The sequence below is a fragment of the Heloderma suspectum genome, chromosome 2 (genome assembly GCF_057233095.1).
Source record: "Heloderma suspectum isolate Gila_16-S chromosome 2, 16-S_ref, whole genome shotgun sequence".
Classification (NCBI taxonomy): Eukaryota; Metazoa; Chordata; class Lepidosauria; order Squamata; family Helodermatidae; genus Heloderma; species Heloderma suspectum.
Genome location: NC_139459.1, coordinates 364,239,461 through 364,300,408, shown reverse-complemented (window position 1 = coordinate 364,300,408; position 60,948 = coordinate 364,239,461). Strand labels below are relative to the sequence as shown.

Below are 60,948 nucleotides of genomic sequence, written 5' to 3'. Positions count from 1 at the left end.
TATTAAAAACAGTTTAAACTTCTAGCATGCCCAACTCATCTGGAATGAAATGGGATCCCCCCACCCGACACTAGTGCTTGCACAGTAGAATTCACCCCCACCATCCCCCATTTTCTTTCCAAAGCAAGCATCCAACATTTAAGCATCAGATTTCGGCCAGAACTGAATAAAACCCTTAGGTCAGCCTTGTATTTAACAACTCACTTAGTCGCCATAGATGAGCAGGGAATACTATACAGATGAGTGAGCATGCTGGTAGGGGAGGGATGAATCTCTCTGATACTCCTTTGCCACGCCACTGGGTTTCTCTGCTAGTGGGAGAGGGAGAAAAGCCCCTTCCTCCATAGCCAGCATGGAAACCTGGCGGGCAGGCAGAGGAGAAGGGGTGGATCGCTCCGTCCCTCCTCCACTGGTCTGCTTGATAGAAGGCAGTATTTTTTTTTTTACTAGCCTGCTAAGAGGCTAGTAGCCTCCTTTTCCATGCTGGCCATAGAAGAGGGGGCTCCCCTTCTTCTGCATCTAGCATGGAGATGCAGGTGACTAGTCTCTTAGCAGGCTAGTAAAAATTTCCTGCAGGCTATTAACATTTGTGGGCTTAGTTAGAAGGCTCCATTAGTATCATCATCAAACTGCTGGTTAACTGGCTTCATTTGGCTTTTCTAGCCCAGCAGTGGCTAGCTGGCAGCCCACAGACTAAATCTGGCCCCTGAGCAGGCTTTATTTGGCCCACGAGAGCCCTACCAGCTTTTAAACAAGGTGTGGTATAAAATGTTTTGTTCAGCTCCACTTGCAAAGGGAAACAGTGAAGAGTCTCCCAGTAATATTGGCTTTGGCGCTGACCAGTGGTGCAGTTAGGATTGGAATTTGGGGGCAAAATTCATGGCCCCCTAAATGACCACCTAGAGGGGACGTGTAATGAGGACCTCAGGGCAGCAGAAGCAAACTCCACTTTATTCCTGTTGTCACGATGATGCTATGATTTAAGTGAATTTAAAATGTGAAACTGCACATGCTCAGAGCATTTCTTTTTTAAAAAAATCTCAGGGCACAATCCTATAAAGGTTTAGACAGAAAAAAAAGTCCTACAACTCCCAGCATGCCCCAGTCAGCTATGGGCCTTAGTTGGCAAACTGTCTTTGTTTATTGCTGTAACATATCGGGAATGCAGAAGCAATTGTCAAGCATGGAAAAGCGGTTGGGATGAAGAGAAATGCTAGCTGTGCGTTTCACAACTGAATACTACACATGGCCATCTAAAGCCCCCACCCCTGCCAGGCTGTTAAGTCCAGGATCTAAAATTACCTACCTGCACCATTGGCTCTGACTGAAGGACCTTTCTCCACTGCCCATTTTTTCATGCTACAATCTTTCCTACATTCTAAACACGCTTAGAATGGTTTTGCTCCTGTATGGATTTTCTGATGTTTATGGAAACCGTAAGAAAAACACTAGAGCAGGGCTCCCCAATCTTGTGAATTTGAGAAACTGCTGTGGATACCACCGGAAAATGGTTCTCACAGAGAATGTGACTAGTCATGTAATGGCTGCCATGGGGGCCTGGCTAGTCAAAAGTGAGCTAAAGAGGGGGGGGGGTGCGTGCGTGTGAGAGAGAGAGAGAGAGAGAGAGAGAAATAGTGAGGCTAGAGGCTGGGAGGGAAGGGGAAATAGCAAGGCAAAGGGATAGAGGGAAGAGAAAGGACAAAGCTGGGAGCGGGGAGAAACAGCAAGGTAAAGAGGTGGGAAGAGAAACAGCAAAGCTAGAGGCTGGGAGGGAGGGAGAAATAACAAGGCAAAGGGGTAGAGAGGGAGCAAGGCTAGAGGCTAGGAAGGAAGACTACCCTAACATTTTCCAAGGTTTTTATTTAAAAAAAAGTTTTTGTTTTTTAAGGGGGCAGAGGGTGGAAAGCTTTATGGGTGCCATCGGAGGTCCCTACAGACACCATTTTGGAGACCCCTGCACTACAGAATCTATTCTCGCATACAGGTTCTTCTCCTATGTGCACTCTCTTGTTTCCCTGTGTACATTCCAGGCAGGCAAAAGAGCATGTTGCTGGTCAGATCTGTCAGGGAGGGCATCCATTCCCTCAGACCCACAGTCAAGGACTTCATATAATTTAAAAGCATGTGCTTGTGAAATGCTCAGTGCTAGGTGAGGGAGAGCACTCATAGCCAACAAAAGGGTGGGAAAAGCAGTACTGGGGTACAATCTAGAGATCCCTTCAAGAAAATCAGAGATATCAAGGGAATGTTTTGTGCAAAGATGGGCATGATAAAGGACAAAGAAGGCAGGGACCTCACAGAAGCAGATGAGATTAAGAAGAGGTGGAAAGAATACACAGAAGAACTATACAGGAAAGATCTTAATGTCCCTGATAGCCATGATAGTGCAGTCACCGAACTTGAGCTGGACATCCTAGAGAGTGAAGTCAAGTGGGCCTTAGGAAGCATTACTAACAACAAAGCTAGCGGAGATGACAGTATTCCAGCTGAGCTATTTAAGATCCTAAAAGACGATGCTTTTAAAGCGCTGCACTCAATATGCCAACACATTTGGAACACTCAGCAATGGCCACAAAGGTCAGTTTACATTCCAGTTCCAAAGAAGGGCAATGCCAAAGAGTGTTCAAACTACCGCACAATTGCGCTCATTTCACATGCCAGCAAGGTGATGCTCAAAATCCTACAAGCTAGGCTTCAGCAGCATGTGAACTGAGAACTACCGGAAGTACAAGCTGAGTTTCGAAGAGGCAGAGGAACTAGAAATCAAATCGCCAACATTCACTGGATCATGGAGAAAGCAAGAGAATTCCAGAAAAACATCTATTTCTGCTTCATTGACTACGCTAAAGCCTTTGATGGTGTGGATCACAACAAACTGTGGCAGATTTGTAAAGAGATGGGAGTACCAGACCACCTTACCTGTCTCCTGAGAAACCTGTACGAGGGACAAAAAACAACAGTAAGAACCAGACATGGAACAACCGATTGGTTCAAAATTGGGAAAGGAGTACGACAAGGCTGTATATTGTTGCCCTGCTTATTTGATTTATATGCAGAGTACATCATGAGAAACGCTGGGTTGGATGAATCACAGGTCGGAATTAAGATTGCCGGGACAATTATCAACAACCTCAGATACGCAGACGATACCACCCTAATGGCAGAAAGTGAAGAGGATCTAAACAGCCTCTTGTTGAGGGTGAAAGTGGAGAGTCAAAAGCTGGCTTGAAACTCAACATTCAAAAAACTAAGATCATGGCATCTGGCCCCATCACTTCCTGGCATATAGAAGGGGAAGAAATGGAAGCAGTGACAGATTTTATTTTCTTGGGCTCCAAGATCACCGCAGACGGTGACTGTAGCCATGAAATTAAAAGACGCTTGCTCCTTGGGAGGAAAGCTATGGCAAACCTAGACAGCATAGTAAGAAGCAGAGACATCACCTTGCCGACAAAGGTTCGTATAATCAAAGCTATGGTTTTCCCAGTAGAAACGTATGGCTGTGAGAGCTGGGCTATAAGGAAGGCTGAGCGCTGAAGAATCGATGCTTTTGAACTGTGGTGCTGGAGAAGACTCTTACGAGTCCTCTGGACTGCAAGGTCAAATCAGTCCATCCTAAAGGAAATCAACCCTGTCTGCTCATTGGAAGGACAGACACTGAAGCTGAAGCTCAAATATTTTGGCCACCTAATGCGAAGAGAAAACTCCCTGGAAAAGACCCTGATGCTGGGAAAGATTGAAGGCAAAAGGAGAAGGGGACGGCAGAGGATGAGATGGCTAGATAGCATCACTAATGCAATGAATATGGACTTGAGCACACTCCGGGAGAAAGCGCAGGACAGGAAGACCTGGCGTGCTATGGTCCATGGGGTCACGAAGAGTCGGACACGGCTAAACAACAAGGTGAGGGAACCAGACGAGTGGCTGGAGAATACAATCGACCAGCCCTGTTCTAGCCCATCATTGAAAAGATAGATATAAACAGTGAACCTGAGCAGAATCTCTGGTGTGTAGCATGCTGGGAGAAATTTCAGATATTTGCTCCCAGGCAAGATATTGCAGCCCTTAAGTTTTTAAAATATCTGAAAGTCTGAGTTCCTGTGTATATATTTTCTGACATCCAGCGCAGGTTGAGTTCCAACCAAATAAATTTCTCCCCACCTTCCTAAGCTTTCATGTCACAACTTTTGCTCTACACTAAGCATCGTTTATGATTTCACTCTGGTGTGTATTCTCTGATGTTTATGGAAACCGGAGAAGCTGCAGAACCTCTTTTTGCAGTCGGCGCATTCGTACGGTTTCTCTCCCGTATGCGTTCTCCTGTGTCCAATGAGGGATGCTTTCTGGCTGAAGCTTTTGTCACAGTCTGTGCATTTATGTGGTTTCTCTCGCGTGTGGATGGTCTCGTGTCTCAGAAGGTCGGAGGGCTGAGAGAACCATTTTCCGCACTGCGAGCACTGATAGGGCTTCTCTCCCGTGTGCAGCTTCTTGTGGCGGACGAGGTTAGGGGCGTAACCAAACCGTTTCCCACACTTGGAGCACTCATAGGGTTTCTCTCCGGTGTGGGCTCTCCGGTGCGTAATAAGCGACTGTTTATCACAGAAACTTTTGCCACAATCTGAACACTGATGCGGTTTCTCTCCTGTGTGGGTTTTCTCGTGAATAAGAAGGGATCCTTTCCAACGGAAGTTCTTGCCACATTCCGAGCATGTATACGGCTTCTCTCCTGTGTGGGTTCGCTTGTGCATGATAAGGGATTTTTTATCACACAAGTGCTTTCCGCACTCCAAGCACTGGAACGGTTTCTCTCCCGTATGCAGTTTTTTGTGCCTCGCGAGGTTCGGGGCATAGCCAAACCGCTTCCCACACTCAGAACACTCAAAGGGTTTCTCTCCCGTGTGGGCTCTCTGGTGCGTACTGAGGGAATTTTTATCGCAGAAGCCTTTGCCACAGTCTGAGCAGGTGTGTAGCTTCTCTCCTATGTGGGTTCTCTTATGTCTCCAAAGGACAGAGCGCTGAGAGAAAGATTTCCCACACTGCGAGCAACTGTATGGTTTCTCACTCACATGGATCCTTTGGTGCTTCCTGAGGTAAGAGTTATCACTGAAGCTTTTCCCACACTCGCAGCAGTTGTAGCGTTCCTCTGCTATGTGGGTCCTCTCATGACTACCAAGATGAGTAAAGCTTTGCCCGCAATCCAAGTATTCATACAGTCTCTCTCCTGTGTGGCTTCTCAGGTGTGTAATGAGGTGGGATTTGTTCGTGAAGATTTTCTCACAATAGATGCACTTAAATGGCTTTTCTTTCCGCTCCATTTCTCGATGCTTAGGAAGGTCAAAGCTGAGATGGTGACTTTCTCCATGATCAGTCGCTACTGTTTTTGTCTGACGCTCGGAGATTCTCGTCAGGAAAGTACTTTTATGGAAGCCTTTGTCACCCGCCTTACTAAGAAAGGTTTGTTTTGCTGCCTTCCCTGGATGGTCTTCCTGGTGTCTTTCTGAGCCTTGTTGACTTCCATCCTTGTCCATCCCAAGAATATGGAGAGATGTTCCTTTGGCTCTTCCCGGTGATATTCCACTGATGTCCACTTGCTCAGGTTGAAAAGCCTCCTTCTTCCACACGGGCCCATCAGCTTCTGGAACAGAAAATTGTGACTCAAGTAATCCTAGAGAAACATGGGAAGCTACCACCTGAACCTTCCCCACCCTGGTGCCCTCCAGATGTTTTGGACTTTAACTCCCATCAGCCTCAAGCAGCATGTCCAATGGCTCAGGGATGCTGGCAGTCGTTGTCCAAAGCATCCAGCGAGCGCTAAGTTGGGGAAGGCTGCTCCAAGCAACAAGTACAATGGAGTGAATCCACTTCTATTTTTTTGAAGTTATACTTTTTGTAGGGCTCCCAAAAGCATCTGGGGTGAGACTACTGCATTTTGAAATAAGTGAAATAATGCACATTGTCATCTAAAGGGAGGCAGAGGGGGGTAAGGCCACTCCGTCCAGAGTCTAAAATGAACTCATGGCATAACTGAGCAGCTAAGTCATTGGCCTCCTTTTTCCTGAAGGGGCTCTTTAGCCATGGCCAGGATAGGTGCAAAGCAAAGGTGCAAAACCTCAGGCCCAAGGACCCAATTTGGCCTGCCTTGGGTCCCAGCCTGACCCTCTGGAGTTCCCTTTCCCCTAGCCCACCTCTTTTCCTTCACCCTACCCCCTTTCTGCACTTTTGTGCAGCTTTTTCCATTTACCGAAAGGTTGAAATGCCTCTCCTAAGGTTTATTTACTGGCAGTAAGAGCTTTAAGCTAAACAGTCCTGGTTTGTTATGGCCCTGCCCCCTTGCCTTTGGCTCCTCCCCATCCACCTTTGGCCACGCCCACCACTGGAATGCAGCCCCCAAGAGCTTCTCTGAAATGGAATTTGGCCCTCAGATTGAAAGAGGTCTTGCTCCCCTGGTGTAAAGGGAATGATGGAGAGGGACTCCCTCAGGATTTACCACATTGCTTGTTAAGTTGCCCTGTTAATGAAAATGCACGGAGAAAGAATATTCTTACCACCTTTTTTTAGAGGCTCAAGAGTAATAACAAAATTTGCAAAAACAAACCCCCTCAATATCCCTGGCCCAAGGTCTCTCGCCACCTAGGCAGGAGAGGACCCATGCCACTGCTGCTGCCACATCATGCCGCCAACCCCCCCCCACCTTTGCCACCACCGCTGCATCAGCTCTTCTGGTTGTGAGGGTCTCGTGAGAGCTCAGCTGGCCAGATCTGGTGGGAGCACTTGAGCTGTCTCTTCGAGTCACGCAGCTCTCCACAGAGCTGACATAGTGGCAGCAAAGGTGAAGGCATGCAACGATTGAAACAGAGGGTGGGTGGCTGCTCCAGACAGCCCTACCAGCCGTTCTCTCCCTGTGGCAAATGCCATGGCAGGAGAGCAGCAGGCACGGCTCTCCAGAGCACCCACTGGAGGTGGTGGGGCAGCAGGGGCAGGCCCTCCTGGAGGGGGGATGTGGTGCAATTTGCCGCTTCACCGCCTGATGAGGGTGCCTCACACGTCTTCATAATAGGGCCGCCCCTTCCCCACAAATGGCAAATAATCATATGCTATATCTAAGAGTTTGGTTCCCCTAATCCTTACCCAGGAAGTTGGCCTCCACATCAGCCTCTCGTTTGGCCTCCACAGAATATTGCAGCTTTATGGTGTCCAATGGATCATGCTCCAACTTGGGGGAACTGACAGCTGCCTCTTCCAACGGCCCCAGTATCTGACACACAAAGGAAAAATGGGTCTTTAATGGGAACTGTCATCCTCCTTAGCAGTAGTAAATTGGACTGGGTTGTTCCACCCACAAAAGGCAAGGCTGGTAATAACAATGCAAATACAGAGGTAGCATTTTGAAATGTGCAAAGTTCATCCACGTACATTACCTCTGTAATCCTTACACCAAACCTGCAGGGCACACTGGTATTCTCGTATATACCAGTGGTGGGAACCTGTGGCCCTCTAGTTGTTGTTGGACTCCAACTCCCATCAGCCCTAGCCAGCCTAGCCCATGATTGGGGAAGATGGGAGTTGGGATCCAACAAGATCTAGAAGAAGGCCACACATTCCACATCCCTGATATAGCGATCTCAATTCTCTGAGCGTCTGTCCTTATGTAGCCAAAACAGTACCGTCCAAGCACAGGAGGGAGGTACCAACAGGCTTGCAGGAAACCCAAGGTTTGCAGAAGTACAAAAAACCTGTAAGAAAAAAATGTGTGTGGGGATGGGGGGGCAGTAATGCAGCCCAATTAAGACTGAGGGTGCCCAGTGGGCACAGAATGGTGATTGAGGATGCAATCCTATCCTTTTCAAAGGAGCACTCCAATGTCGGAGTGCTATGAATATCCAGTGCTCTTCCGGTAGGCACCCAGAAGATCAGGAGCAGCAATGCAGGCAGTCTTTGCCTCTCTGTCCTCCTTTTTCTTTGCTTTCTCACTAGATGCATGGGGATGGGGGCAGTGAAAGAAGCTAGGAAGCTTCAGGATGCTGTGGATCCTGGGCACCTCCTTGCCCTGCCCCCTTCCAGCTCATTTGCATCCCCCCTGGGGTCAGAGCTCCAACCTAGGATGAGGAGGCCACCACAGTGCTTTCCGTGGTGGCTGTGAGGGGCAGGAGGAAACTATCCCCATTTGGATTCCCTCCTCCAAGATCACAGGAGTGCCTATGGACTCAGAAGAGTGAATGTAAAATATCCTATGGTCACTGGGATGCTCTCCCAGGGACCACAGGATTGCTCTCTGAATGTTGGGAGGATGATGACTGGAAAACTGGGGGGAGGGAGGGGAATGGAATGGAGTACTCTGGAAGCGAACATGTCTGGCTGCCTTGAACCCCAAAGAGGAGGGCTCCACACTGCAACATTTTGTTGTTATTATTAAATTATTATTTATTAAATTTATTAATCGCCCATCTGGCTGGTCACCCAGCCACTCTTGGGCTGGGTTGTAGTACCCACTCGGTATTCATATGCTGCAGTTTGTGAGTTGAAGCTAATGGCTTGCCTGAGGCAGGCTCCATGGATCTGGCTAGGTGAGACTTGGAGGGGGTCAAACCTCTCGGCTCACGCTTGATACTGCATCAGTTCTCACAAATTAACACACTATATCCCACTATTCTGGCACAGGAACAATGAAGTAATCTGCTGCCCCCTCAGAATTCCTGGTTCCCTCTGAGCTTAGCTGCAATCCTCGAAGTAGCTGGAAAGAAAAGGATTTTCCCAGCAACAATATATTGCTCTCTGTTGCGGTGCAAAGTATTTTGGGGAGATTTGGTCTGGGATGGGCAATTAAGACCCATGAGCTTTTTAAAAAAAAACTGCTCCCGGTGGAGATGAAAACTGGTTTGTTCATAGAATCATAGAACAGTAGGGTTGGAAGGGGCCTACTAGGCCATCGAGTCCAACCCCCTGCTCAAAATTGTTGATACGGATCAACATCACCGCCTGGATTTTGGGACTCTCCTTGAGGGCATGGCTAAAGGGGGGGGATTGTCAGGATGAGTGCGTGCACTTCGAAATGTAGCCACCATTGGTCTGATCCAGCGGGGCTCTTCTTATTTCGTGTATTTCTTACAGTTCTCTGCTGCTCAATAGCCAAAGCTCTCTGGGCAGTTCACAACCATTAAAACCATAAAATTCAACATGGTAAAATACAATCTAAAAGTTTAAAAGTACAGTATAAAAGAAAAATAAAAAACAAAATAAAACCTAGCAGCAATGCAAAGATTTAAAACATAGTAACAGATTTAAAACAACGGAAACAGAAAGACTAACATGCCTGGGGAAATAGGAACGTTTTTACCTGGTGCTGAAAAGAGCACAATGCGGGCGCCAGGCGAGCCTCTCCTCTGTTCTTATGAGGGCCAGAGGACCAGGTTGAGCTCTGCTTCTTCCCACCCCGCTCCTTACCGAAGAGCCAACAGGTCTCCTTAGTAACCAAGTCCCAGAGCTCTGCTTTCCCAGTGTTATGGGGTGCAGCTGCTGCAACTGTTTCCACTGGGTCTCTTGGGACAACTAGGCCAAAACCAGTGGAGGCTGTGGGTCCAATGTCAGTGGGATGGTGAATCCGCTCCAAGTTTCAGTCAGAACCAGTCAGAACTCTAAAGGAGCTATCCAAGGTGCAAAGCAAAGCACTTTGGATAGCTTCTTTATTGTTCTGACTGGCTCTAACTGAAACCCGGAGCACATTTACCACCCCACTGACATCAGAGCCACTAGCCTGCACTGGTTGAAACGCTCTCACCTTCTGTTCTGCTCCCTCCGTCTCTTGCAGCCTCATCAAGAAGTCCTCTGCCTGGGCCACCGCCTTGGCACAGGTCTCCGGACCATGCTCCCGGACCCAGTTCTGCATCTCCTGGGGCAGGATGGCCAGGAATTGCTCCAATGCCACCAGCTCCAGGATCTGCTCTTTGGTGCATCTCTCCGGCTTTAGCCACTGGCGGCAACGTTTCTGCAGCTGCCTGCAAACATCTCGGGGGCCCTCGGCCTCCCAGTAGCAGAACTCCCTGAAGCGCCGACGTTGGGTCTCTGAATTGGTCTCCTCCTCCTCCTCCTCCTCCGGAATCACTCCTTCCACTTTCACAGAATCGAGGCTTTGTTGAGTTTCTCTGCTGAGGTCCAGCATAATTTGGCCAACATGCTCCCCTCTAGGTCTCTGGCTGGCATCAGCAACTCCCTCACCGGAGGCCTCTATTTCCCAGGTCTCCTCCTTTGGCCAAGGCTCAGGCAATGGTGGGTTTTTCCATCCTGAGTGAGGGGCCTGCATTGTCTTCAGGAACTCCTGCCATTGGGCTTCCCAGCACTGTTGGAGGCCCTCAGGCGGTTCTTGCTTCACTTGAGCCGAAACACCCCCTGTCAGAAACTCTCTGATGGTCCCAACCTGGATGACATGAGGGTCTCTTCCCCTCACCTCCAGTTTCTCCCACAGCTCGGGTCCCGGCAAGTCATGCTCTGTCATTTTTATTCCTGGCAGTGGCTGCAGGTGTGGAAAAGAAGTCCACCTTTAATCATTTATATATTTCATGTTATTTATTTAAAATAATTTTTAGGCCACCTGTAAAGTTGGAACCCTCTCAAGGGGGCGTACAAGATAAAAACCACACCAAATGGATATAATAAGGCAGCTAATAAATCAAATACATAATTACATAAATTTATATATTTTATTTTATTTATTTAAAATAATTTTTAGGCAGCCTTTAAGATTGGAACCCTCTCAAGGGGGCATTCGAGATAAAAACCACAACAAGTGGATATAATAAAAATCAGTAAGTATGTATTCAATAAAAATCCATGCAGAGATTACTAATTGAAATTCAATAAACACAGAATTTACCAATAAAACCAGCAGCCCAAGACACTGCAGTAGGACATGCGCAAATTCTGGCCTTCCAGATGTTGTAGCCGACAACTGCTTTCAGCCCTAGCCAGCCTAGCCAATGCCAGTGGACCATAGCCATTGTAGTCCAAAATACCTGAAGGGCCACAAGTTGCCCTGCACTACGGGAAGGCCAGAGAAATCAGGTGGATCTTCCAGTGCTGATTCCAAAGATGCAAAGGGAGGCAAATTGGCCCCCCCCAAAAAAGGTTGTTGAGATGGGGCTGTGGTTCAGTGGTAGAACACGTGCTTGGCATGCAGAAGGTCCCAGATTCAATCCCCAGCATCTCCAGGTAGAGCTAGGAAAGACCTATGCCTGAAACCCTGGGGAGCTGCTGCTGCCAGTCAGTGTCAACAATACTGCGCTAGATGGACCCAGGGTCTGACTGAGCACAAGGCAGCTTCTATTGTTCCTAAACAATACGATGGTATAATCTGTGATAGCTCTTCCAAGCCACCAGCATCATCTGTTGCAACATCCTAAGGGCAAATAGTTCCTTTAGGACTGCAGCCCTGCACACCCTTGCTTGTGTGAGTCCCGTTGAACCCAATTTTATTCCTTTGCTACATTTTTATTCCACCTTTTGTCCATGGAGCTCATGGCAGCAGACACAGTTCCCCTCTCCCTTACACTTTATTCTCACAACAACCCTCTGAGGTAGGTTAAGGCAAGGAACATAAGAAGAGCCATGCTGGTCAAACTAAAGGCCAGCATTCTGTTCCCACAGTGGCCAACCAGCTGTCCCTGGGAAACCCACAGGTAGGCCATGACTACAACAGCACCCTCCTGCCCGTGTTCCCCAGCAGCTGGTGTACTTAAGCGTAACACCTCTGATACTGGTGGTAGCATCAGAACTAGTAGCCATTGATAGCTTCCATGAATTTGTTTAATCCCCTTTTAAACCATCCAAATCGGTGGCCATCACTATCTCTTTTAGAAGTCAATTCCATAATTTAACTCTATGCTGCGGGAAGAGGTCCTTCCTTTTGTCTGCCCTGAATCTCCCACCATTCAGCCGCATGGGACGCCCCCCACTAGGTTCTAATATTACGAGAGAGGGAGAAAAATGCCTCCCTGACTACTTTCTCTGTGGGGCCAGTCGTCTATCCCTGCTTCACGAATCCTAACATGAAAAATATAATTTTTCCGAGCAGCCCTTGAAGCATATTTAGGCATCATAAAAAAGGAAAGAGGGAAAAGGCAACAGAGAGATGCTGCAAGGAGGGAAGATAAAAGACAGGGAATTGCATGAGAATTGCGTCAGATTATGAGATGGTGCAGAAGAGGGAAGGAAACTGATGGCACAAAACAGAGGATGGAAACATGGGACGGACAGAAGACATCAGTGGGTGGTAAGAAGTTATAAAAGGGAGGCTACCGGGGGAGAATAGTGGCGTGCCAGGAAGAAGCGCAACTCAAAACCGGCACCAGACGCCCGGCGCGCAAACGCTGGCGGATGTGTCAAGCACGCTGAATGTTTTGTTTACAGTCTCCTCTCGGCCAGCACCAAAATCTTAGCGCCGTCCCTAACCCCAGCGGGGCTTACTTCCCAGTCAACGTGCATAGATAGGATCGTGCCGGTACGCACTGCCGAAGCCCTCCTTTGCACATCGAAAAAACGGCATGGGTGCCGACGTCAATAAAGCCGTGTTCGTCTGCACAGCCGGCGCCCTTTCGTTGTCACCCCGGGCACGGCTGCGTCCTGCCTCCTCCCGCTGTGGCTTCGCGCGTCTGTTTTAGCGTGACCTCGCTCTGCTCCTGGCCGGCGCGGCCCAGACAGAGACAGCAGAGAAGTGGGCAGAAGGTAGATCTGGAGCTGCCGGTAGATCTCCGGGCGATTTGCGGGAGACCGGCACGGCTTTCCGCCTCCACGACGGATTAACAAGAGCAGCAAGAAAATTACTCCCCGCCCGCCCTCAACTATGCTGCTGAAATGAAGAAAGCCAGGACTGCCTTGGAGCGGGCGAAAGGACTGCCGGCTCCATTCAGTTCGGGCAGTCCCCCCGCCCTCCCCAAACCCCGGGCTCCGAATGCTTTAATTCGAAGTGTGTCTTTTGCACTAGCCTCTGGTCGGTGGATCTCGGGGATCTAGCAAAACCAAAGCAGATCCTGCGTGCCTGACGCCTACCCACCCCGGGTATAAAGACCCTCTAGCTGAGATGAGCTACACAGACGACCCCGCCCGCACCAATCTGGAGAGAGACGCGGGGGTGCGTGTGTCTTTATTTGCGACTCTTGCTCTCTCACCCGGCAGCCAATTTGCTGTCACTTTCTTCTGCGTCCCTCTTTTTCCGCCTGCGCCCTCACCCTTCCCAAATCGTCTCTTAACTCACCTCCTCCCAAGCGCTGGCTGAGCGTTGCAGGGCCCTCGATTCTGCAAACGAAACACCCAAGCTGCTCGCTCTCTTTGTCCAGCCTCCCCACCTGTCACTGGGAGGAGCCTGAAAAGGCATTGAGAGTACTTCAAATTTCCTGGCCTGTCTAGGAATCGGAGCGCCGTGGGTTTTAGTTCCAATCAGCAATGTTTGTTTTCCTGAAGGAACAGCTGGTGACTGATGAAAACCAGCGTCAAAGCTCCACGCAGGGTGGCCATGTGTCCTCCTTTACAGGGGACGGTCCTCTCTTTGAAGGTGTCTTCTATTTGGTGGGCTGACCAGTCCAAAGCTTCTTTAAAGATGGCTATTAGCTAGTGAGCCATGCATAAGGTTATGTTATTGTCATTCAAAGGCATAAACAACTTGGGACCCAGATAGCAAGCAGACCATCTTCCCTTATAGAATCATAGAATAGTAGGGTAGGAAGGGGCCTACACGGCCATCAACTCAAGTCAGAGCATCCCCGACAGTCCAGCCTCGTCTTGAAAGCCTCCACCCACTCCCTAGGGAATGGGTTCCATTGTCGTATTGCTCTAACAGTCAGGAAATTTTTCCTGATGTTCAGCCAGAATCTGGCTTCCCGTCACTTAAGCCCATTATTCCATGTCCTGCACTCTGGGATGATCGAGAAGAGATCCTGGCCTTCCTCTCTGTGACAACCTTTCAAGTACTTGAAGAATCATAGAATCATAGAATAGTAGGGTTGGAAGGGGCCTACAAGGCCATCGAGTCCAACCCCCTGCTCAATGCAGGAATCCAAGTCAGAGCATCCCTGACAAATGGCTGTCCAGCCTCGTCTTAAAGGCCTCCAGTGTGGGAGTGCCCACCACCTCCCCAGGTAATTGGTTCCATTGCCGTATTGCTCTGACACTCAGGAAGTTTTTCCTGATGTTCAGCCGGAATCTGGCTTCCTGTAACTTGAGCCCATTATTCCGTGTCCTGCACTCTGGGATGATCAAGAAGAGATCCTGGCCTTCTTCTCTGTGACCTTTCAAGTACTTGAAGAGTGCTATCATATCTCCCCTCAGTCTTCTCTTCTCAAGGCTAAACATGCCCAGTTCTTTCAGTCTCTCTTCATAGGGCTTTGTTTCCAGTCCCCTGATCATCTTTGTTGCCCTCCTTTGAACCCTCTCCAGCTTGTCTGCATCCTTCTTAAAGTGTGGTGCCCAGAACTGGACACAGTACTCCAGATGAGGCCTAACCAGTGCTGAGTAGAGGGGAACTAGTACTTCCCGGGATTTGGAAGCGATGCTTCTATTAATGCAGCCCAAAATAGCATTTGCCTTTTTTGCAGCCACATCACATTGTTGGCTCATATTCAGCTTGTGATCGACGACAATTCCAAGATCCTTCTCGCTCGTAGTGTGGTTGAGCCACGTATCCCCTATCTTGTAACTGTGCATTTGGTTTCTTTTTCCTAGGTGCAGAACTTGGCATTTGTCCCTATTAAATGCCATTCTGTTGTTTTCTGCCCAGCACTCCAGTCTATCCAGATCACTTTGAATTTTGTTTCTGTCTTCCAAAGTATTAGCTATCCCTCCCAATTTTGTGTCATCTGCAAATTTGATCAGCATTCCCTGCACCTCCTCCTCCAAGTCATTAATGACTCCTCCAAGTCATTAGAGCGCTATCCTATCTCGCCTCCGTCTTCTCAAGGCTAAACATGCCCAGTTCTTTCAGTCTCTCCTCATAGGGCTCTGTTTCCAGTCCCCTGATCATCTATGTTGCCCTCCTCTGAACCCTCTCCAGCTTGTCTGCATCCTTCTTAAAGTGTGGTGCCCAGAACTGGACACAGTACCCCAGATGAGGCCTAACCAGTGCTGAGTAGAGGGGCACCAGTACTTCCCGGGATTTGGAAGCTATGCTTCTATTAATGCAGCCCAAAAGAGCATTTGCCTTTTTTGCAGCCACATCACATTGTTGGCTCATATTCAGCTTGTGATCTATAACAATTCCAAGATCCTTCTTGCTCGTAGTGTTGTTGAGCCACATATCCCCCATCTTGTAACTGTGCATTTGGTTTCTTTTTCCTAGGTGCAGAACTTGGCATTCATCCCTATTAAATGTAATTCTGTTGTTTTCTGCTCCAGTCTATCAAGATCACTTTGAATTTTGTTTCTGTCTTCCAAAGAATTAGCTATCCCGCTTATACATACACAGGTGACAGAGGAGGCCTTGCTGGTCATTCCGAAACTAATGGAACTTCTCCATGCAATAACCTGCTGGCAGGTCGTCTCGGTACTGGCGCCCACACTTTGGAAGACCCTCCCCTGTGCAATTCGGGAGGCAGAACATGTGGCATCTTATTTATTCATTCATTCATTTCTATACTGCCCAATAGCCAAAGCTCTCTGGGCAGTTTCTTTCAGATGCCTCCTGAAAACACGCTTCTTCATTCAGGCTTTCCCTGGGCTGAAATTAAATGAATCATCCTGCTCCATCTTACTCTCCTTGCATTGCTTTCATTGTAACTGGAATTGGTTTTAATGTTGTATGTTTAATATTATGTTTTTAAATGTAATTTTAATATTTATATGTGAACTGCTTAGAGACTTTATTATATTTAGCAGTATATAAATATCACAAATAAATAAAGAACCATAAGAACTGTTGCCCATGAAAAGTTAGCTCCTGAACCACAGATGGGTGAGCAGGCAGGCACACAGGTGACCTGGTCACAGTCTCCCCAACTAAGGTCAGATGTGTTGAGTATCTATTTAAATTACAGTAATTCTCTCTGCATTTGCCCCTATACATATAAATTATATGCAATCACATGTCTAGACTACTGCAATGTGCTCTACATGGGTCTACCCCTGAAGACTAGTAGTTTCAGTTGGTGCATGGTATTGGGACCATATTATGTTGTTGTTCAGTCGTTAAGTCGTGTCCAACTCTTCATGACCCCATGAACCATAGCACACCAGGCCTTCCTGTCCTCCGCTCTCTCCCAGAGTGTCCTCAAGTTCATATTCATTGCATCAGTGATGCTATCTAGCCATCTCATCCTCTGCCGTCCCTTTCTCCTTTTGCCTTCAATCTTTCCCAGTATCAGGGTCTTTTCCAGTGACTTTTCTCTTCGCATTAGGTGGCCAAAATATTTGAGCTTCAGCTTCAGTATCTGTCCTTCCAATGAGCAGTCAGGGTTGATTTTCTTTAGGATGGACTGATTTGACCTCCTTGCAGTCCAGGGGACTTGTAAGAGGCTTCTCCAGCACCACAGTTCGAAAACATCAATTCTTTGGCGCTCAGCCTTCCTTATAGTCCAGCTCTCACAGCCATACATTACTACTGGGAAAACCATAGCTTTGATTATACGAACATTTGTTGGCAAGGTGATGTCTCTGCTTCTTACTATGCTGTCTAGGTTAGCCATAGCTTTCCTCCCAAGGAGCAAGCGTCTTTTAATTTCATGGCTACAGTCACCGTCTGCGGTGATCTTGGAGCCCAAGAAAATAAAATCTGTCACTGCTTCTATTTCTTCCCCTTCCATATGCCAGGAAGTGATGGGGCCAGATGCCATGATCTTAGTTTTTTTAATGTTGAGTTTCAGACCAGCTTTTGACTCTCCACTTTCACCCTCAACAAGAGGCTCTTGAGATCCTCTTCGCTTTCTGCCATTAGGGTGGTATCGTCTGCGTATCGGAGGTTGTTGATAATTCTCCTGGCAATCTTAATTCCGACCTGTGATTCATCCAACCCAGCGTTTCTCATGATGTACTCTGCATATAAGTTAAATAAGCAAGGCGATAATATACAGCCTTGTCATACTCCTTTCCCAATTTTGAACCAATCGGTTGTTCCATGTCCGGTTCTTACTGTTGCTTCTTGACCCTCGTACAGGTTTCTCAGGAGACTGGTAAGGTGGTCTGGTACTCCCATCTCTTTAAGAATTTGCCACAGTTTGTTTTGATCCACATCATCAAAGGCTTTAGTGTAGTCAATGAAGCAGAAATAGACGTTTTTCTGGAATTCTCTTGCTTTCTCCATGATCCAGCGAATGTTGGCGATTTGATCTCTAGTTCCTCTGCCTCTTCAAAACCCAGGTTGTACTTCCGGTAGTTCTCGGTTCACATACTGCTGAAGCCTAGCTTGTAGGATTTTGAGCATCACCTTGCTGGCATGTGAAATGAGCGCAATTGTACGGTAGTTTGAACACTCTTTGGCATTGCCCTTCTTTGGAACTGGAATGTAAACTGACCTTTTCCAGTCTTGTGGCTATTGCTGAGTGTTCCAAATTTGTTGGCATATTGAGTGCAGCACTTTAATAGCATCATCTTTTAGGATCTTAAATAGCTCAGCTGGAATACTGTCATCTCCGCTAGCTTTGTTGTTAGTAATGCTTCCTAAGGCCCACTTGACTTCACTCTCGAGGATGTCCGGCTCAAGTTCAGTGACCGCACTCTCATGGCTATCAGGGACATTAAGATCTTTCCTGTATAGTTCTTCTGTGTATTCTTGCCACCTCTTCTTAATCTCATCTGCTTCTGTTAGGTCCCTGCCTTCTTTGTCCTTTATCATGCCCATCTTTGCACAAAATGTTCCCTTGAGATCTCCGATTTTCTTGAAGAGATCTCTAGTCTTTCCCATTCTATTGTTTTCCTCGATTTCTTTGCATTGTTCATTTAAGAAGGCCTTCTTGTCTCTCCTTGCTATTCTCTGGAAGTCTGCATTCAGTTGGGTATATCTTCCCCTTTCTCCCTTGCTTTTCGCTTCCCTTCTTTCCTCAGCTACTTGTAAAGCCTCATCAGACAGCCACTTGGCTTTCTTGCATTTCTTTTTCTTTGGGATGGATTGAGTTGCTGCCTCCTGAACAATGTTACGGACCTCTGTCCATAGTTCCTCAGGCACTCTGTCTATCAGGTCTAATCCCTTAAATCTATTCCTCACCTCCACTGTATATTCATAAGGGATATGATTTAGGTCATACCTGAATGGTTTAGTGGTTTTCCCTACGTTTTTCAATTTAAGCCAAAATTTTGCAAGAAGCAGCTCATGATCTGAGCCACAGTCAGCTCCAGGTCTTGTTTTTACTGACTGTATAGAGCTTCTCCATCTTTGGCTGCAAAGTATACAATCTGATTTCGATATTGACCATCTGGTGATGTCCATGTGTAGAGTTGCCTCTTGTGCTGTTGGAAAAGCGTGTTTGCTATGATCAGCGTGTTCTCTTGGCAAAACTCTATTAGCCTTTGTCCTGCTTCATTTTGTACACCAAGGCCATGCTTGCCTGTTATCCCAGTGATTTCTTGACTTCCTACTTTAGCATTCCAATCCCTATGATGAAGAGGACATCTTTTTTTGGTGTTAGTTCTAGAAGGTGCTGTAGGTCTTCACAGAACCGATCAACCTCAACTTCTTCGGCCTCAGTGGTTGGGGCATAGACTTGAATTACGGTGACATTGAATGGTTTGCCTTGGATTCGTACTGAGATCATTCTATCATTTTTGAGATTGTACCCCAGTACTGCTTTTCCCACCGTTTTATTGACTATGAGTGCTACTCCATTTCTTCTAGGGGATTCTTGCCCACAGTAGTAGATATAATGGTCACCTGAATTAAATTCGCCCATGCTTGTCCATTTTAGTTTGCTGATTCCCAAGATGTCGATGTTCAGTCTTGCCATCTCATGTTTCACCACCTCCAGCTTACCTTGATTCACTGATCTTACATTCCAGGTTCCTAAACAATATTGTTCTTTGCAGCATCGGATTTTCTTTTCACCACCAGACACATCCACAGCTGAGTGTCCTTTCGGCTTTGGCCCAGCCGCTTCACTCTTTCTGGCGCTACTTGCAAATTCCCTCTGCTCTTCCCCAGTAGTATATTGGACACTTTCCGACCTGAGGGGCTCATCTTCCGGCGTCATCTCTTTTAGCCTTGTGTTACATTCCATGGGGTTTTCTTCGCAAGAATACTGGAGTGGGTTGCCATTTCCTTCTCCAGTGGACCACATTTTGTCAGAACTCTCCGCCATGACCTGTCTGTCTTGGGTGGCCCTGCACGGCATAGCTTAAGACCTGCACTGGTTGCCAGTTGCTTTCCAGCCTCAATTCAAGGTGTTGGTTTTAACCTTTAAAGGCCTAAACAGCATAGGGTCTAGCTATCTAAGGGACCTCCTGTTTCTCTATGAACCTGCCTGTTTGTTAAGATCTGCAGAAGAGGCCTTTTGAGGACACCATTCGCTGCAGAGGCCTGTTTGACAGGCTTGCATGAAAGGGCTTCCTCCTCTGTTGCTCCCAAACTGTGGAGTCTCTCAAGAATTCTGATTTGCCCCCACTCTCTTGGCTTTTAGGAAGGGTGTGAAGCAATGGCAGTTGGTGACTCCAGTTCCAGAGGGGCTGTGGTTCCATTCAGGGTTTTAGTTACAACCCGCCAAAACTCTATAAAGATGCTATCCAAGGCTCTGAACCCATTTTAGGGATAAGGTTCAGCAACTTGGATAGCACCTTTAGAGGTTTGGATGGTGGTGACTAAAATTCAGAATGGAATTACCACCCCTCCAGAACTGGAGTCACCGGCCATCACTGGTGAAGACACATTTTCTCAGTGTAGCCTATTAAATTATGTAGCTTTAATATTTCACTGTTTTTAATGTTTTTGTTTTCATTGTGTTAATGTTTGATTGTTTAAATTGTTGATGGCTTTTTATCAAATAAGGTGATGTATATAAACGTAAATAATAAATAAATTATATGTAAATGTTATGCAAATTTGTGTCTTCTTTTGACCTATTTTTGGGATGACTCTGCCCAAAGCACCACAAATGGACAGAAAGTAAATGCTCCCCTACCCCCACCCCTTGTTGTTCAGGTGATAAGCTGAAATGGGCAGTGTTTCTTTACACATCTAGGGCTGCAATCGTATAGATATGCTTACCTGGGAGTAAGCCCCATTGAACTCAATGGGGCTTACTTCTGAGTAGACATGTATAGGCTTGCACTGTTAGATTAGGGTGCTTCTAGACAGAGGGGTGCTAGCACTAACAATTAGAAAGCACGGAGCTGCTGTTCCATCTTAACAGATTTTTTTAAGAAAAAAGATGGAACAAGCAATGGGAAAATATGGCAGGGTTGTTTACAAGTGGAGGACAACCTCATCTGGAACCCCCATAAAATTCTATGAACATGGCACGGTATTGACATGGTAAAAGCCTTGTCTGGAAGCACCCTAGTCAAGAATAAATGGAATATATGTTTGCAATCCTTTGCACACTTACATGGGAGTAATATGCATTGAGCACAGTGGGACAGACTTCTGAATAAACATATATCTAGGACTGCAATGTAAAAATAATTAAGGATGTGACAGCATCCAAATTAGGCTCTGAATGGCATTCAATTCTAATGCAAACTAAATACTTAATTTCCTCACTTTTGAGCCACTAGATGAACTGAAACTCGGTGCTCCTTCAAAATTCACACCTCTCTGAATTTTGCAATGGAGTTCTCTAGTCAAAATATGTGTACAAATATGTGTAGATTAGAGGAAAATAACATTTCAAAATGCATTGTAGTAGGAAAATTGCTTGCCAAAATTTGTATATTAGTTTTAATAAATTGGTAACTCAGTAAAGATATACTTATCTTTATATAGAATATATATGTGTGTATGCGTTAGACAAAAATGCGTACAAAATGCATGTATTAGGAGAAATGTGCAGAGAAAAGCTTATGAATATTTACGCAAACTTTAAAAATAAACCTGAACATTCGGGATGAACCGAAGTTAAAGGTGGAGAAATTCTCAAAGTCTGAGATGACACAAACTTAAAATTAGAAAAAAGAGAAACTGGAAGAAACCAAAATAGACAGATTTGTCCATCCCTAAGAAAGAGTTTTTGAACAGTGGAGCAGTCTGCCTAGAGAGGCAGTGGGTTTCTCCTTGCTGGGAAGTAATTAAGCAGCGGTCTGGAGAGCCGTCTGTCAAGGATGCTATAGTTGCAAGATTCCTGCACTGAGCAGGGTGTGGTGGAAATGCAGAAGACAGACGTTATTTTCAAGAGTTTCACTGTGTACAACAAATTGCTCCTTTTGTGCCTAGAATTCCGGTGGGGCCTGTTGCTTTTAGTGGTTAGCTATGCTTCTTCTTTCAGCTATCTGTCTCTGAGATGCTATGCCTTGGGGGTTTAGTATTTACCTTTAGATAGCCTCTGGTGAGATTTTGAGGTTAGCCACTTATTATGAGAGTAGCCGGGATTCTCCAAGTTGTTGGAGTATAGCTAGAATATAAGAGGGATTAATGTGAGCATAGTCAATATGCTGGGATCCTCCCAATTTAGAACCTCAGTGTGGGAAGGAGGTGCCTGCATAGCAGGCCGTTACTGGAGTTCATCACTGATTCTAAGGGGGTTCCCGGTGACTGAAGGGACATAAGCTTTATGATCTTGAAGTTCCTTGCTGAAATTATTGTTTTGGTTTTTTGCTGTGTTAGTTTATTTTTGCTTAATAAAATCTTCAGCCTTTTGTTTCTGAATCCTAAAAAGAGCCCTTGCCTCTTGGCAATACAATTGGCAACACATGGGGGAGGGACTAGATGACCTCCAAGACCCCTTTTACTTCTAACACTGCAGCCTTTCTTAGGAAAAGCGCTTCAACCCCCTGCTCATTTTGGTTGCCCCTTTCTCTACCTTTTACAACCCTATGGAAAATGTTGTTTACTTAGGTCCCAACTTAAGACAAAATGGCCGAAACCCATAACTGTGCGTGGATGTGTAAGTCCTTGAGATCCGGAATCTCTGTGCTGGGATCTGAACAAGATGACACTGGGAGCAGGATCCAGCCTCCAAGTACGTATCCCTACTCTAAGCTTTCACAGGGTTTTTCTGCCACAGTCGAGCCTATAATCTAAGCATCCTTTATGGCAGGGATGGGGAAACTGTTGCTCATGCTGGCTGCAAATGATGGGAGTTGGAGTCCAACAACATCCATAGAGGTGCTGGTTACCCAGCCTTTTGCCTTATGGTTTCACTCCTGTGTGGGTGTTCAGATGTTTACGCAGTCGATAGGAACGGGAGAATCGTTTCTCACACTTGGAGCATTCATAGGGCTTCTCCCCCGAATGAATGCGCTTGTGTTCCATGAGGGACTCTTTCCGATTGAAGCTTTTGTTACAGGAAGAGCATTTATGCGGCTTTTCTCCCGTGTGGATGGTCTCGTGCCTCAATAGGGAAGAGGTCTGGGAGAACCGCTTCCCACACTGTGAGCATTTATAAGGCTTTTCTCCGGTGTGCAGCCTTTGATGCCTTATAAGGTTAGGACCACTGCTGAATGTTTTGCCACACTGTAAGCATCTATGCACCTTCTCGGTATGGGTCCTCTCATGCTCGGTAAGGGTTTTATCATCCCAAGAGCTTTTCCCGCACTGTGAGAGTTCACATGGTTCCTTTCCCATACAAGTTCCCTCATGTGTGATAAGGGATTTTTCTTCACAAAAGCCCTTGCCAGAGGCTGAACAAACATCTGGCTTCTCACCAGTGTGAGTTCTGTCATGCTTAGTAGAAGTTCCCTTATCATGGAAGCTTTCTCGGCACTCAAGACATTCGTACGGTCTCTGTCCTGTGCGGGTTCTCTTGCGCTCAATGAGGGATTCTTTCTGACTGAAGCTTCTGTCACTGCCTGAACACTGATGTGCTTTCGCAGCTGTATGAGTGCTCTGGTGTTTAATGAGGTGCACTTTCTGACTGAAGGCTCTCTCGCAAATGGAGCACTTGTACGGTTTTTCTCCCGTATGGGTTCTCAGGTGCATAACGAGAACCGATCGTTTAATGAAACTTTCCCCGCACTCTGTGCAGGGATACGGCCTCTCCCCTGTGTGTTTCCTTTTATGGATTTTGAGGTCTGAGCTGTAAGTGAAGTAGCGGCCACAGTCTGAGCATTTGTATGGTTTCTCCCCCGTGTGGGTCCTCTCATGTATAACGAGGTGGTGCTTGTACCTGAAGCTTTTCCCACACTCGAAGCATTCGTACGGCTTCTCTCCCGTGTGGGTTCTCAGGTGGAGAAGAAGGCGAGACGTGTTCACAAAAATCTTCCCACAATGTATGCACCTGTATGGCTTTTCTTTCATGGTCGTTTTCTGATTGTCAGGAAGCTCAGAGCCCCAGTGGTGCATCTTTCCATGGCCAACTACTGTTGTTTTTGTCTGAGGTCCCCCTTGGAAGGCACTTTTACAGAAGTCTTTGTCATCTTCCTTAGAAAGAAGACCTTGTTTTATGGTCATCTCTAGCTGGTTGCTCTGATGGCTCCCAGGGATCTCACCCACCTCAGGTCCATGGGAAAAAATCCCTTTGGCTCTTCCTGGTGATATTTCAGCAATGTCCACTTGCTCAGGTCTTCCTAGCTGAAGGTTCTCCTGTTTCTTCCACATGAGCCCATCAGCTCCTGGAATAGATAATTGTGACATGAATCACTATGAATCATACAGAAGACAGAGGATTGATTTGTTCTTCTAGACTGAGCTTAGGTCATGAAGAGGAGTTCAGAACTGTTGGCTTCCATTTTCCATTAACTGCCATTTGCCATGTTGTCTGATCCTGAAACTGTGGTCAACTTTAACTATGGTTAGTGGAAACAAGAAAACTTCAAACTGTTGTTTATGAAGCTGGCTGCCTTCCACTAACCATAGTTAAGATTCACCACAGTTTAGGTTTCAGATGATAAGTTAAACTGTGGTTAGTCTAAACTGGAAGTGGATGCGGAAGCTTCCGAGCTCCTTTCCTCCTTGTAGTCGCATCAGAGGAGGAGAGAAGGGAGCCCTCGACTCCAAAGCTTGCTGCAGCTCATTTTTGTAACAACAAACTGTGGTTTAGTTCTACATCTGAGCCAGGCTCTAAATCAGCCTTCCTGGTGCCCCCCAGTCATGTTAACTACAACTCCCATCATATTCAGCCTGCATGGCCAGTGGTTGGGGAAAGCTGCTCTAAGCAATGAGTAAAGTGAAGTAAATATACCCTGTAGACTGCAGTCAATGAAGTTTTGGAAGACCAATTTAGAGAGCAATCCCACGATCCCTAGATGGCATCTGAGGGGCCATAGGATAGTTTGGATTTCTGGATCCGAGGCCAGAGACAGCATTCCAACCTCAGACTCAGGAGTCTGAGCCCCCCTTCCCCTCCCTGCTGGCATGGAGAGTACCACACCAGCTTCCTCTCCAAGGTTGCAAAAGCAACCTTGGAGGGAAGGTAAAGGGGGTGTTCCTGTGGGCGGGGAGGAGACTGGGGAGGCCAGCTTATGAGGAAGGCTCTGGTTGCCCCACCCTCCTTCCCTCCCCCTTCCTGACACCTCAGCTAGACGGGCAAAAGCACCCATCTAGCTGGTATGCAGAGCAGGAGGAGCTCAGGGGTGAAAATCGCCTCCGCACTCCTCCCGCTCTGCATAGGACGTCTGTCTGCCTCCCAGTTTGGAGGCTGACAGGCATCTGGATAGGATTTTGCCCTTAGAAATAATTAAACTATATTTGTTCCGGTATTGTAGAAGGTTGTACTTAATGGAATATTAATATTTTTATGCATGTAATTTTTTTTCTTTCTTCCCCCTTTTTCACAATTTGTTTTGTTTTGTGTTGTTAAAACCACAATAAAAATTAATTACAAGTTAGTTCTAGTAAGGACTCAGGACAGACAAGAGACAGCACATTCTTCACACAGCGCAATATTTCCTTATGAAATTTGCTCCCCTGTAACATGACGACAAAGACCATTTAGATGGCTATAAAATGGGATTAGACAAATTCATGGAAGAGGAGAGGTCTATTGAAGACTATGATGGCTAAATGAAACCTCCCAGTTCAGAGGCGGTACCCTTCCTTCTATTTCCGATGTTTGGATGGTGTGTGACGTGGTTTATATGGCCAAAACCCACACAAAACCCCCGAGGTTTGCAAAAGCAGAAGAAAAATCTTTAGAAAAAAAGATTCTAAGGGGAGGGGAGAACACCCAAGAACAGTTTAATGAGGACCAACCATGCTAAGTGGCCATGGCGTGCTGGCTGACTGTTGGGGGAAGAACTGAAAATGAGGGTGGGAGAGGGGAATATAATGGCTGGAATCTTGAATAGCAACACTCCACACTGCAACATTTAGTTGCAGGTCCCAGCTGTACCTCTGAATGCCTGTTGCTAGATGGGGAAGAACAAGGGAGGGCTGTGGATTCCAGGCCCTGATTGGGGCTTCCCAGAGGTATCTGATTGACCTCTCTGGGAAACAGGATGCTGGTAAAGTAGACTCCTTGTGGGAGGGGGTCCTACGGAGGATATCCAGGTATCTGCCTGCAGAAGGGGGGAGGCAGAAGTTGACTTTCCTACCTTCTCCCCCTGCCAGTCCTCAGAGCCACCCCACGCCACCTCCCACCACCAAAAGGCTCCTTTAAGGGTCAGGGAAAATAGGGTGAGGAGTATTAAAAAATTAGCAGTGCATTCCTCTGCATGTCTACTCAGGGGGAAGTCCCTTGATGTTCGATGGGGCTTACTCCATAGTAAGCGTGTATGGAATTGCAGCTTAAAAAATGAATGAATGCAACAGGGTTTGGGGCTTATTTCTGGTAGTTAAAACTGTAAATACTTTTTGTTTAAAGCAGTTGAATCCCCAATCCATGGTTGTATTTATTTTCTTGAGTCAATGGTACACTTACCATTTTGTTGGATTTATTTTGAATGCAAACAGTTCAACTTATTATTGTGTGTAAGTTATCATTATTGCAACACACCACAGAGGTCCACTTAATGTTTCTACAACAAAGACTGTAGCTCATTTTTATCCATTTTATATTCTTTTGTGGGGGGACAGGGACGTCAACAACCACTCCATGCATTCATTATAAAATACAAGGAATAAAAAAGGGAAGTTGTTTGTTTTGTAAAAGCAGATTATCCCATATTCATAAAAAAACACAACACTGAGTTTTTGTAAAATGAAAAAGTGAGCCATATTTCATATTTTGCACACTCAGAAGCCCTGGGAGTTTCAAGTTCAAATCCCATCTCAGCCATGAAGTTCACTGGGTAACTTTTGGCCAGTCATTCTTTCTCAGCTTAGGACACAATGCTATGTAAGTTTAGACAGAAAAAAAAATCCTACAACTCCCAGCATTCCCCAGCCAGCCATGCTGGTTGGAGAATGCTGGGAGTTGCAGGACTTTGTTCTGTCTAAACATGCATAGGATAGCACCCTTGAACTACCTCACAGGGTTGTGAGGACAGAATGGGAGGGAAGCTACCTCGAACTCCTTGGAAGAAGGAAGGGAGGGATAAAAGTTGAATTGAAAATAATGGAAGTTGAATTAAAAATGATGTAATAATAAATATATTTTGTAGAATAAGCATTTTCATGTTTGAAAAACCACAAAAGTGTAAATTTACACTAATCTGATCATAAACAACAGTTGTATTTCTTTGTGGTATATTGGGGCAGGGGAAGTCATGGGGTATCTGAAACAAGGGATTTTCAGGAGCAGTTATATCAGGGGTGGGGAACCTCTTTCAGCTCATGGGCCGAATTCAATCTGGCAGGGAGAAAAGCAAAAGGGTGGGGAGAAAAATTCCAACCCCCTCCCCCAAAAAACAATGTAACCACAGTGTAGCTTAAAGCTCTGACTGCCAGTACGTAAGCCTTAGAAGAGGCATTTCCGCCTTTTAGAATGGGGAAAAAACTGCACGAAAGCCAGGGAACCACCATACGATTGGTGGCTGGGGAAGGGGCGGGGCCAGAGGAAGGGGCGTGGCCATGTGGGGAACACTAGAGGGCCAGATTGGGACACCAAGAGAGTCAGATTAGGACCCAGGGCCGGAGGTTCCCCACCAGAGTTATATAACGCTTTGTAAAAACCAAGCTACCTTGTACCTCACCCACCCAACACCCACATTCACGGAGAGATGCAGAATCACAGCATTCATTTGTTAGCAGCAGCCTAAATCCCCAAAGACTCATCTGCTGCAGCCCGGGCCGCCCCCTCCCCGCCTCATGCCCGCAGTGTCCCTTGGTGCCCCCATGAAAAATGTCAGCAGGAGCCAGAGGTGGGATTGCCAAGATCCGGTCTTTGTTCATTCTGATAAAGTGCCCTTTCCAAAAGTGGGTCCACACTTGACGTTGGACTGCAACTCCCATCAACCTTGACCACTGCCCGTGCTGGCTAGGGGTGATGAGGACTGGAGTCCAACGACATCCGGGGACCCAGAGCTGGAGAAGGCGGTGGTAAAGCAAAGGGCGCCCACGCCGGCCGTGGCGAGTCCCCCCTTTGCTCGTTGTGCAATGTCCCCAGCCGTGCTGCTCTGCACTCGCACCGGGGAAACGCTGGTGCGCGTGGGGGAGGGATATGCCGTGTACTACACCGCAACAGTGTTGCACTGCAAGGCCCACGCAGGCTGCCTCCTCTCCCACTATCCAACCAGGTCATTGCAGGGTGCTGCAAATCCCCCCGTATTGACCCCCCTGTGGGGGTTTATCTCCCGGCCCACACAGCCTGCAATTCTTGGTGGCACCTGGCAAGGTGAGTCCTTTTATGTCCATATTGGACAGTCACGCGTTGCAGTCCCTGGTGGAGGGAGGTGAGCATTTCAGTGGGCACAGACAAGCTGCTTCAGGCTGGCTCTCCGACAAAGGACGTGATGCCTTCCCAGCGCTCGTGTTACCACCATCAGTGTCCTGAGTACAGGCATCCATAACCTCTGCTGAGCTCCTTAAGCTTCCTCTGAGCAGGACCATCAAAAGACCCTCCACGTATAGAGCAAACCTGTGATCCAGGGAGATGGCAGCCCAGCGCACAGCATCTGCCTGGGCCACTTTTATGCCAGGCCTGGGCATTTCGCAGCACGTCTGGAGTTGTTGCAAATAACCCCGCAGTCTTCATTGTCCCTGACCTCCCTGTTGCATTGTCCATTGCAATGTTTCTAGGTGCGATGCCTGGCAGAGCGCGAGGCGGGGAACAAGTCATCTGGAATTGCTTGCATTTTTGCACACCGACATTTGTTTGCAGCAGTGTGCATATGGCCAAAGCCGGATGTGCCCGGCACCGCCTTTTGTTGCACAAGTCGTCCCCTGGCCCAGTTGTCTGTTAGCTAACGTGCAGGGACCAACGTATAGTCCTGGACTAGGTAGCTGGTCCCAGAGATCAGTTGTCAGATGCACGGCTCAAGTTGCTTCTGAAGAGCCTCCCTGATGCTCTCTGCTGCGGCTGGAACATCAGCGCAGGAGAAGCAGTTCCTCCCAGGAACCCTAAATTGAGACACGCAGTGGTGGAGGAATTCTCGGAAGCCAGGGTCGTCCACCAGGGAGAAAGGCTGCACGCTCCGGGCAAGGAACTCGGCCAGCCATTGGTTCCGTTCCGTTGCACGGGCGTCAGTGGGGCCTGACGCCTCTTCCTTCACTGAGTCGGAAAGAGTCAACAGGGTTGCTGCCTGGGCGGCGGCATGGGGCAGCAAAGGGACAGGAGTGGCAGCAGGCAGTGTCCCCGCTGGGGGTGAGGAGGGCCCGGCATCCAGCGCTGGCTGAGGCTTCTTGGGAAGGAGGAACGGGTGGTGCACGGACAAGTGCCGGTGCATCGACGTGGTCCCCACCTTGGCGCAGCCTCCTTTCTTCCCCAGCCGCACGTGCTGCCTGCAGTGGTTGCACACCACGGCAAACCTGTCCGACACGTGGTGCGAGAAATGGTTCCACACGAACGAGGAGACCTTTCTCCCGCGCCTGCCGCTGGGATGCATTTCCTTGGAGGGGGGCAGCCCGGCGGCCCGCTTCTCTGCCTGAGCAGCGGCACAGGGGACACTGGGGGTGCGGCTGGACAGAGCAGGTGAGCGCAAGCTGCTGGTGGCGCACACCACAGCGGGTGGTGCTGTGGGCAAGGATGCAGTGGCCAGAGCCTTACTGGGAAGGAGTCGGGGGTGGTGCAAGGACAGGTGCCGATGCATCGACGTGGTCCCCACCTTGCCGCAGCCCCCTTCCTTCCCCAGCCGCACGTGCTGCCTGCAGTGGTTGCACACCACAGCAAACCTGTCAGCGGTGTGTGAGAAATGGTTCCACACGAAGGAGGAGACCTTTCTCCCGCGCTTGGCGTGCAGCTTGGCAGCCCTCGCCTCTTCTGCGGGGGCCAGCATGGCGGGACACTTCTCCCCTGCAGCAGCGGTGGCATGCCAGAGGGTGGCAGCAGTGCTGGGCGTGCCGCAGGCTGAAGCAGCGGCGTGTGACCCAGTGGGGGGGCTGCTGCTGGCCCTGGCGGCGGCCCATGTGAAGGAGAGCGGGGCAGAATGGAGCGACCCGTCCCTGGAGCCTGGAGATGGCTGGTCTGTCACCCAAGGTGGTGTGCCAGGGAGGACCTCTTGCACCTCTAGAAGCTGAAATGGATGGGACGCCTCCTCTGCAGAACAGGGAGGAGAGTGTCCCGCCTGGTCCGCAGCCCCTTCCTCACCAAAGTGAGCTCTTCTTTGGCGGACTCCTCTGTGTGCCGCGTGAGATGATCCTCTGGTGGACCAGGTTGCAGCCGTGGGATCGGCAGAGGCAGCCCATCCAGCTCGGGGTGCTGGGGACGAGGAACGAGTGGCTGGGGAGCCACGGAGCGTGGTCTTTCCTTGCATATGCACCATGATGAGGCCTGCAGCGTGGGGGGAAACACATGTCAACTTGAAGGATCTGCGAGGCTTACAAGCTCAATGGACAATTTCCCTTTGTCCTTTCAGCCTGCGCTCTCACCACACCCTGGGCAACCTGCCCTTCTAAACCTAACAAGAGGCAATCCCACCATGAGCAGGGCAACAAGCATTAGCCAGCTGAACAGGCAGTAAGGCAGCCTTCCCCAACCTCCAGATGTGTGGTGCTACAGCCCCCGCCTGTCCATGCTGGCAGTGGGTGATGGGAGTTGTAGTCCAACACATCTGGAGGGCATCAGGTTGGGGAAGGGAGCAGTAAGGGCAAAGTCCTTGGTTTACCAGATGGTCAATTTGCAGATGATGCTTTGTTCAAGGAGTGACTGGATAGCATGATGCATCACAGTGGTCCCCTGAACAGAAATACTTAGGAAGCAGCATTACATAGAAAGCTGCCTCATGCCAGGTTTTGACCATGCTCTGACCAGCAGCAGCAATCCAGGGCCTCAGGCAGAGGGAGGGCCCACTCCATTGGCTGGGCCCACTCTCCCTCAACCATCACCTGGCAGTGGGGCCCTTGGGGTGCAAAGCAGGTGACCTACACCAGGGTAGGGCAGATGCCAGGCTTGCGGGATCTACTTGGGTTTTTTGCTACAACCCTGAGATCCGCCTACGGGGGCCAGGCACAAAATAGTGGATTGGGTGAGCAGACACAGAACTAAAGAACAAGGGTGCCTCTGAGCACATGCTCAGCCCAGGAATTTGTGATCGGTACCAGAACCGAGCTCACATGTCCTTTCAGACATACAATAAAACCCTACTCCTGGTTTTCCCCCAACTGCCCTATTTCAGCAACAGGGCCGGCTCCAAGTTTCAGAGGGCCCTTGGCAAGACACACTCCATGGGCCACCTCCCACAGTGAATTGACCTTCTCATTGCCATTGTCACCCGCTATTCTTGCTTCTCCTCCTCTTTCCCATCATTGCTCCCACTTGCTTGGCTTGATAGGCAGAGAGTCAGTGAACAAGTTGGGTGTGGCATCTGCTGTTCCTCCTTCTCACCACCTCTATTGCCTGGGCCAGAGCAAGAGGCAGGTGAACCAACAGTTTGCAATGGTAAAGAGGAGGTGCAGCTCCAGGGGCCCCTGCTGGGGTGTGGGCGCTTGGCAAGTGCCCGATCATGCCTGTCCTTGACTCCAGCCCTGTTCAGCAACCTGATTTGGGTGGGGAGGGGAATCTGTTTAGTTGTTGCTATTGTTAGACAACTAAGATTCAGAAACCCTTGCTGATCTACTACAGATCACCCAGAGATCTACCAGCAGAGCCTGCTCCACTACCAAACTATGGTCCCTCTCCACTGGTGTCGGGACAGGGGTGCTTTTGAGGTGGCCTTATCTCAGTGCCCTATGGAAAGCTGAGGTGCCTTTGGCCTACCTGATGCAAGATTGCAGGTGGGAGGAGGAGGAGGAGGAGGGGAAGAAGCTTTAGCTGATGGCAGGCATGACTGCACCTCACTTCCTTCATGGCCGAGGAAATCACAGACGGGAGGAGCAGACAGGTGAAGCTACAGAAGAGAGAAAATGGCGCACAAGTCAGCGGCCATGGGTAGAGGAGGACTTCCCTCCCTGCCCTGAGTGGGCAAGGGGCTTTGGAAATTCCCCCACCCTGGGAACTTTCCCTTTTCCAGGAAACCAGGAGACTCTTCCCCCAAGACAAAATTAAGCACTAGGGTAGCAGCCTTCTGCAAACTGATGCCTTCAAGTCATGTGATGGACTACAACTCCGACCATCTCCATGCAGGCTGGGATTGATGGGAGTTGTTGCCCAGCACATCTGGAGGGCCCCAGGCTAGGGAAGGCTTTACTATGGCATCAGAAATGTGACCCCCCCAACACACACACACACACACAGAAACGTACACACACACACCACTTGAGATGGTAATGTGTATACTTTCGCTTACACCACTTCAGATGGTGATGTGTGCTCTTTCAGTTGCTTCAAAATGTGGTAAGCTAGCCCCGTCGTGTTTGTGTGTGCATGTGGGGGGCTTCTCGTTCTGCTGAGTGGGGCCTCGGACTTCTGCCCTATAGCCCTGTCCTGACAGTACCGCTGCATCCGTGAGCCAGGGCTTTAAACATCTCCATTCCCCAACACACACACACAGTGATAATTAAGGCAGAGTAGCCTCTGCCCTTCACCTACCTCAATAGAGATTGGAGATGCAAGAAGTGGTTGGCCTTTTTGCCGCACGTCCCATTTCCTTCCTGCAAAGCACAGACAGGAGAGGACAGAGGCATCTACAGAAGAGAAATGAAATGAAACAGGCCATGATCAGAACGTGGAAAAACCTCTCCCCCTTCTCCTCCCCTTCTCCAGCTGGGGGTACTGATCCACCAGACCCACCTGACCCTCCCCCCCTCAAGATGGATCAAAGGTGAGTGAGGGTCATCCAGACAGCACCAGAGCCCCCAGCTGTGAGCTGTCCTGGAAGGGATTCCATGTCCATCTCCCACCCACAAGCAAAAGCAAGCCATGAAATGAGATAAGCCTCTGGAGGGCCACAGGATAGTTCAGATTCATGGATCCATACGTGGAGACAGCGCTCTGCCCTCGGAGCCAGGAATCTGAGCTCCACTCCTCTCACAGCTGGCATGGAGAGAACCGCACCAGCTGCCTCTCTGAAGTCCCAAATGGACCTGGGAGAGGAGAGAAAGGCAGCATGCTGCTGGGCAGGGAGGGGACAGGACTGGGGTGGCCGGCTTACAATGTATCTCCAGGCTTCCCCAGCCTCCTTCCTCCCCACTCCGCAGAGCACCAGCTAGACAGGCGAAAAAGCCCGTCTGGTGAAAACGCAGAGCAGGAGGAGTGTGGCTCTGCATTGGATGGCCGTAAGCTTCTGAGTTCGGAGGCTTGCATCCATCCCCATAGGATTGTGCCCTAAAGCTCTGACTGCCAGGAACTAAACCTTAGGGGAGGCATTTCAGCATTTAGGGGAAAAAACCTGCGCAGAAGCCAGGAAACCACTGGGAGTCAGGGGAAAAGGCCATGGCCCTCTGGGAAACCCCGGAGGGCTGGATTTTGGCCCCAGGTAGGCTGAATGTGGCCCGCAGTGCTGAGCTTCTGCAACTCTGTAATAAAGGGATTGCCCCTCTGTGGATTTTGGAATTTTTCTTATGGGCTAACACAACTTTCTTTACTTTTTGAATTACGGGCATTACTTATTCATTCAGAACCAAAAAATAAGCAGTCTAGGAGGCCCCCCGACACACACCTCTTCCCAGGAAACCTCTCAGGAGTGGGGCAAGAGGTAGGCCATCCTAATACACCCCCTCTGCCTTGGTCCTGGCCAAATACAGTAACAGAAGTGGAAAAGCGCATGGGAAGGGGTGAGCAAACGCATGAGAGAATCCACCAAACAAAACACGAGAGAATCCACCAAAATTAAAAAGTCAGGAGAATCCACCCCGACCAAACTGACCACAGAAAAGGATCTCACCGAAGAGGATGCTTGCTTGCTTGCTCGCTCACTCGGGTGATCTGGTCAATCAACTGCGCAGTTCGGAATTGAAATAGAGGAGGAAGGACAAGTCCAAGGCGTGACCCTCAGGTGAGAGCGCCCACTGCACTAGTCCTGCTGAATGGGATCACGCAGGACAGTGTAGTGTAACATGAGCCCAGGTTGCAAAGGGGTAAGGATTTTAATCCCCCCGAAGATCAGCTTGGTGGCTGGTGCCCATTAGAACTGGCTTTGCAGATGGACATGGAAGGATCACCAAATAGCACAAAATGCCTTTAGCCAGCTTGGGTTGATGGTATGTCAGCTATGATCCTTCTTGCAATCTAGCCATGGTCGTCCACACCCTGGTAGCACCCAGATTAGACTACCGTAACAGACTTCACATGGGGCAGCCTTTGAAGACTGTTTGAACACTTTAATTGATTCAGAATACACAAAGCCATTAACCAGAACATCTACAAATGAGGACGTTTCACCAGTATCTAAAACCCACTGGTGAGAAGTTTGTTTCTAAGAACAATTCAAAACTATGGTTTTAACCTTTAAAGTCCTAAACTACATAGGACCAGGGTATTTCAAGGACCAGCTACTAGGACCATGTCTGGCTGTTTATTTTATAAGATTTTATTAATTATCCAAGTACAAATACAAACAAACAAAAAGAAAAGAAAGAAAATTACATAAAGTTTACGTCTAGTGTTTGACAGAGGTTCATACATTTCCCCCCTCTACAGGAAAAAATATGGGTGGAATACATGGGCTACTTGGAGATATTCTTAATGGGAAACATGCCGCACTGGAGATCCGACTCTGGGTATCTCATTCTTCCAGGCAGAGGACCTTCTTGGTGGTGGTCCTTCAGGTGTAGAACTTCCTCCTTTTCTCTGCTCGTTTGGCATCAGGTTTGATAACTTTTAGGCATCAGGTAAAAGCCCAATGGTTAAGGAATTAATTTTTTACATCACTAGGTTCCAGCTATTCCATTCCATTCCCCCTTCTAATCCCCCTCCCCCAGTCAATCAGCATTTCATTGCTTCTGAGCAAATTCATTCCTCATTGGGCTGTTTCGGGGGTTCCCTCCCCCCCTTTTGTTTTTTCCTCCCTAAATATTATTTTGATCTAGTGGTATGAATCTAATGCCAGATTGAAAATTTGAAGGGGGAAGTTTGGAGGGGGGGACTCAAAGTTGAATGTGGGTTGTTGTTGAATCATAGGTTAGCATGTTGTCTGAACCCAGGACATTTTCCCCAGGGTGGCTTGTTAACCATCCTGAAGAACCCAACAACAAACCATGGGTTCTCAAGGAGGCTTGTTCGAGAAAAATAAGCCACACTGCATGGTTAACAAGCCACCTGGTGGAAAACATCTTGGGTTCAGACAACACATTAACCCATGGTTCAGCAAACAACCCAAGGTTCAACAACAACCTGCACTCAACCACTGATTGTGGCTTAGTATGTTGTGAGAACCCAGTGATTGGTTACTGTCCACAATTCCCCTTCCCAAATAAATGCCCCTCTGAGCAATGCCCCTCTGAATCATATAGTGTTGCTTCTTGGGACAATGAAACATGACAATTTAGCATCATAGAATTGTAGGGTTGGAAGGGGCCTATAAGACCATCAAGTCCAACCCCCTGCTCAATGCAGGAATCTAAGTCAGAGCATCCCTGACAGATGGCTGTCCAGCTTCATCTTGAACGCCTCCAGTGTGGGAGAGCCCACCACCTCCCTAGGTAATTGGTTCCACTGTTGTGTTGCTCTAACAGTCAGGTTTCCCTGATGTTCAGCTGGAATCTGGCTTCCTGAAACTTGAGCCCATTATTCCATGTCCTGCATCACTTGAGGGATATTATAGGGATGGACGGTGCACACCAACAGGACCCCAATGAGGCTAGGGGTAAGTTTATCTGACCCCCCCCCAAAAAAAAATTTGTTCCCACCAAAAGCATTTCTACTAAATCCCCTCCACCCCATGTTGCCAAAATGGGGAGTGCATTTTGGCTCAGACCTAGTAGGAACTGCATTCGTGTGAGTGCTTACTCCTCTCCCTCACCACCCCTGTTGTCAACAACCCTTGCTTTTTTGGGGGTGGGGGCCTTTGGGGCATTAGTTTCCTATTAGTTCACTTCACCATTTGCACTAATTCCTTATTAGTGTAGTTCACTAAGGGCACAAACCTATGCATGTTTAGACAGAAATAAGTCCTACAAATCCCAGCATGGCTGGCTGGGGGTGCTGGGAGTTGTAGGACTTATTTTTGCGTAAACATGCATAGGATTGCACCCTTAGTATCTATTAGTTTCCCACTAATTTACGTAACTTAGGGTGCAATCCGATGCTCATTTAGACATGCTGGCTGGGGAATGCTGGAAGTTGTAGGAATCTTTTTTTTTCTAAAACGTGCATAGGGTTGCGCCCTTAGTTTACTTCCCTTAGGGTGCCATGCTATGCAGGTTTAGATGGAGAAAAAGCCTACAGGTAGGCTTTTTCCCTGTCTTAACATGCATAAGATTGCACCGTTAGTTTACTTCATGGAGTGAGCAATCCTATGGCCACTAGACACTGTCTTGAGGGCCATAGGGTTTTTCGGCTTCTGGGAACCAAGGTCAGAGCCACGGCTTGGAATACTCTTCCCAGAAACCACGCTCCCCACCCCCTCACAGCTGGCGCAGTTGTCTCCATGTTGGGTATGGCTCCATGCTCAGAAACAGAACACAGAGACAGGGAAAAGGGGGCGGACCCAGGGAGAGAAGACCAAGAAAGCCGTATTACACAGCTTCCTACGTGCCACACGGCCTCCTCCCACCCCCTGCTCTCTGAAGCTGCAGCTAGACAGGCAAAATTCCCTTTCTAGCCAAAATTGCAGGCAGCCAGAGCACGGAGGCAAGAATCACCTCTGTGCTACAGCCACTCTGCATCTCAAATATTCAACAGCCTGATTTCAAAGGCTGCTAACTATCTCCATAGGATCATGCTCTTAGTTTGCATTTGCTTCTTATTAGTTTGTTTCACTTGACTCACTGCTTAGACACTCCTGTTCACTCCAGTCTGGAAGAACACGAGCACTTTGCTGTCCTTTTTCACTCCACGGTTGGGTATGACTCATGCTAACATTCTCTGTTCCAGGAGCCAGTTGGAAGGCTGCGATGATATTTCAGCTGCAAAGACCTGAGAAAGCTGCCACTGGTGAAGGAGGTTCATCTGACCCCCTCTTTATTATTAGTTGTCTGCGTCTCTGTCAAAAATAGGGAAGCCACCAATGAATTGCCAAAAATGAGGAAATGCATCACCAAAAAAGAGGACAAAAGAGGATGTCGATTTGCATAATATTCGCATATACTAATTTATATATAGAGAGATGCAAATTTAGAAAGTATTATTATAATTTGAATAGAAATATACAACATCTCACCATACTGTGGAAGTCTGTGACTAACGTGCTTGCCTGTTCAGCCTGCTGTCCCGGTGCTAATGGTTGGTGGGCAACAGCGCTTATGGTTCTTTATCATCATCATGTTGTTGTTATTTATTGCATTTATACCCCATTTTTCTTCTTGCAAGGAACCCAAGGCAGCTTACATGGTCCTCTTCCTCTCCATTTTATCCTCAAAACAACAACCCTGTGAAGTAGGTTAGGCTGAGAAACAGTGACTGGCCCAAAGTCACCCAGTGAGCTTCATGGCCCAAGTGGGGACTAGAACCCGGATCTCCCAAGTCCTAGTCCAACACTCTAACCACCACACTGGCTCTTTAAACTGGAATTGGACTGGACAGCTCTTCAAAAAGAGGATGTCTTCAAATAGAGGATGGTCCTCTGGGAGCCTTTCAAGCAGAGGGCTGTTCACTGTAAAAGAGGGCATGTGGCCACCCTAGAAAATACGCTGAGACATACAGATCCATGTTAACATGAACACGGAAAAAACAGTCCTCTAAAAGAAGGAGACACGCAGCCCCACTTAGGGTTTTAACTTTTGTGTGGGCTTCCTGATGAGAACCTGAGGACAGCCCTGCTGGATCAGCCCACAGGCCTACCTAGTCCAGCATCCAGCTTCCCATAGTGGCCAACTACTGCAGAGCATGCTGGGAATAGACCTCTCCCTCACTTGGTTCTTGATTCCTGCTATTCAGTGGTACACTGCCTCTGACCATGTTATTTCCAATTAGCTATAGACTTTTTCTCCACACATTGGCCTAACGCTTTCTCAAGTTCTCTCTGTGATGCCTTAATATGTTCTGTAACATGGATGGAGAATGTGTGGCCCTCCAGATGTTTTGGCCTGCAACTCCCATGATCCCTCGTCATTGGCTATGCTGGCTAGGGCTGCCTAGTCATTGGCTATGCTGGCTAGGGCTGATGGGAGTTGTAGGCCAAAACATCTGGAGGGCCACAAGTCACCCACCCCTGTTCTATAAGAACATGTTTACAAATACTCGAGAAATTAACAGCATGTGATGTTAACCATTTTATTGGTGGTCTTCCAGTTAACAATGAAGACGGATCCATATGTTAAAAGTTTCTGCATTAATATTGTTAGTCACATGGAAATAGCCTTAGAGTTTGGAAAACTAACACACACCATGCCTCCTAAAAAACCCACAATCTGCATCTCTCAAAGGAATCTGGAGAATTACAGTCTAAGTCAAACGTGAGGAACCTGTGGCCCTCCAGATAATGCTGACTCCAATTCCCATCTGCCCCAACCATCATGGCCAATGGTCAGGGATGACAGGAGTTGTAGCCCAACAACATCTGGAGGGGCAGATGAAGTGGAGGTGGAGATGCTTTGCACCTTGCTTTGCTCTGCACCTTTGGATAGCTCCTTTAGAGTTCTGACTGGTTCTGACTGAAACCTGGAGCGGATTCACCACCCCACTGACATTGGAGCCGCCAGTGTCCACTGGGCAGATGTTCCCTACCCCTGACTTAAGAGTGTAATTCTCCAGTTTCCTTTGTAACCCTCCCCATCCCTGCTTAAAGACTTGTACAGCACCTCTACCATCTTCATACCTGTATGTTTCATAAATGTCATGGCCTCCTCAGCCCGCGGGCCTTCCAGGGTGCAGCAGAGGATTCTGATGAGGATGAAGCACAGGCTAATTCCTGGCCTTAGGGTTCGGGTTCAGGGCTCTCCCAGACAGAGGACACAACACTACCATCGTCCTCTGGCTCAGAGGAGGAGTCCCTGGCAGAACCTCTTTCTCCTCAGCCTCGCAGCAACCTCAGGCTACAAAATCAAGTGAGGGCCCTTTAGCAATCCAGTCAGCTCCTTGAGGAGGGGCAGGGCTGACCACACTACAGGTCTTGTCAGCAGTTGGATTTAGCTCCCTGCTGAGACAACATCCCCCCTATTCTCCTAGAAGGCGAGAGTTTCAGCTAGCAGGGCCCCTTGAAGTTATCCACGGTCCTACTTTCTTCCTCCCTTGAACTTGCTACCAGCTTCTCCTGAGAGCCATAAGCGACCACAGAACAGGATCACAGAGGTCCATTCCATTTCTATCCTGTCCTTCATCTTATGGGCTTAGGACAGCATACATGGTTCAGCCACTGCTCAGTTTATCCTCACAACAACCCTATGAGGTAGACTAAACTGTGTGTGTGAGTGAGATGAGACCTGTGATTCCTGACTATTGGTCCCCCAAATGATATTTGGCTATAACAACCCACCATCCTCAGCCAGCACAGATAATTCCCAATGAAGCTAGGAATTGTAGTCCAATAACATCTGGAGACCCGGGGTTGGGAACCACTGGACTCAACCAAAAAACCCAGTGAGCTTCAAGACTGAGCAGGGATCTTAATGCTCCCTAGCCAGTGTCTAAAAGAACATCAAACTACATCATGTCTTGGTACAACCGAGGCTTCTGTTCTGAACATGTTTGCTGATTCTCTTATGCCTAAATATTATGGGGTTTTTTTTAAAGACCTAAGCTGGAAGTGAAGCTTTCTCCACAGTCAGAGCATTCAAATGGTTTATCCCTGGCATGAGTTCCCTTGTGTGTAATAAGGGAGTCTTTCCGACAGAAGCTTTTCCCACAGTCAGAGCATATGTAGGGCTTCTCTCCTGAGTGGATCCTCTCGTGTCTCACAAGCTGTTGTCTCCGGCTGAAGCTTTTCCCACAGTTCCTACACTGATGGGGCTTCTCTCCCATGTGGATTCTCTTATGAGTAGTAAGGTTTCCTTTCTGCGTGAAGCTTTTCCCACATTCTGAGCACTTGTGCGGTTTCTCACCTGTGTGGATTCTCTCATGGATAACCAGGTGGGCGCTATTGTTGCAGATCTTCCCACAGTAGGTACATTCAAACAGTTTTTGCATTTTCTGATTCTTAGGAGTATCAGCACCTGGAGAGCAGCGTTTTCCACAGTCGGTGCCCGTCTTCCTGCCTGCATATTTCAAAAGCCTCTCTTGTAAGGCACTTCTGTTTAAACCTTTGCCGCATTTCTCACGAAGGGAGGCTTGATCTTCTATTTCCCCTACCCGTTTTAGGAAGCAAATGCCTCCTTCCAGCTGACTCTTGGGCATCGCGTCCACCTCGGAATCCTGCGATGACATCCCTTGGGTTCTTGTCAATGCTAGCCCACTGATGGTGCCTTTCTCAGGACTTTGCAAGCCAAAGTTCTCCTCATTCATCCAACTGTGCCCATCGGCTTCTGGAACAGAGAATTATGACATGAGTCATATCCTACAGTGGAGTGGAAGGGAACATCAAGCGGCAATGCCCCAAACTGAAGTTAAAGGAACCATCTGAGTCAAGACTGGGCAACTTCCAGGGGTCAGGGTGTTGCATTGCCCCCCTGGGTCCCATTGGGGGCCACACACCTGCCCACACCGAATTTGCTGCCAAAATTCAGCAGAATGGCACAGGCTGGAGTAACGGGGAAGACTGCAAAATAGCCCCCCTTCTGAAGGATACAGGCCACCAAAATACATTGGCATAGCGGCAGCAGAATGGGGCTATTTTGCTTTGAAATAGCCCCTTTTGCTGCTGCCTCCACATCATCACTTTATCCTTTAACAAAAGGGCTATTTTGCAGCTTTTTTCCTGCTGCCATGCTGCCGAATAATTAGCAGTGGTGGTGCAGTGGGAGGCCAGAATAAAGGCTAGGGGGGCCACATGTTGTGGAAGTGGTGGATCAAGTGCAGTAAACCAGCAGGGAACTACTAAAAGAGAAAAAGAGAGTGAGAGAGAGAGAAGATTGTTAACTATGAATGGGGCAAAGGAACGTGGTAAAGAAATACACGCTACAGACACAGTTAATACTGCTAGATTAATGACGCGAATTTATTGAGAAAGTTTACATGGTAAATATCACTGCAGCTCGCACATCATCCAGGATCCCCACACACACACACACACACACAGCTAGGTACAGCGACCCTCTGGAGGTATTCTTGACTCTCGTGACATCTTCAGAGACTGGTGCCAATACAAGTTCTACCAGCCCAACACCCTATACTAGGAGGTCATTACTCCTTGAGCTATTTCTCCAGCCCCAGCAGCTAACTGAAACACATTTAGAAGAAAATCCTCATAACCTAATTTGGGATAGGTTCTGGTTTGTACATTCTGGGAACACAGTGGGCATATGAAGAGGGCCATTTCTTCCAAAATTATGAGGACCTTGGTTTTTATCAGTTATTCGGACCATCCTGGTGTGATGAGAACTTTGTCCACTCCCTTAATGTTTCCAAACTGTTGGGTGCACTGGTGCTTTTCCATCCACAGGACTTTTCCACAAAATGGCTCCTTTCACACAAAATGGCTGAATGCTGGCTCAAGCTTTCTTTCAAGCAGTCTGATGACGGATAAGAGGATCCGTTACAAAGAGATTAATAGATGACCTTTCCGTTCTGCTCACACACTGGGCGTCTTCCTGTGGGGGCTGGTGGAAGGATGGTAGAAGATTGGATCCTGAGAAGTGTAGATTTCTGGGTGTTTGGCAGCCATGTAGATTGCCAGAAGAGTTAATTTTTCTACCTCATCTTTTATTGATTGATTAAAATATTCAAGTTCTCCCCACTCACCCCGCAGCTCACAATCACAGATTAAAACAAAAATACAAATATAAAGCAATCCAGTCATAAACAGGAAGGGGAGAAAAACAAAACCAGCCAAAAAATGCGGTGAAACAAAACTTAAAACACCTCCACCCCCAACACCAAAGTGCTGAAATGCTGTCAACATGGCCTCCTGAGGCAGGGAGTTCCGTAGTTTTTGTGCCGTAACCAAGAAGGCCCCCACCCTGCATCCTGGTCAACCTAACCACCAATGGCAGTGGGATGTGGAGCAAGGCCTCACATGAAGATTGCTGGGGGCATGTGGGCATGTTCATAGGAGGAAGAGGGCAGTCCTTCAAATATCCTGGACCCCAGGGTGGGTTTTCAAGGCAGCAAACAGAAATAAAAGCAAACATTAAAAGAACAACGTTCCAAAGAGCCAAGAAACCCCTTGGCAACCCAAGGACATTTACAGCACAGCAGAGAAAAATCACCACCCAGAAGGCCCATGGAAAATGTCTTCCTAAAACAGGGGTAAGCAACATATGGCCCTCCAGATATTTTGGCCTACAGCTCCCATCAGCCCTAGCCACCATAGCCAATGGAGGGGAGTTATGGGAGGCCACAAGTTTCCCACCCAATAAAATTGGCCTGAGGGGAGCGGGTTCTGTAAGGAGGGAATGCAGGGCCCTGAGAGCTTCAGGCTACTTGAGGGGATGTGAGAAGACACAGAAGGGGAGGCTGTTACACAGACATTGTACTGAAGGCAAGATTCCAGTTTATCTCCCTGCACTGAGGGGTCAGGTTCCTTCAATGGGTCCTCCTGCTGTCCTTAAAGGGGATCTTCTCCCCTGCTTTTCCTTTGGGACTTACTGAACCAGCTGGGGTCCCCAGAAGAAATTCCTACATCCGGTGACTTCCCACCAGTGACTTCTTTCCCTTGTCCTTGCTGGCCTCTCCCCCTTTTAAAAATACTCTTTATTTTAAGAACATTTTCATTTAAGACAATGATACAGTACCATACAATGTTACATTTCTGTGTAATAAGTAGGTAACAGCTACAAAATAAAACATAATACAAGGGGTCTGGGATTGGACAATTAAAGAGCTAGACACACAAAGGGTTAAGTACAGGAGCCTTCAATTGCAATCCCGTACTCACTTACCTCGGAGCAAGTTCCATTTAACCCAATGAAACTTACTTCTGAGTAGATCTATAGAATATCATGCTGTTTAGTAGAGGACAAAACCTTCTGGGCATTTTCACTTCCGCTCTGTAACATCTACATTTTGATAAAGGGATCTATTTTTCCAGAACTGCCCCTTATCATGCCTGTCATATTTATGGATGAATATCACTTTTAGCTGATTAGAGATACCTTGTCCATGGCCCTTTCAGTGGTGGCCCCCTGGCTGTACAACACTCTCCCCAGAGAGGCTTGCCTGACTCCTTTAAAAAAAATGTCCAGGCTTTTAAAATTAAAGTTATGAAATAATTTTTGATCATATTGACTTCTTAATCTCTGCATCTCGCTGGGGTTTTAGGGTGTGCTTTAACTCCATATGGATGTTTTATGACTATGTTTTATATCTTAGGTGGGGAACAAATGGCTCATAGCCCATATGTTGGCCCTTTGGCCTTTTTTGTGGCCAACACTCACCCTTGCTGCTGCACCACCTTGTTAGCCTGTTTGATAATCCAGCCCTGGTCTACATATCCTTGATCTCGGTTGTCAGAAAAAAAATAAATCAAGCGGGGAGTCCAGTAGCAATATTCTCAACTGTTATCCAACCTTCCATGGCCCAGCAGTGGTCCACAATTTGAGAAAACCTCCTCTATGGTCACTCCCCCATCCTTCCAGGTGTGTCTATCAATTTGTTGCTTTATCAATTTGTTGCTATCAAGCAATGGAGCTCAGGGAGAGAACACTGGATACTTAGAATCATAGAATAGTAGGGTTGGAAGCAGCTTACAAGGCCATCGAGTCCAACCCCTACTTATTAGCTAAGGTTATGTTATTGTAATACAAAATCCTAAACAACTTGGGACCAGGATACCTGGCAGACTGCCTTTCCCTTATACATACCCAGCTGACATCTAAGATCAGAGGCGGCCTTGCTGGTCATTCCAAAATGAATGGAATGTCGCCATGAAGAACCCCAACGGTGGGCCTTCTCGGTAGCGGCACCCACCCTCTGGAAAATCCTCCCCCATGCAGTTCGGGAGGGAGAAGAGGTGACATCTTTTAAATGCCTCCTGAAGACACACCTTTTCACCCAGGCTTTCTCATCATGCCACTTCATTTTGCTGCTCCTTGAATTGTTTTTACTGTATTGGTTTTAATATGCTTTTAATATTGTATTTAAATGTATTTTAGTATTTATTATGAACTGCTGAGGGATTTTATTATATTCAGTGGTATACAAATGTCACAAATAAATAAATAAACAAACAAACAAAAGAAGATCTGTGCTGGATCAGACCAAAGGTCTAGCTAAGTGGTGCAGAAGTAGGGTCCACAGCCAACTTGCTTGGAGTTCCAATCTGGCCTTCCAGCTTCCCCAGGTAGCCACCCCTTTTACCCAACTAACAACTGCTTGGTGGTTTCCTGGCTTTGGGGCAAGTTTTTTCCCCATTCTAAAAGGTTGAAATGACCCTCCTAAAGCTTAGCTACTGGCAGTACTGCTTTAAGCTACAATAAGCTGCTATTGGGGGGTGGGCGCCCCTTTTGCTGTTGGTCCTGCCCACCACTGGAATGTGCCCCGAAAGCTTCTCCAAAATGGAATTCGGCCCTCAGGCAGAAAGAGATTCAGCACCCCTGGTCTAGCTAGGCCAACATCCTGGTTCCCATGGAGACCAACCAGATGATGCCTATGTGAAGCCCACAAGCAGGACGTGAGGGCAATTGTTATTACTAGATAATTTTGTTGGGAAGCAGTATAAAAACTTGGGAAATAAATAAATTTGCTCTCTCCCACTGTTCCTCAGCAGTAATGGGTATTGAGAAACATGCTGCCTATGATCGTGGAAATAGTATATAGAGGAGGCAGGGTTTCAGTCCCCACATCTGTGCCCTCTTTTTTCTCAAGGAATGTTAGGCTAATTTGCATAGAGTCCTTTGCATTGTTTCAGTTTGCACTGGAAAATTTTCTGATGCCCTAGAATATGATCTAATTCAGCATGTTTACTTGATTTGTATTTAGTCAACAAAGGTAAAAAGCAGCCCATGTTAATTTTTTGTCCAAGTACACTGGAAGTATTTAACCTGAAATATTAAAGCACACTTTGCAGTGTGCAATCCTATGCATGTTTAGACAGAAAAAAGTCCCACAACTCCCTTAATGTGATTTAAAAGTGATAGTAAATAAATAAAATAGTACGTAGATTTTTTTTACTGGAAAACGTGTAAAAATTTAAAGTCAATAGCATGTACTTCCCGTACATTAAGAAAAAAAAAAGAAAAGTACTGAAAACTGTTGGCACACTAACATATTTTAGCAACCCAAAGAACTGTGCATGGTATGCTGACAACCACTCATTCATCTCAAGAGAGTTCACCTTTCTTTTCCGAAGGTCGTACGGGTTCCTTCAGTTTCACTGTCACTACTTATTAGTTCCATTTCACACTAAGGTATTTCAATGATATACAGGGCATTATCGCACATACTTGCTAGGGATAATCATGTGAGAAACGTTGATTGCCACCTTGAAACTGCCAAGTTGGCCTAAGATTGTATATGTAATTGGCATCTGTTCATTCTTACTAGTGAACCTGGGAAATTGGAAATTTTGTATGGAAAAATAAAGCACTGGAACATTTTCTGCCCCATATCACCACTTTTTGTATAGAAAACAGACCCCCCACCCCGCTCTATACCAGGAAGGGGCAGACATGCAAATAAATCCACTAATCCCAAAGGCCTCGACCCTGACTTGTGTGAAGAAAATGAACAGAGGAAAACAAAAAGCAAGGAACTATTTGCCCTTCCCATTTTTAAAAAACAGACAAAGAAACCAGTTTTCGAGCACAAATTTGTTCCATCCCATGTCTGCATCAGTTTGCAGACTTTTTCTGAAGTCCACATGAAAATTTGTAACACATTTTGTATACATTTTTCCCTTAATGTCTATTTTTTTACAAGTGATTTCGCCTAACACATGCTTTTTGAACGTGATTGTCTATAAGGTACACATCTTTCTATGCAGATTTCCCTAATGTATCCATTTTTTAAAAAAACAGGAGAACCTCATTGCAAAATGTGGAGAAGTCTGAAAACTGGAGGATAATTACAGTTCTGGTTTGCCTATTAGTGAAGGAAGTGTGAATTACATTGTCTCGTATTAATATGCAAACCAAACAATTCCACCCCGCCATCCTTACCCAAGAGAGGGATTTCTCTGTTGTCATCCCCCCCCGCCCCCCGTTATGGAATGTTCTCCCCTACAGTGATACCTTTTCAGCTCCAGGCAAAGACTTTTCTATTCTCTCAGACTTTAAGGTTTTATTGTTTGTAATATTTTAATTCAGTTGATGTAACAAAAACATTAAAATTTTAGACTGTTGTGATTACCCTGTTGCGTTGTATTAATTGATATGAGTACAGGAAACTAGGGAACTCCACCATGCCCCCTCTTTAATGAGCTTCCGCCGTGCATTAAAAACGTGGTTGTTCAGGCAGGCATTTGGGGTGGGTTAGGGTATTTTAGAAAACATTTTTATTGTAGAATTTTATTGTTTTAAACTGTTTTATTATATGCTGTACATCGCCCAGAGTGGCTGGGTGACCAGCCAGATGGGCAATTAATAAATGTAATAAATAAATAAATAAATAAATACAGCTGTTTGTACTGCTTTTTAATTGTTAATATTAGTATGAATATGTATACACAGAGAGAGAGAGAAAAATTTATGTTTTAATGTTTTACTAATTTTTCATTGCTCTGAGGACATTTTTTTACAGAGTGACTCATAAATATAATAAATAACATAAATAAGAATACAAACTAGAAGAAGCATGGCCTCTAGGGACCAAACAAATCAGAACACTGAATAACCTTAAGGCCAAATGGAACATTTGGGGAAGCCATACATGCAATTTTCTTTACTTCTGTGTAAGTGCACGTGTCCCTGATTTGGATCAGGACTGCAACACCCTGGGGGGAGGGGGGAGTTAAATATTCCCCCAACCTGTTTTTTTCATGAAATTCCATCACCCCGTAGTCAGGGAGGGGCTTTAAAAAAAGGAAAAACACACACATTCCATTGACTCCACTGGAACAGATTTTCTTCTTTTTTAACACCCTTGCAGAGAGTGTTAGAATTTCGTGAAAAAAATGGCTGAGGGGAAGGTTTAATCCCTCTCTTCGTGGAGCACCATGGTTCCGATCTGAATCGGAGCTGTGTGCGCTTACACAGAGGTAAAGGAAACTAGCATTTATGGCTCCAGTATGTGTGCTACACAGAACATTTAGTTTGGCCCTACGGGTATTCAGTCTTCCAATTCCAAAACCATGCTACTGTGATCTCTCTCTAGAGATGTCTGTTGCCAGGACATCCTGTCCTTTTTGGGCTTGCCAGATTGCCACAGTACCCCTGACTTGGTTTGCATTTCCGAGCCAAACTGTGGACTTTTTGCAAAATCCGGGAACTTTTTCCAGGTTTTAAAAGAATTGTGCAAATAGAAATTTGTGCAAACTGCAGCAATAATTTGTGCAAATTATGGCCGCAATTTGTGCAAATTTCTATTTATGCAAATACATTCCCCCCCCTCAACAAAAATCCACGAACTAGCCTGACTCAATGTAGATCAAGTAAGGACAGCTCATAGGGAAACGAGCCGAAGTCCGGGGGGCCAAGTTGATGAAAGCTCAGCGAGCTCCACCCCCCAGATGGATTCCTCCAACATCCCTACCTCTCTCCTCCTTTTTCTTCATCTGTTGTATATCCACAAATAAATCCCCAAGGAAGTTGACCTGAGAGTATTTCCCCCAAAGGGCCAGGGCCGGTGTGTGTCATTGTTTTCTCCCAGGGAATTCTGGGAATTCTACATCCCGAGGAATTTCAGAATCTCCAGCAGCCGAAAGAACTTCTGCTGAAACTGTGCCCGAGGCTCTTTAGCATCCAAGAATTACCCAGTGTTTTCCTTAATTGTCTTGACAGCTGAGGTAACTTTTTTTCTCTTCTGAATTAAAAACTGGAATGCACCCATCCCTCATACACCTGAAAAGGTGCTTTTTCACTTTTGAAAGGTGAGAATAATCTACCCTCAAAGGAGCCCTGGGCACAAGTCATTGTTCAGAGTGTGGCTCCTACAGCCCCAGAATCAAGGGTAGGCATTGTTGGGCAGTTGCCAATGGCCCAAACCCTCAGACGGGCCCATTGCTGACCCTGCTGCCAAGCTGGGTAAAGGAGAACCAGCAGCCTCCCAGAACCAGAGCTCTGGTGGCTGTGGCCAGCACCCACCATTCTAATTTCCTCACAATCCCTCTGGGGCTATGAACTACGATCGCTCCAGAACAACACTTCACTGCGAGTCCCAGAGGCATCGTGGGGGAATTAAAATGGTGGGCGCCAGCAGTAGCACTTGTTAGCTAGACTGGCATTTTTTTGCTGCTGCTGCGCCAGCCTGTCACTCCCAAAGGGAAGGGAGGGCAGCCCACCATGCCAGGAAGGGTAGGTGAGCAGGAGGGAATGTGAGCAGTCCATGCCACAGGGTGCCTAGCGCCCCACCAAACCTGCTGCTAGACCTGGCCTCTGGGATTGCAGATATGTGCCAAGCAATTCTCTTCTAAGATGAGGGAATTCTATCATTTCTGATTCAGAAGTATGTTCCAGTGATGTCTGCTGCAGAGACGGAACAGTCTCAACCAGAGCAGTGACTCATGCAGAGGCAGAGAGCATCCCCCTTTGTGAATGGATGCTGCTCAGAGCTCGTGAGAGCCTTATTTCTCACAGCACACTAGCACAACAGCCGTGGGAGCAGAGGAAGCGGCCTCATACCGAGTCAGACCATTGGTTCAAATAGCTTAGCATCGTCCACACTAATTAGCCGTGGCTGTCCAGGGTTTCAGGCAGGGGCCCTTCCCAGCCCTACCTGGAGATGGCAGGAATTGAACCTGGGACCTTCTGCATGCAAAGCAGGTGCTCTGCCCCTGAGCTACAGACCTTCCCAAGCTCCAGCTCTCTTCTAGCCACGTGGGCATAACCAGGATTCAAACTAAGGCCATCTTGCATCCTGAGTGAGAATTGTGTCCTCAGACCAGGGTGGTGCACCCGAGGCCCTCCACAGATGATGTTGGATGCAGACTCCACTCAGCCCCAGCTAGCAGGGCCAATGGTTGGGGATGATGGGACCTGGAGTCCAACAACATCTGGAGAGCCATTGGCTTCCTACCCCTGCCTGAGACCAACAAACCTGACATGAGTCCTCCCATGGTACCGTTAGTGTGACGCAGCACGTGGTGTGATCATTACTGGCCTAGGAATTTGCTGAAGGGCGGGATATGTGTCAAATATAAAATAATCAAAATAATAATAAATGAGGCCTTACCCAGCAAGTTGGCCTCCCCATCCTCCTCCTGTTTGACCTCCATGGGGAGTGGCAACTCTACGGTGTCTGATGCATCCTGCTCCAACTTGGGGGAATTCAGAGCCACCTCTTCCAAAGGCCCCAGTTCCTGGAAGGAGAAATTAAAATGGCCACTTACCGTGCATTATTGATTATCCTTTGACTTACACCCCGCCCTTCCTCTCAGGGAGCCCAGAGCAGCAAATAACCCATGTAAAACAGTACAACATATAAATGCCATTACAATCATAACTCTAAAATTACAATTACATTAAAAAAAATACAATAAAACCATCACTAAAGAAGACAAAACACTTGCCTAGACCCCCAAAGCCTGTACAAATAAGTACCAGTGCCAGCTGGTGCCTGGCAACAGTGTTGGGGACAGCTGAATCCCTACTGGAAGAGAGTTCCAAGCTGGGGTGCCATGACCGAGAAGGCTTTGCCTCGTGTGGCAGCCCCATGGGCCACCAGAAGCAGAGTGTCCCTGGCTAATCTTAAATCCTATGTTGGTCAGTATTGGGGAAAGCAGGCCTGCTCAATTGCCTCAGGAGACAGTAGGACAGCATGAACTGGTTTACTCCAGTTCTAAGAGGCAGGACCGGTCAAAGTAATACACAAACACGATAACCTGGGGGGGTACAGGGACCATCTTAGACATAGGGTGCTTCCGGATAAGGGGTAGTATCCAATGTTGGCCCTACATAGAGTAGCCCCATTGAAAGGAATGAGACTTGTTAGTCATGACTAACTAAAATCCCATTCATTTCAGTGGGTCTACTCTACATAGGGCTAACACTGGATAAGACCCAAGGTTTTACACGCCATGAACCTGACTCATTAATGGAATTTTATGGGGGTCCAGACAGCATCATCTTCCACTCGTACCCCTCCCATGTTTTCCCACCACTTCTCCCATCTTTTTTCTTACAGCAGAAAATCCGTTATGGAAGATAAAGCAGAAGAGCTGCACAATGGCTTCCAATGGCAGTGCTAGGAGCTCTCCATCTTGGAGCACCGCTAGTTTCAGGTAAGAGCTACTACCAATAAGCATAAACACAACAGAGTAGTAACTTGAGTAGAAAAGACCAATTGGCCAGGCATGGTGAGAAGGGTTCCCGAGGCCTATTAAAAGCTCGGTGGTGCCATTTCCCTGAAGCCTGGGAGGCCATTTCCTTTAAGGGCAATTTCATTTCCACATTTCCTTCTTGATTTTGCTTTTTGCTTGTTTATTTATTATCACATTTCTATACCGCCCAACAGGCGAAGGTCTCTGAGCGGTTCACAACAATTAAAACCATAAAATACAAGATGATAAAATACAATATAAAAGTTGAAAGCTACAATATAAAAATACAAATGACAACCAAACAGAAGCTAGCGGTGGTGCAAAGGTTTAAAATACAATATCAGATATAAAATAGAAATGTCTTAAGTGACTGACAAGAGTGCTCAAATTTAGGAGGAAAGGCACAGGAGCCCGCAATGAAATCCAGACGCCGCCACTCCTTGACTCCTCCCAATTTTAGCTAAATCACCCTTAGCTACCTTGGGGTGGGGGGGGGGGGCTACAAAAAGTTAGGAACATTGGAAGTTGCCCTATACTGCTAGTCAGACCCAGGGCTGGCATCAAGAGCAGGCATGACTGGGCACTTGCTAAGGGCCCCACACCCCAACAGGGGCCGACTGACAGTGGAGTTGCTCCTCCTCTTCACCATGGCAACCTGCTTGCTGACCTGCCTCTCGCTCTGGCCCAGACAACGGTGGTGGTGAGAAGGAGGAGGAGCAGATGCCACGGCCAACTTGCTCCCTGGCTCTCTGCCTGTCAAGCAGCCAAGTGGGGGCAATGATGTGAAAGTGGATGAAGAGCAATTAGGGATATATGAGAAATTAATGTCAGTTTGTTTTTGATCAGAATGTATCCAGTTCCCAACTTCCAGATAGAACACGGACTTGGACGCAATTTGCAGTCGAAATCCGTACATTTCCAAGCTTGCAATGTCATTCGCAGTCCCTCAAAAATGTATTGAACACCACGTGTACATTTGAGAAATGCACATGAAAAATGCACACTTTTGAAAAATGTGCACAAACATGCTTTAATCAATGGGAGAAGATGGCGTACATTTCAAAGATACACAAAATTGATGTATAAATTTGGGAAAATATATACAAAAATACACACCGATTTTTGCACAAAAAGAAAAAAAACAAAGCTTGCAATCTGATTGGACTTGAGTCAGACTGAGCTTCGAGATGGAATTCAGAGAACGTGGGTGAGCGGAGGACTTGGGCTTTGCTGATTCGCACATCCCTAGGTGCAAGAGCAGCTGGTGACAATGGCGGTGAGAAGGTCAACTCACTCAGGGAGAGGCCCATTGAGGGTGCCTTGCCCAAGGGCCCTTCAAAACCTGGACCCAGCCCTGGTCACACCAGTGGCTGGCAGAAATGGCCCTCCAGGGTTTCAAGCAGGAGTTTTCCCAGCCCTACCTGAAGATGCTGGGGTTGAACCTGAGACCTTTTGCATGGAAAGCATCTGCTCTACCACTGAGCTACAACCTTGCCTAAAAAGGTCCCACCTGCCCACACACCCCACTCTAGTGATATGAGTACTGGACTAATGAGGGAGGAACTGACTGCTCTGGCACCAACTGCAACGTCTGGAATGCTTCTGCTTTGAAGGGCTATTATAATGAGTTGATTTACCTATCTCCTTTGAACATGTGTCATTTTAGACCATCCGTCTCCAACCTGGTGCCCTCCAGATGTTTTGGAAGACAACTCTCATCATTCCTGATACTTGGCCATGCTGGCTATGGCTGATGAGAGTTGTAGTCCAAAATATCTGGAAGATACCACGTTGGAGAAGGCTGTTTTAGGCTGACCCAATGGATCAGATTAATTCATTATTACTTTTATGTCCCACCTTTTTTCCTTCCAAGAAACCAAACAGTGTACATGATTCTCCTCCTCTCCATTTTATTCTCACAATGACCCTGTGAGGTAGGTTAGGCTGAGAGTCTGTGAGTGGTCCAAAGTCACCCAATGAGCTTCACGACCAGGTGGGGACTAGAACCCAGATCTTCCCAGTCCAGCACTCTAACCACTATGCCACACAGGCTCTAAACCAACCTGCCCAATACATTCACCAAATGACAAACAATTCAACTGTGTATTTGTGTGCTGAGCATTTTATTGGAGCAAACTGGATGAACAGAGATGCCGGCCATATCTCTGCACAAACCACACTAACCTTCTGTTTGGGGCTCTTGGGCTCTTGCAGTCTCATCAGGAAATCCTCTGCCTGGGCCACTGCTTGGGCGCAGGTCTCCGGGCTGCATTCCCTGACCCAGCTCCTCATTTCCAGGGGCAGGATGGCCAGGAACTGCTCCAGGATCACCAGCTCCAGGATCTGCCCTTTGGTGTTTCTCTCCGGCACCAGCCACTGACAGCAAAGCTCCCGGAGCTGTTTGAAGGCCTCTCGGGGGCCCTCAGCCTCCTGGTAGCAGAACTGCCGGAAGCGCTGGCAACGCAACTCCACGCTGACGCCGTCTTCCTCATCCAGGAACTCTTCCTTCACTCTCACAGAAGGATCCAGCCTTTGATAGGCCTCTTGGCCTTCTCTGCTGAGGCCTTGCAGGGCTTGGGCCACCTGCTCTCCTGAAGGCCCCTGGTTGGCCTCAACCGCAGCTCTGAAGGAGGCCTGGAAGTCCTTTGCATCCTCCTGTGAACAGGGCCGAGGCAGCTGTGGCTTCTTCCCTCCTGACTGAGATGGCTGCATCGTCCTCAGGAACTCCTGCCACTGAGCCTCCCAACTCTCTTGCAGTCCCTCTTCTGGTTCCTTCTTAATTCGTTGCAGGGCTGCTCCAGTCAGAAGCTCCTGGATGGTCCCAACTTGGACAACACAAGGATCTCTTCCTCCTCCTGCCTCCAGTTCTTCTTTGGCTGGGCCCAGCTCTTCCATTTTGTCTCCCAACTGTGCTCCCTGACCTGCGAAGGATATTCAGCCTTAATTAAGAGAAAAAGAGGCATGTACTGGTCTTGGGGTGGGGAACACATGCCATTTTGGAGAAGCTTTCGGGGGCCACATCCCAGTGGTGAATGGGGCCAAAGGGAAAAGGGGCAGAACCAAAATTCCAAAAACACCAGCCTATTTTAGCTTCAAGCTCTTACAAAGCCTCAGGGGAGGCAGCTCAACTTTTCAGCATAGGGGAAAAACTGCACAAGAGCCAGGAAACCACCAAAGGATCAGTGATTGCAGGAAAGGGGCATGGCCGGATTTCACCCTGGGGCTGCAGGTTCTGCACCCCTGTGCTGGACAAACAGGAAGTATCCCATTAGGCAGCCTGGTAAATAAGTCCTCAAAAGTTACTAGCCCGTAAGTTATTTTACTAGTCTTCTAAGAAGCTAGCTGCTTGTTCCATGCTGGCTGCAGCAGAACCCTCCTCCACCCCAGCGAGTGCCGAATCACATTTGTTGTCTTGCTTTGTGATGCTTTTGATTGTACGGTGTTATGTTCTATAACTTATATTTAAATCGCTTTAATGGATGTTTATTATAAGGCACCCAGAGCCCTTTGTTATGGCGTGGCTTACAAACAGGGCCGGACTTAGGATAAATAGTACCCCTTTGGTGCCCCCCCGCCCCCCTGCGGTCACCTTTGCAGGGCTACCCTAAAAGTTTATGGGGCTGGTGCAGGTGTGATGTTGGTGCCCCCTCAGCTCAGCTTGGCACCCCAGGTGACCGCCCAGCTTGCCCACCCCTAAGGCCAGCCCTGCATACATATAGTACCAATAAATAAGCAACACAGAAAAAAAAGACATTGTACCCTGCTGATGTTGGTTGTGATTTATACAAATAGGCATTGAACGAAAATATCAGAATAACAGTGTTGTTGTTCCACAGCAACTGACACTCAGAGGTACACTGCTTCCAACCATGGAGGCTCTGCTCAGTGATTATGGCTGCTAACGTTCCTATTCTTTTCCTCCTCCCTGAATTTGTTCTATCACTCCTAAGTTATTTGCATCTGGTGGCAGTACGTTCCACAAGTTCATTATGAGTTGTGGGAATACATACTCCTTGGGGAGGCCTGTCCCAAATCTGCTGCTCATTGCTTTCACTGGATGAACCTTTGGTGTGAGACGCAGGGGACAGAAAAACTTTCAAGAACGTAGTCTTATGCACATTTAGACAGAAAAAGGTCCTACAACCCCCAGCATTCCCCTGCTGGCTGGAGAATGCTGGGAGTTGTAGGACTTTCCTTCTGTCGAAATATGCATAGCGTTGCCTTAACTCACCCTCAACTGTCTCCACATAAAATGTAATAAACCTTTACCGCGTCTCTCTCCTCTACCTTGGCCATCATTCCTCCTTGTACAAAAAAAGCCCCAAACGACACTGCTTTCCTCCTCGTAAAAAAAGGAATTTTGTTCTTTGTTTCCACGCTTGCGTGCGCTGCTACTAGTCCTCAAGGAACAGTGCGCCTTTGGGACCCCGTTGGGGTCAGCCGGACAGACACCCTCGGATCTAGAGCAGGCTTTCCCAACGTGGCGCCTTCCAGAGGTGTCACTGGGAATGATGGGAGTTGCAGTCCGACACATCTGGAAGGCACCAGATTGGGGAAGGCTGATTTGAAGCGTGTGTTTTGGGATCTCTGGGAACCAGCTCCCCTCCTCCAAGACACCAGATTCTTCCCCCTTTTCTTTACTCTCTCCTCCCCCCTTTTAATAATAATTTTATAAATCCTGATAATTCACTCACCTCTTTTCACCGCCTGTCTCCGTGGCTCTGCAGCTGCTACAGATGCAGCAGCGTCGCCGGAAACCTCCCGCCCGAATCCTCCAAGCTGTGACCATGCGAAAGGCTGTTTCTTTCGGTCCCACCGCGGCGAGCAGGCAGGGACAGGAAAAGGAAGCCAGAGCTAATTAAAAGAAATAATAATAAAAAAACCAGGGCCTGTCTAGGAATCACAGCTCGGTTGGCTTAACCTCTTTGGTTCCTCACAAAGTTAAAAAGAAAGAAAAAAGAGCAACGAGGAGCAATTTTGGGAAGGCAACCTGGTGCCCTCCAGATATTTTGGACTGCAATTCCCATAACCCCTGATAATTGGCCAAGCTGGCTGGGGTTTATGGCAACTGTAATCTGAAAAGATCTGGAGGACATCAGGAAGATAACTAAACCTGATTAGATATAACTGAAATAATCGCTTTTCGTTCCACCACAATTTCTATCTTCTTCCATTTCCCTCCTCTTCCTTCCTGTTTATCTCCCTTGTGGTGTTGTTTTTTCTAGACTGTAAACCTCTCAGGGCAGGGATCTGCCTTCATTTTCTCTGTAAAGTGGCATGCACATGGATGGTGCTTTATTATAAATTTTTAAAAATTAAAATATTAAATTTAAAAAGGCAAAGACCTTTTCATTTCTCAGGCCTTTAAATTCAATTTAATCTATTTTTATTAGAGCTGGGTTTGTTGTTTTCACACACACCCGCCTCCTCCTCTCCTCATTAATTTGTTCTGGTTTTGGCTAAAGTATAAATCCCTCACCTAGATGCATGCGCACACGTACACGATTGTAATCAATATTATGATAAATATTTCCCAAATGACCTTCAGAGGTAATAATACTGCTACTTGACATATGTATAGCACTTTTCAGTTCAAACCACTTGACTTATAGCAACCCTTGTAAGGTAAGTCAGTATCATCCCCCATACTGCAGATGGGAAGGCTGAGGCAGAGAGAGAGAGCAGCTTGTCTAAGGCAAGAGTGGGCAAACGTCTTCAGGCTTGCATGATCTACTTCATTTTTTACTGGAACCCCAAGGCCCACCAATGGGATCCAGGCGCCATTGGCTATGTTGCTGATGGGCACTGAAGTCCAAAACATCTGGAAAGCACCAGGTTGGGGAAGGCTGCTCTAACCATTAAAGAACAGGGTGCTCTGAGCACTTGCTCAGCCCAGGATTTCATTCTCAGCACTGGAATGGAGCTTACAGTCCAGTCAATCACACAAAAATCCACTCCTGGTGTCCCCCCTCCCCATCCCCAGCTTTCTTCAGGAATGCAGCATTAACACCTGGGAGGCTGGGAAAGAGGAGGTATCACCACTGCTGCTCCCCAGGACTTTCCTCTTACTGTTGCCCGGCTCCCCTGGAGAAGAGATGGAAGGGCCAGCTGTGGAACCGACTTAACGCAGGGGTTTCCAACTCTCTGAGGGGCCAATGGGCACATTTGGAATTTTGAGAAAGTGTCATAGGGGCTGTCATAAAATGGCTGTCACATGGAGGGATGCCCATTCACCAAAATGGCTGCCGTGGTGGGCATGGCCAGGCACAAAACACCAATTTCCCAGAAAGGTAAATTGGTGAGGCCAAAAGACCAGTAACTTGCCCAAGAAGTCTTTTTCATGTTGCTATTGTTAAACAATTGTCAGTCACTCAGAATTCCTTGCCCATCTACTGCAGTTTACCCAGAGAAATCCCCGTCTACCTTCTGCCCACCCTGCCACTTCAAGGGGTCATGGCAAAGGCAACGCTCAAACACGCAACATCCTGACTCATAGCTCAGTTTTATACCCATTACACTTACGGATGTATAAATTTTGTTAAATCCGCTCCGCCTGTGTTTCGTGGATTGTCAAGCGTCTTTCGTTCTGTCGTTTATCCATTAATGGAATAATTTATTTATATCTAGCCATCGATGTACAGAATAAAACAACAAAACAACAAATCCCTGCCACAGAAGCATACATTCTAATAACACTGTTTTAAGGGATATACAAGAATTTCATTCCACTAATGCTAATGCACATTAGTGCTAAGGCAAAAAAAAAGGTAAAGGTGTCCCCAACCAGTCGTGTCCGACTCTAGGGTGCGGTGCTCATCCCCGTTTCTAAGCCGAAGAGCCAGCGCTGTCTGAAGACGCTTCCGTGGTCATGTGGCCGGCATGACGGAACGCTGTTACCTTTCCCGCCGAGGCGGTACCTATTTATCTACTTGCAATTTCTTGCTTTCGAACTGTTAGGTTGGCAGAAGCTGGGACTGAAGACGGGAGCTCACTCCGTCACGCAGCACTCGGGTCTCGAACTGCTGACCTGCCAACCTTCCAGTCTGCAGTTCAGCGTCTTAACCACTAAGCCACCGTGGCCCCAAAAAGTGCTAAGGCACACTTGTGCTAATGCACACTTGCGCATGTACGAATTTGTGTAAATCGTCCAAAAATTAAAAAACCAGTCCTCAAGCCCACAGAATCCATGTGACTCAGAAAAAGCTGGTCCATTGCCAAATCTACAGGTTGGAGTCATAAAATCCAAACTCATTTGAATCTGTTGTGGATTTCACCGACATCCCTAACAACCTCTGACAATCCTAGGCATGATGCACAGGATTGCACTGTCGAATACATAACACATTGTTAAAACGGCAAACAGTATAAAATAGAATAAGGGAGCGATCCTATGGTCCCTAGACGGCAACTGAGGGGCCAAAGCACAGTTAGGATTCCCTGCTCCAAAGTTGGATACAGCGCTCTGACTTCGGAGGGGGGATTCAGAGATGTCCCCCTCCCCCTCCCTTCCCAACCAGTGCAGAAAGAACCATGCCAGCTGGCCTCCAAGGTCAGGAACTCAACCTTGGACAGGGGGCAAAGGGGACATTTTGGTGGGCTGGGAGGGGAGGAGCCTGGAGGGGCCAGGGTACAAGCTACCCTGAGCCTCTGCCAGCCTCCTTCCCTTTGCCTCTGAAATGCCTTAGCTAGACAGGCAAAAGAAAGCCCATCTAGCAAAAAATGCAGGGCGGGAGGACAGGGAGGCAAAGATTACCTCCGCCACTCCTCCCACCCTGCATACGATGATCGCAAGCCTTTGAGTTTTGGGGTTACAATCATCAACAGCGCAACCCATAGGATTGCCCCCTAAGAGTATATATATATGTGTTAACAACAGTCAGTTAGGTTGATATTAAGATGTCAGTTAAAATGCAGATTAAAATATAGTATTGAATTGGTATTGAATTGCTGCTAGATTTAACTGTTGTTGCTGGTGGGGGGTGTTGTTTTTGCAGATGGCTATTTTTGCTCTCCCCTTCATGGATCACTGGCTTGATGTGGCGAAGGGGCTTGCGTAACTCAGTGAAGCCATAAGCTATGCCGTGCAGGGCCACCCAAGACGGACAGGTCATGGCAGAGAGTTCTGACAAAATGTGGTCCACTGGAGAAGGAAATGGCAACCCACTCCAGTATTCTTGCCAAGAAAACCCCATGGAACGTATCACAAGGCTAAAAGAGATGACGCCGGAAGATGAGCCCCTCAGGTCGGAAGGTGTCCAATATGCTACTGGGGAAGAGCAGAGGGTATTTCCAAGTAGCGCCAGAAAGAGTGAAGCGGCTGGGCCAAAGCCGAAAGGACACTCAGCTGTGGATGTGTCTGGTGGTGAAAAGAAAATCCGATGCTGTAAAGAACAATATTGTTTAGGAACCTGGAATGTCAGATCAATGAATCAAGGTAAGCTGGAGGTGGTCAAACATGAGATGGCAAGATTGAACATCGACATCTTGGGAATCAGCGAACTCAAATGGACAGGCATGGGCGAATTTAATTCAGGTGACCATCATATCTACTATTGTGGCCAAGAATCCCTTAGAAGAAATGGAGTAGCACTCATAGTCAACAAAAGGGTGGGAAAAGCAGTACTGGGGTACAATCTTAAAAATGATAGAACGATCTCAGTACGAATCCAAGGCAAACCATTCAACATCACAGTAATTCAAGTCTATGCCCCAACCACTGAGGCTGAAGAAGCTGAGGTTGATCGGTTCTATGAAGACCTACAACACCTTCTAGAACTAACACCAAAAAAAGATGTCCTCTTCATCAGAGGGGATTGGAATGCTAAAGTAGGAAGTCAAGAAATCACCGGGATAACAGGCAGGCATGGCCTTGGTGTACAAAACGAAGCAGGACAAAAGCTAATAGAGTTTTGCCAAGAGAACATGCTGATCATAGCAAACACTCTTTTCCAACAGCACAAGAGGCGACTCTACACATGGACATCACCAGATGGTCAATATCGAAATCAGATTGATTATGTCCTTTGCAGCCAAAGATGAAGAAGCTCCATACAGTCAGTAAAAACAAGACCTGGAGCTGACTGTGGCTCAGATCATGAGCTGCTTCTTGCAAAATTTCGGCTTAAATTGAAGAACGTAGGGAAAACCACTAAACTGTTCAGGTATGACCTAAATCATATCCCTGATGAATATACCGTGGAGGTGAGGAATAGATTTCAGGGATTAGACCTGATAGACAGAGTGCCTGAGGAACTATGGACGGAGGTCCGTAACATTGTTCAGGAGGCAGCAACGAAATCCATCCCAAAGAAAAAGAAATGCAAGAAAGCCAAGTGGCTGTCTGATGAGGCTTTACAAGTAGCTCACGAAAGAAGGGCAGCGAAAAGCAAGGGAGAAAGGGGAAGATATATCCAACTGAATGCAGAGTTCCAGAGAATAGCAAGGAGAGACAAGAAGGCCTTCTTAAATGAACAATGCAAAGAAATCGAGGAAAACAACAGAATGGGAAAGACTAGAGATCTCTTCAAGAAAATTGGAGATCTCAAGGGAACGTTTTGTGCAAAGACCGGCATGATAAAGGACAAAGAAGGCAGGGACCTAACAGAAGCAGATGAGATTAAGAAGAGGTGGCAAGAATACACAGAAGAACTATACAGGAAAGATCTGAATGTCCCTGATAGCCATGATAGTGCGGTCACTGAACTTGAGCCGGACATCCTCGAGAGTGAAGTCAAGTGGGCCTTAGGAAGCATTAGTAACAACAAAGCTAGCGGAGATGACAGTATTCCAGCCGAGCTATTTAAAATCCTAAAAGATGATGCTGTTAAAGTGCTGCATTCAATATGCCAACAAATCTGGAACACTCAACAGTGGCCACAAGACTGGAAAAGGTCAGTTTACATTCCAATTCCAAAGAAGGGCAACGCCAAAGAGTGTTCAAACTACCGCACAATTGCGCTCATTTCACATGCCAGCAAGGTGATGCTCAAAATCCTACAAGCTAGGCTTCAGCAGTATGCGAACCGAGAACTACCGGAAGTACAAGCTGGGTTTCGAAGAGGCAGAGGAACTAGAGATCAAATCGCCAACATTCGCTGCATCATGGAGAAAGCAAGAGAATTCCAGAAAAACGTCTATTTCTGCTTCATTGACTACGCTAAAGCCTTTGATTGTGTGGATCACAACAAACTGTGGCAAATTCTGAAAGTGTTGGGAGTACCAGACCACCTTACCTGTCTCCTGAGAAACCTGTACGAGGGTCAAGAAGCAACAGTAAGAACCAGACATGGAACAACCGATTGGTTCAAAATTGGGAAAGGAGTACGACAAGGCTGCATATTGTCACCCTGCTTATTTAACTTATATGCAGAGTACATCATGAGAAATGCCGGGTTGGATGAATCAGAGGTCGGAATTAAGATTGCTGGGAGAATTATCAACAACCTCCGATACAACCTTGCTCTTGGTCTATAGATTTTCCTATCATTTAACTCTGCTGATATTGTTTCTCTTGCTGCAATTGTATTTTTAGATGTTAGTGTGTTTTAAATTATGATTTTATGCTTTATAACAAAGTTATTATAGACAGTTTGCAAGCCACCTTGGGAGAGGTGATCCTGAAAGATGGCCTATAAACACAAATTTAAATATTAATAGTAAAGGAAAACAAATCCACACAGAAGGCCTCAAGTCTGTTTGAACAGAAAAGTTTTTAACCTGCTTTTGCACTGGAGCCTTCCCCAGCCCCTTCAGATGTGTCAGTCTACACTTCCCCATCACCCCCAGCACAGCCTGGCTGAGGATGATGGGTTGTTGTTGTTGTTCAGTCGTTCAGTTGTGTCCGACTCTTCGTGACCCCATGGACCATAGCACGCCAGGCCTTCCTGTCCTGCGCTCTCTCCCGGAGCGTGCTCAAGTTCATATTCATTGCATCTGTGATGC

The 60,948-nt window shown here is 47.3% G+C and overlaps 3 protein-coding genes across 7 annotated transcripts; all 3 read right to left on the bottom strand.

Annotated features, from left to right (window-relative positions):
- Positions 1-588: 588 nt before the first annotated feature.
- On the bottom strand, positions 589-13,800 carry LOC146355739 (uncharacterized). 2 transcript variants are annotated; one of them, XM_084830731.1, is made up of 4 exons: positions 13,244-13,800; positions 9,776-10,507; positions 7,129-7,255; positions 589-5,635 (listed from the first exon to the last, which is right to left on the bottom strand). In XM_084830731.1, the coding sequence occupies exons 1-4, from the start codon at positions 13,361-13,363 to the stop codon at positions 4,209-4,211; spliced, it is 2,406 nt and encodes an 801-aa protein (XP_084686857.1). In that variant the 5' UTR covers positions 13,364-13,800; the 3' UTR covers positions 589-4,208. The 2 variants fall into 2 exon arrangements, with proteins under 2 accessions (XP_084686857.1, XP_084686858.1); XM_084830732.1 differs by having other exon boundaries at positions 589-5,632.
- Positions 13,801-18,077: 4,277 nt separating this feature from the next.
- On the bottom strand, positions 18,078-27,835 carry LOC146355738 (uncharacterized). The gene is made up of 2 exons (XM_084830985.1): positions 27,757-27,835; positions 18,078-23,664 (listed from the first exon to the last, which is right to left on the bottom strand). The coding sequence occupies exons 1-2, from the start codon at positions 27,782-27,784 to the stop codon at positions 22,244-22,246; spliced, it is 1,449 nt and encodes a 482-aa protein (XP_084687111.1). The 5' UTR covers positions 27,785-27,835; the 3' UTR covers positions 18,078-22,243.
- A 554-nt stretch (positions 27,836-28,389) lies between these two features.
- LOC146355737 (zinc finger and SCAN domain-containing protein 21-like) lies at positions 28,390-54,847 on the bottom strand. Of its 4 annotated transcripts, XM_084830672.1 has the most exons (7): positions 54,702-54,823; positions 52,192-52,928; positions 48,921-49,047; positions 39,602-40,021; positions 32,055-32,149; positions 31,284-31,413; positions 28,390-29,858 (listed from the first exon to the last, which is right to left on the bottom strand). In XM_084830672.1, exons 2-7 carry the CDS (start codon positions 52,900-52,902, stop codon positions 28,393-28,395), a joined length of 2,949 nt encoding a protein of 982 aa, XP_084686798.1. In that variant the 5' UTR covers positions 52,903-52,928; positions 54,702-54,823; the 3' UTR covers positions 28,390-28,392. The 4 variants fall into 4 exon arrangements, with proteins under 4 accessions (XP_084686798.1, XP_084686799.1, XP_084686801.1 ...); XM_084830673.1 differs by lacking the exon at positions 39,602-40,021; XM_084830675.1 differs by lacking the exons at positions 28,390-29,858; positions 31,284-31,413; positions 32,055-32,149 and adding an exon at positions 32,270-36,991.
- Between the last annotated feature and the right edge of the window lie 6,101 nt (positions 54,848-60,948).

Coding starts and splice junctions, on each gene's coding strand:
- LOC146355739 (XM_084830731.1), bottom strand. CDS start 13,363: ATGCCTTTTCAGGCTCCTCCCAGTGACAGGTGGGGAGGCTGGACAAAG. Junction 7,256..9,775: donor CGGAGGGAGCAGAACAGAAG/GTGAGAGCGTTT, acceptor TTTGTGTGTCAG/ATACTGGGGCCGTTGGAAGA. Junction 5,636..7,128: donor TGTGGAGGCCAACTTCCTGG/GTAAGGATTAGG, acceptor TTTCTGTTCCAG/AAGCTGATGGGCCCGTGTGG.
- LOC146355738 (XM_084830985.1), bottom strand. CDS start 27,784: ATGGACATAAAAGGACTCACCTTGCCAG. Junction 23,665..27,756: donor AAAAGGACTCACCTTGCCAG/GTGCCACCAAGA, acceptor TATCTATTCCAG/GAGCTGATGGGCTCATGTGG.
- LOC146355737 (XM_084830672.1), bottom strand. CDS start 52,902: ATGGAAGAGCTGGGCCCAGCCAAAGAAGAACTGGAGGCAGGAGGAGGA. Junction 32,150..39,601: donor CCATGAGAGAATCCACACAG/GTGAGAAACCGC, acceptor TCTCTTCTGTAG/ATGCCTCTGTCCTCTCCTGT. Junction 31,414..32,054: donor CATCTCCAATCTCTATTGAG/GTAGGTGAAGGG, acceptor TCTCTTCTGTAG/CTTCACCTGTCTGCTCCTCC.